Genomic DNA, 72,089 nt, shown 5'->3' with positions numbered 1-72,089 from the left:
CCACACCATGGATTATGTTCCTCGTATCATCATCTTTTCTCAGGACAACCCCGATGTAGACTCCAGAAGAGAATTCTGATTTTCTAATTCTTCGTCTTTATACTATCTCCACAAATTAGAGCCCATGGGCCCCTGAAGTTCTATATAATGAGACTTCCTAAATCTGCAAACATGATCTCTTCTTTCCTTTCTGTCCTACCCAAATCTTCAGGCACTAGCCTATATGTGCAAATTACACTTGTAGACTTTATACCTATTCAAGTTAAACAACATACCGTATTTTAAATTAAAAATTCCCAGACCAGTTGACAAACTGGCTTCCATAAAGAGTGGCCCTAGGTTTGTTCAACAAGTGAACACTTGTTTATAAACCCCCGCAGACCATCTCAGTCATAGAGAGACTCTTCAACTCTTAAATATTCCTGACTCTGGATAACTAGGAACTAAAATGTGGAAAAGAAAGTCCTAGTAAAGAGATTTGTTTTACCATGGGTTGTGTTAAGACTATACTGGAGAGACACCCTCGGTTTACTACTAGTTCCAACTTATTAAAAATAAAATGAATATACTTTACATTGAAATCACATGCTCTTCATTTCCCTTTAATGGGATTAAGAGGTCAAATTAATCACAAATTAAATCTGCCTAGATATCTAGATAGACCTGGTGGTCAGAGGACAAAATTCTTTTTTTCTTAGAGATGGAGTCTTGCTCCGTTGCCCAGGCTGGAGTGCAGTCACGAGATCTCAGCTCACTGCAACCTCCGCCTCCTGGGTTTAAGCAATTCTCCTGCCTCAGCTTCCCAAGTAGCTGGGACTACAGGTATGTGCCACCATGCCCAGACATTTTTTTTTTTTTTTTTTTTTTTTTTTTTAGTAGAAACGGAGTTTCACAATATGTTGGCCAGGCTGCTCTCGAACTCCTGACCTCAGGTGACCCACCCACCTCGGGCTCCCAAAGTACTGGGATTACAGGCATGAGCCACCATGCCTGGCCAACAAAACTCTATTGGCAAGACCGTTTCTGGCGGTTGATCAACGTGGAGCAGGAAACAGGCCGGTATCTGAATTAGTTGCTGTGGGGTTAGATGCTGGGACTTGTGATATCCCGGGTACTCAGCTGATCTGGGGGTCCGAGCATGAGGTATGTCTTACTGGGAACTGAATGAAGTCAGGAGAAGGATTTTCTTAGGAAATTTTCTTTCAGTCTCCTCAGACATATTTGGGCACTTTTACCCTGTCTGTTTTTCCCTGTTTAGGGCCAGGTCTACACAGGGAAGAAGGCATCTCTACAATACTGGATTCTTACCCTCATCAGAGAAACGCAGGGCTAGTCCCTCAGTTCTGAGAGTTTCCCTTTGAGTTTGTCCTCAGATTGCTGAGCTGGGGGTTGGCTACAAATCCATGAGGCGCATCTGTCATACTGTGGAGCCCAAAGGGAGACCAGAGTACTTGCTTGGGGTATAACAGAACTGGGCCCTGGAAGGTAGCTAGGGCCCCTCCCACTGCCTCCGTGGGTCGTCACACTTTGACCAGGGGCCCTGATGTCCATGCAACTGCAGCAGGGCGGAAGCTCAGGAAGGAGATGGGAGCAGGAGGCAGAGCCCTGTATCTGAGTGGAGGGAGACTGCAGGCACAGGTTAAAAGAAAAGCCAGTAGCTGGGGCCCGGAACATCTAGGACAGAGACATCTAAGTTGTGTCCACATTCACCTGGGCAGCAGTGGTGCCTCCAAAAGTGGAGCCTGGAGACCACGGTAGGTTGAAACAAGTATGTGACCAGATGCCTCGACCTGGGAGAATCCATCCTGTCCTGGGTTGTGTTAACTCAACTTAACCAGGACAAAAAATTATATTTCTAAGAATGCCTTTATCTTTATGATTCTGGGTTACAGTTGGTCAAGGAGCTATTTGTGTGAACTTTGGAAGGCAGAAGTAAAACTGTCACCACTATACTTGGTAGGACATAAGGCTAAATGAGATAAGCCAATCACAAAAAGACAAAAATCTGCATAATGTCATTTACATGAGTTATCTAAAATAGTCCAACTCAAGGAAGCAAAGACTGGAATGGTAGTGGCCAGGGTCTGGGGAATGGAGTAAATGGGGAGTTGCTCCCAATGTGTATAAAATTTCAATCTTGCAAGATGAATGAGATCTAGAGATCTGCTGTACAACATTATGACCTCACATTATAAAACTGTGCTGTGCACTTACAAGTCTATAAAAAGGGTAGATCTCATGTTAAATATTGTTACTAAAAACTTTTAAAAATCTGGCAAAAGGATGTAGGTAGCCAAAGAGAGAAAGAGAAGAAAGAGACATTCATATAAATCAGAAACGGAGTAAACTAATTAGAATATACCAAAAATTGCAGATCTTGAAACCCTCACATGCAAGAAACACCCTTTTCTTCATTTTTTAAAATGTTCCCTTTTTTCTAATTATCTTTTTTTTTCCATTGTGTATTTCATGTGATGTAATCCCTTGCACAAAGTAGGATGCCCCAAAAGATTTATTGATAAAGGATAAAAAATGGGCCTGACTCAATGGTTCACACCTGTAATCCCAGCACATTGGGAGGCCAAGGCAGGTGGATCACCTGAGGTCGGGAGTTTGAGGCCAGCCTGGCCAAGATGGAGAAACTCCGTCTCTGCTAAAAACACAAAACTGGCCAGGTGTGGTGGAGGTTGCCTGGGAGGCTGAGGCAGGAGAATCGCTTGAACGTAGGAGGTGGAGGTTGCAGTGAGCCGAGATAGCAGCACGGCACTCCAGCCTGGGCAACAAGAGCGAAACTCTGTCTAAAAAAAATAATAAAATAAAAAATAAAAATAAAAAATATTAACTAATGAATAACCATTTTTCAAGTCCTTTCCCTGATGGTAGATTGCATCGGGCGCAGGAAGACTACACGCCCCATGAAAAACATTTCCTGCCCTTTGCTGTGAACCTGGGAAAGCTCCCTCCTCATACAGTCTCCGTAAAAGAGAGGCCTGGCCTTGCCCACAGGAGGGCTACAGAGCAGAAAACTGCACCTTTCTTTTCTTTCCTTTTTTTTTTTTTAAATCACAATAAAGAGTAAATGGGTATGTTTTGCCTGGAAATCATGTGTTCATTGGACTTGTCAGGGAAGAAGCTATCATGATCACAGCTTCATGCATGACCTTAGCATCCTGCTCTTGGGGACATGAAAATGGGACACCAGGTAAAAGGACAGATCTCCGGAGTGAGGAGGGACAGTGCAGAGGTGTTGAAAAAACAGACTTCAGCTAGCTATTAAATATGAGCCCCAGGACATCTGCTGTCCCTCAGATATGTAAACAGGTGAAATAATACTTCGCTTAGACAGTTTCAGTGAGCATTAAACCAGATCTCATACAGAAGCACCAGAGAGTGCCTGGGAAAGGCCTGTCCACTCTCCAGGGCCTGAGGCCCTCTGGCTGGCAGCCCTCCCCTCACCGTCACTTCCTGAGTGGGGCAGGAATGTTATTGCACAGAAGGCTGATGCTCACGCAGGGCTGTGCTAAGCTGCTGGCACAGAAATACAACGCCGAGTCCCCCAGCTCCAGAGAGCTCAGGTTTAGTTCAGAGTGCAAGTCAGGGAACTGTTGTGCTGAGAATCTTTCAAGAATGTTTCCTTTTGCTCTCTCTGCCCCATTATAATACTGAATGAGGAACTGGAGGCCCTGGCCCAGGCTCTGTTGGTACCAGTACACAGAGAGGTCTCCAGACCTAGGGGAGCATCTCAGCGTCACTTGCTGTCCAATTGCTGTGATCAGGTGCTTTGGGGTTTGTGTGACTCCAGAATCCACTGAGCCTGTGTGTCAGAAGACAGAAGTTAAGCATAACGCACAGAAGAAAGCCTCCTGCTGAAGCCATCATCGGCCTGCGTGCATTTCAGGGACAGGAAATGGAGATCGGAGACTTTGAAGCTGTGCCCAGGACTCACCTGCTCCCAGGAGACAAAAGGCCACACAACAAAGGAGCCTGAAGCCCATGGCAGGATCTCCTAGCTTGGGGCTGGTGTCTCTGTAGTAAGTATTGTGCAGGTCCCAAGCTCTCTTCTTCCTGATAGGAGCATTGGCCTGTGATGTCACCGCACTGACATACTTTCCCCTGCAGGCCACTCCAGCCCACTGTACTCTTTGGCAGGCCTCAGGTTCTGCTACTCCATGTACTATTCCTGTCTTGTACAGGCCAGAAGCTAAACGTGAGGAGGATTGAACACAGTCCCCACGTGACCACATCACACCTTACTTTCCTCTGCCCGCCCTGTCCCTGCCCTGACACTGATTCCCCAGCCCTTGCCACCCAGCCTGTTCACCCTCTACTGCCGGTGCAGAGGCAGAGACACTCCCTCTTTAGTGCAAACTAAGGCTTCTGGCACCCCAGCTCTTCCAAGGCAATGAGAGTTTGTGCTTAACTCTACGTGTCCAGGCCCCACTCAGGGAATTCCATCCACTCCGCTGATGCCGGCAGGCAGCCAGGCATCCCCTTCAGCCCCACTCTCTCGGCTCCTCTCCCACCCCTCCGCTGAGTTCTCTGCAGCATTGTGGAGCCACAGCGCCTCCAAGTGGCCTACAGTCTACAATCTCATGGATTCATACCTTCTGACGCGATATGCTCAAATTGTCCAAATCAGAAACAGAGATGCCCCCACTCCTGCCACCCCCACCCTCTAACACACCCTCTCCATGCTTTCCCAAAGAGTCCATTTCGGGTTGATTTTCTAATCCACCCTTCGCCAGTGGAGTCAGAGGACACATGAGCCAACATTTTGATTATGAAATAAACAATTGTTACATAGTTGCAAATAATGTGTTAAGATGGTAGAGACCAGCCAGAATGATAAAGGCCATACAATTAAACAGCGTGATGATATCAAGGAGACCCAGCCTGGAAACCCTATATTCCACAGCTAATCCTGGTTAATTATACTCATGTGTCTTTGTATGTTGTATTTAGATTCATTATTACTAAATTTTAGATAGTGCATTTTACAAAAGATTTCTAGATTTTAAAAATTTACTTCTAAATTATAAAAATTTGAAATGAATAACACTGCCAGCTGTAATCAAACAGATTCCATTGGTTCTCACATTTGCTATCACTACGCAGAAGTGACTCTGATCTCTGACCAGGAAATAGTTAGTGGTTAATAATATCCCTCATATTAATAATAGTAATATTCCAGAACGCTATATAAGCAGGAATTAACATACATTTTATAACATCAAAGAATATTCATTATATATTTAATTAATACTTGGCTTTTCCTATGAAAATAATAAAGATGTGGTATAGTACAATGCTGGGGAATGTCATGGTAAGAAGTGAAGAGGAAAGCAGCGTGAGCCCATTCTTGACTGATGAGCAGAGTCTGGCTGTTTCTTGGGAGACAGAGGTCCTTCCAGGCCATGCAAATACTGAGCACAAATGCAGAGAATGCAAAGGCTGCAGAGTTTTAGGAAATATTCAAAGAGATGTTTGGTCACAGAAGGGAATGGATCTGGGTGGTGAGTGTCAGAAAGAGATACAATGGAAGCAGAATGTATCTTTGGGGAAATGGGAGAGCACTTTATCTGTTTACCGTCAGCAGTGAAATGAATTCTTCTGTTTTGAGACTTGAGATCTAAGTCCAGAAGGAAGACATTGGAACCAGTTCCAGGGCCCTCCCACGGGGCAACAGGCTATGTGGCGATGACCATCCTAGACTGGCCCTGGGGTGATGCCAGTTGTTACAAGGCCTTCCTGGATGTTTTCTAGCAATTGAAAACTTTGACAGGTTATGTTGCAGAGAACACAATTTTTTATCATCTGGTAGCTCTACTTCTATTTTTTCATAATCTTTAATCACGTTCTCCTCAAATTTCTCCAAACCAAATCTCAATTTCTTCTCCCTTAATTATATAAAGCAAACCCTTGAGATTTTACCTTCTATACTACACATCTGTCGAACAATCCTGACACCAAAATGAATTTCCTTTTCTGAAAAGGAGAGTGCCAGCTACTGTATCATTATAGTGTACAGCATCCGACAAAGAAGATAATTTTGCTGTGAACCTCCTGAAACAGCAGCATCCTCTGAGCAGATCCTCCTGGCCTTGTTTCCTCCAGCCTTTCTCACAGCTGTCTGGTCTGAGACTGCCGTACACGGAAGCAGAGAGATTAGTGCACAGAGTTCCAGTGACTCTGCCAGGCTGTGCCAAGCTGCTGGCACAGAGATACAGGGCCGAGTCCCCCAACTCCAAGGCACTCACATTCATCTCAGAGTGATAGTCACGGAACTGGCGCCCTGAGAATCGATGAGGGAAGTTTCCTTCTGATGTCCTTAACTCATTAGCATATTTGAAGATAAACTGAGGCCCCTGACCAGGGGCCTGTTGGTACCAGGACACACTAGTGTGCCCAGAGATAGGAGAGCATCTCAGAGTCACTTGCTGTCCTCTGGTTTTGATCAGGTGTGTCGGACTTTGGGTGACTCCAGTGTCCACTGGGCCTGTGGGAAAAGGAGATGGAGGATGAGCCAGGAGACAGCCTGGAGGCCCTCCCTGAGGTAAAGTGGAGGACACAGGGGTGGGAAAGCTGAGAATGGGGCTGCTGTCCAGTGCACAGGACTCACCTGCTCCCAGGAGACAAAGCAGCGCCCAGCAGAGGAGCCCGGGGCCCATGGCACAGTGGGGCAGGCAGCACTGCACCTGACGCAGGGCTTGATCCTCCTGGGGAAGAGCTGAGTGAGTTCTGGGCCTTGATTTTGCTGATGCAAGGAGTATCTTGTGATGTCACTGTCCTGTGTCCTCCCCCTACAGGCTTCCTGAGTCCAGTGCTCCCCACAACCCAAACTCTCTCCCTGTCCTACAGAGCAGAAGGGATGGGTGAAGGCAGAAGCTTCTGTGATGAGACAGTTGCTCCTCTGCCTACACTGCCCCAGCTCCCAGGCTGCCCCATCACCCTCATCCTCCTCCCACCTAGTGCTGCGGTGCTCCATGCTGAAACTCACACACTGCCCATCAGCAGAGGGTGAAGAGCCTGTGATTAAACCTTCCTGTTCCAGCTCTTCCTGGCTGTCCTAAGGTCATCTCTCTGACGCCAGATTCAACCAAATTTTCTGGTTCTATTTTTTCGTCTTCAGATAACATTTCCAGCCCCTCCCTTGAGTGGCCAGTGATACGAAGTCCCCAAGATTTAGTCTATCTGATCAGATCCAAAGCAGACCTGGGTTGTCTGTAAATTAAGAGTACAGATTCCCCAGAAATAACACTAGGGCTTTATCAGCTCACAGAACAGATCTAGCCAGCCAGTTTGGGATTCAGCACCCTCAAGGCCATCTTATGCATAGTGATCTGGATAATTTATGTTAATTTCTCCAGATCCACCCTGCCTTCAGAGGCTGACCCCAGTGTATTATGTTAACTGGCTCCCTTCTTCTCTAACTCCAGAGTGAGTTTGGCTAATGGGAGACAATGTCAGGAGAGCAGACGGAGGTAGGGTCACCACTTGTTCTGATTTGTCTATGCCCTGGTTCTCCTCTTGCTTCGTTATTTTATATTGGTTACTCTTCCCTACCAAAGGCCATAGCACCTTATAGGCAGCCTTGCCTTAAAGCTACAGTACCAGATGCTTTGGGATCCACATCCTCTCCTACTAATTTCAGGCCAATGTGAGTAAGAGCCACAGATTCTGCTATTCCTAGGCCACTTCTACTTCTCTTACTGGGTTCCCTTAACCCTGCGACACCTTTGCAAATACTCCTTTTGTCCCGCCTTGATATATCCAGGACCACAACTAATAGAAACAGCAATGGAAAAGCGAGTCTGGGATATTTTATTTTGCCTTAAGAGTTAACACAATTTCTAACATTCTGCCATTAGAAGTAATAAGATTTCTAACATCCTGCAATGAGCGTTGCTAAAAGAGTCAGGAGACCCATGAGAAACATGCATATGAAAATAAACCATGTGACAGTGGACATAGAATCCAAAGAGATTCCAGCAGAGACTCATGGTGCACCCTCACCTACTCTGACCTATCCCCGTAAAAGATGGGAGTCCTATACAAATAGATGCTTGTATTCTGTACCGTCCAATTTAGAAATGCATCATATAAAATAAGAATAAGACAGGAACACACTCATGACCACATAAAATATGGAGAATGTGAGATGTGCTTCTTGCTGAGATATACAACAGCCAAATTTAGTAGCAAAATGAGCTGGACTGATAAGAGGCTAAGACACAACCGAGGATCAATGGCTGAAAGAAAGCTATAGACAAAGAAAAAAATGCTCACTCGCTGTTGAAGTCATACCAAGAACCATGAACTGTTATCAATTTAATAATCTGAGAAATTGGGCGTTCATCGGTCTCACATATTAGCCTTTCATTTTGGTTTTCAGCAGATTGGCCAATTGGTGATTTTTTTTCTGCCAAGCAAGCAGCCCACTCCTCTTTTTGCGAGGGGGGTCCTGGGTGACCCAGCACTCCCCTCTTGGCAGTCTCACAGGGGGACATTGGGCACAGAAGAGACATATGGGGGTTCTCTGTACGTGGGGCGTGTATTTCCTGTGAAACCTAGCTATGGTTCTCCCAGTCCTTCAGTTAATGGATCCCAACACAAGAAGTCTTGCACCGGCATATGGGATACTCCCTGGGGATGCTAAAGAGGACTACAGGCTAAAGGAAAATGAAATGCGTGTTCTATATTATTTTATAATATTTTACAAGAAAAACAAGTTAGGGGACTCACGGATTCTAATCCAAGTCACAGTGATGGTAAGAAGTTCCTTCCTTCATCTATCCTCAGTGGAACTCAAACAGGTACTTAAGGAAGAGGCTTACAATCTTTTTTATAATTCTACTAGCTGATTATTTTCAGGTCTAATGGCAGAGTTTGTTGCATCTATTAACATTTTCCCTAAGTGGATTGTTCACTTGTGTGTTTGTAACTTTATAAAGAAAAAATCGGACTTTCTTGTCCTCCAGAGAACACATGCTTGGTATCCAAAGGAACCAAAACCAAGGTGATGTTATGTGTACTATATGGGAATCCCCAGATCACTCAAGCAGGCCAAAGCTTCCCAGTTGCTTTCTGCTTTTTTCTTCTCCCTTGAACCGTTTCTTTGCACAATTCCCAGAATATTCCAAATTGAGGAAAATAGCGTTACGTTGTTTGCATGTACACATCCCCACTACAGTGATAGACACCAGCTCACTCTAAGTTTCATGCTTCAGGGCACACATAGAATGAGATCCCATTGCTGGGAAGTCTGGGAAGAGCTTCATAAAGGGCAGCTTTTTCTTCTGGTTGAGACAGGGCCTTCCGTAAGGAGTACCCACCTCCAACCTGTGGCTGCCCTTTTGGTGCAGAGAGCAGCTGGCTGTACAGGGCTGTGGATGCACTGCCGCACAGGTGCAGAGAAGTCTGGCTGGTGCTGGTGGATGCCAGGCTTAGGGGGAAATGCTCAGGCTTGTTTCCAGAGACACTGTACCCTTCTGTGACATCAACTTTGGTCCTGCTGCCACCACTACCTGAATAACGGATCAATTTCAGCCTCTGTCCTGGGTCTTGTCGATATCAGAACATTGAATAATGGTTCCTAACCTGAGCACATTCCAGGATCATCTCTTTTCCTGTCTGTATAATGTAGTATCTTGGTGTCTGGGTGATCCCAGCATCAACAGAGTCTGCTGGAGAGGCAGACGGAAAGTGAAGACAAGACTTAAGAAGTAGGGGGACTCTTCAGAGGGAAGGGGAAAAAAGGCTTGGAGCCCAGACATTGCAAACCCATGACAGGGTTTTGCAGCTGTTTCCAGGACTCATATGCTCCCAGGAGACAAAGGGTCATGCAGAAGAGTTTGGGGTTCATGACAGGGTCAGAGTGAGGAGGGGCTTTCCCAACTGAGTGCCCTGATCCTCAGGACTGTGAGCTGGGGCTTGGAGGCCCCTCTCTAGGGAACAGTCTGGTGGGCCTGTGGTGTCATCCCCCATGCCTTCGGAGTCCAGCTGGTCCAGGGCGTTCTGACTGGTCTCAGGCAGGATCCACCTTGTCTCATGAAGGCTGTTGCCCGCCGAGGCCTGCAGGGAAGATAGGGTGCAGCAGAGACACACTGGGCTTAGGGTACAGCCCGCCCCTCGCTGCCCTATGTTCCTTTGGGGCAGTTGCTCCTCTGTCTGCACCTGCCCCTGACACCAAGGCAGCTGGCCAAAATTCTTCAACTGTGGATCTCATTAAAGGTTAGAGGTATTTCCTGAATCTTGCATAGCTGTAGGTAGCCTAGCAATAACTGTAAACTGTTGCAACATTTGCATAATATTGAATCCCAGCCTTAATTTTTCTTAACCCTTCTCCTCCTAGGCTGCTCTCCCAGGCTGTCCCCAGAGCCTCTTAGATCCCAGTGGACCACAGTGCCATCTTGTGGCCAATAAGTTAAATTTCATCATTGCTTCTGCAATGGCCCAAGGGATGCTGGGAAGTGTCTGCAGAGTGAGCTGGGAGACTATTCTAGAAGTACTATCCTGCAGGTTTTATGAGCAACCTCCCTAAACCCTGATTCCAACACTGGTTCTAACCCTGACTATTGCTTTACTCAAAGCTTAATATCCCACCCTTATTCAAAATAACTCTTATCACATAGCAGCCATTAGAGTCTAATTGATATTTTCTCCCTTAAAACTATCATATAAAGGGGGGGGGATAGAATGGGAGGAATAGAAGAAAATTGTATTTACTCTAAAGTAGGAAGAACATACAGGAATTGAAGTGCATAGTTATTTCATTTCCATTACCAAAGATGACATACATGTCCCCCAAGACAAGTCAATGTTACCATGAAAATAAAGATTAGCAGAAGATTGGGAAGATAATGAGATTACCTTCAAGATAGCATCAAATATGTATTAATGAAAAGTAAAATTTGAATGTAAAAAGTAGGATCCCTTACAGGCAACAAGTAATCTTGAAGGGAGCAGTATCCAAGGTAGAAAATGAAGATGGATAATGAAGACCAGCAAAGGGCCTTCCACAGAAAAATCTGATTAACGTGTACAATGCACATCTGCTGATCTGAACAGCAGACATGCAAGCAATGATTCTGGAAGAGGCAGAGGAGCGTTGTGAGATGAGGATGCAAAATAGTATCATAAGGAAGCAAGGAGAGAGAGGAGGAGGTTTGTGAGCAGGAAGGAGGCGATTGTGCCACGCTGTGGTTAAGCTGCTGGCACAGAAGTACGTGGTTGAGTCCCCCTGCTCTGTGCATTGGATCTTCAGAGTGGAGACGGATCCCTCAGGCCTTGTTGCAGAGAACCGACCACTGCGCAGCCCTGAGTCATCTACTGCACCCGTGCCTTGGAAGTAAATTAGAAACTCTAGGCCCTGCCCCAGGTTCTGTCGGTACCAGTAAAGGACAGCATGACCTGAAATTGGATCACACCTGAGCGCTACATCCTTTCCCTTCTCTGTGACCTTGTTACTGGGGGACTGGGAGACTCCAGCACCTGTGTGATCTGTGGAGACACAAGTTGAAAACAGAATGAAGAAAGCAGTTGTACTCATCTCACACATACACACACTCACACACACACACACACACAATGAGGCTGGTTGGTGTCTGAGGACTCACCTGCCCCTAGGAGGCACAGGGCAGCCCAGCAGAGGAGCCTGGTGCCCATGGCAGAGTCAGGGCAGGATGGGAGCTTTGACAGATCAGGGTCATTGTGAGCAGGAGCAGAGGAAGAGGGACGTCCCTGTCCCCACAGAGCAGTTCCCACAGTGACATCACTTCCTCTCTCAATCCCCACAGTCTCAGGAACACAGGATTTATATTAGAACACACTTAGATGACTGCTTTAGATATTTATTAGCTCCTTTTAAACAACATAAATGCATCGGTCTTCACTTTGTTTTCCAGAGCTGTCTGGAGTTGGAGGCCTCATGCTGCATCTCTGAGTTCATCTCCTTACCCCACAGCCGCTCCTCTGTCTGCTGGGCATGTTCTCTAGGATGTGCCATCAGCGTCCCCAACACAAGGCACCAAGGGGCGAGCTCATTGTCTTTTCTGCAAGTCAGGGTCCCCTGTACCATCCCATTCGTGCCCCAGCCTCCTCCATTCCCCCAAGTCACACGTGCCCAACAGGACCGCCCCATCACATGGGTTCCCTCACAAGCCGCACCTCATGCCTTTCTTCTGGGACTGCTTCCCACCTTTGTTGGCTATAATTCAAAAAAGATAACTTATTGGAAAACTCATAGTCTTTTTTTTTTTTTATTTTTCCACTTGTAAATATATTTTCCTCCATCTCAGTATTTAATGAATGGGGATCATAATTCTCACTAAATGGTTATTTTTGATCCTCTTTCTTGACTTTCATTGATCTTTTCAGTCTATTCCACCAGGAGAGATTTATCTTTTCTTTGGGACTGCTTTTAGAATCTTCTCTTTGTCACTTATGTTCCACAATCTCACTATAATATAAACATTTATCTTATTTCATATTCACTTGAATTCTTGAAACTGAGAATTTAGGTCCTGAAACACCTCTGGAAAATTCTCAGCTAGTGTCTCATCATAATCACTTATTCCCTCTACTTTCTTTTTCTGAAACTTCAATTATCTATAAGAAAAATTGGAAATATATGTTTATATAATATATAATTTTTAATTATATATTTATTTATATATTATACATATAAATATATATAACATATTTTTATATTATACATATAAAAATATGTTATATATATTTATATGTATAATATATATTATATTAATTATAATTAATATTTATATTAAATCAATTATATTTATATTAAATTAATTATAATCAATAATTATGTTAAATATAAATTTTATAAATATAAATAATATATATTATATATAAATAAACATATAATTAAAAATTATATATTCTACTATGCTGGAAACCATCCGTAAGCTCTCTCTAAGGTCACATATTTAATATTCAGTGCCCCATTCTATGTGACTTCTTCGGCTCTGTCCTTGACATCACTAATAATCTCTTAGAAGCATTTCATCTTTTCTTCATTTCCATTTTGTTTTCAGTGATAATCTTAATCATTTCTATATTGAATTTGATTATTTTTTAATGTTACCTTGATGGTTTCTGACAGTCTCCTTTTTCTTGTTCACATTTCAATTCCCTTTAAATATAGTTATACAGACTTTCATGTATTTTAATGGTAAAAATTTCTTGTTTTCATACACTTCAATTGCTAATTGTTTCTGCTCACTTGTCTTCAGTGGTTCTTGTTTTAATAGTCTTAACAGTAGAAGCATATTTATCTGACATTAATCTATGGCACTCAAGAGAGGCCTGCATTGAGAGTGAAGAACTTCAAGGCTCCATAGTTTTTCCAACTGTCTCCAGTCTTACTACCAAATTCATGGGGCCAAGAATTGTCTGTTGCACTGTGATTGCTAAACACTCTCATGGTTTGGGTTCCTGGGGAACATACTCTCAGGACAGCCACAATGTACCCTCTAGAACACAATTCTGATTTTCTCTTACTTTCTCCACAAATTAGCAACTACAAGGCTGTTCCCATCATGTTCTTCCAAGAGAAAACAATATAAATATATTTTTAAAATCCTAAATCTACAAATGTGCCCTCTTTGGGGTTTTGCTTTTGTTCCTAACCCAAACCTTTAAGAAATAGCTTAGATATTAGAATTATATACAGAAAGTGTACCCTCATTCAGCTTGAAGAACACATCATATTTTAAATTGGAAATTCCCAGACTGACCAACTGGCTTGCACAGTGCATGGTCCTGTGCTTGTTCAACAAGTGAGTGCCCCTTGATGAGCTCATAGCACAGCGTCTCAGGCAAAGTTAACTCTAGATCTCTGCCAGGGTACAATGAATCGAGTGTGTTCCTGTTATTGGTTCATTCACCCACTCATCACTCACTCACCTGTCACTCACTCGTCCAGTCTCTGTGAAATGAATGAGGACTCCCTGCCTGCCAGGCATTGCTGGTGGTGAATGCAACAAGATCAGCCTTCACCTTCATGAAGTTTAAAATTAAGTGGAGCACAAAAGGAGAAAGACAAGTTGCAAGGAAAAATTGCAACTGTGCTGAACTTTACTAACAGGCACATGATTCCATGAGAGCTTATGAGAGGGAAATAGAAATTTGACCTCAGCTGAGAGTTGAGGGGGTGCTTCCAGTAGGAGGGCTGATCATGCTGAGATCAGAAGTGCAGGTAGAAGCTGACCACTGCAGAAAGGAAGGCACTAGCCCAGGGTGGAGGAAATGGCCTTTGAGGTCTCTGTGATGGGAAGGAAGGAGGCACAGAAGAGGCAGCCTCATGGCTGCAGTAGAAAGGGGAGGGGAGGTGCTGCGGAGAGGCCCAACAAGGCCCTTCGGGGGGGCCTGCTCAGATGGGAAAGGTGGGCCACAGATAAGACCATGTGAGAGTGGGGACTGGGGGAAACCCTGGAGAGAGGAAGCAATGTGGTCCCCAGAGAGAGAGATGGGAGTCTAGACGGATTTGAAATACAAATCCTGTTCCATCCTGGGGGCCTCGTACTCAGGATGATGAGCAGAAAAGGAAGAGCTGCGAAAGCCCTGGTCCCATCCCAAAAAGATAGCTTGGAGGAAAGACCAGAGAGCAAAAACAGAGACATCTGAGGCTCTGGGACCAGTCCAGGCCTGGCTGGGATTGCCTGCAGAGGCACCTGGCACAGACTGAGGCTCACACTGCCCAGGACCCATTGGGCTTCCAAGATTCCCAGTGCTGAGAACTCTGCCAAGGACATGATTGAGTCCGGGTCTTGAAATCCACACAGGGGCCCTGCCCAGGACTTACCTGCACACAGGAGAGAAAAGGGCACACAGGAGAGAAAAGGCCACACAGCACAGGAGCCTGATGCTCATGGCAGGTGCTACAGGATGGAGGGGTCTTCTGGGTCTGTGTGTTGATTAAAGGGGAACAGGGCTCTCAAGGAAGTCATCCTGAGACCTCATTCTCTCTGCCTGGTCCCCAGAACCTTCCTGTCAAGAGAGGCCATGCCCGTTCCCCAGAGGGTCAAATCCAAAATAAATGCACCACTGAAGTTTTGATGGGAAGAATGCGTCTTGACATAAGCCTTACAAGTTTTTCTTGACCTTGATGCAAACAGCTTGTAATTCAATGTAAATTTTATTCCTGCAATGATATAATTCCCCATTAATATTCTGGTGTTAGTTATCTATGTATTGCTGTAGTCTAGAGTCTTAGGGAAACTCCTCATGTCTTCCTGGTGTTTTTGACTCCTGTGTCCCAAATACTCCTTCAAGTATCCTTTTCTAATTTGCTTAATTGACCATAATCCTGTTAAAGTCCTGTGTCTATATTGGTTTTCTCTGTTATCAAGTTTCCAAATCCCAGGGGCAGGTTCATCAACATTGGAGGAGTCGTTTTGCTCTGTTTCTTGTCAATTCACTGACAGAAGGGACTCCTGATAAGCCCAGCTGGGCACCTTCACCTCCATCCAGAGTTCTTGCTTTCTGTTCCTGGGGTGAGACCACAGCAGGCAGAACCACCTCACGCTGCTGACTGCCCTCTCTGTGTGGACGATGGTGGCCACCCAGCACTGCTGAAGACTGTGAACACAAAGGTGTCCTGATGAGTGAGGGACTTGGCAAGAGGCAGCAGACTTCAAGGTAAGGAAGAACGCTCTGGTTTTATCTGAGGTGTCATGCCTCACAGGGGATATCCCTTCGTGCAGGATTCCGGCCATTAATTTAGTAATAAATGAAAACGAGCTCAAAAACTGTATCTTTGGTGTTCAGAGCCCCGCATTCAGAAGGACCCCACGCTTGGTTTATCACTCTGCTGTCATGATTTTTAAATTCTTAATAGTGTTTGAACAAAGGACCTGCCAGTAAGTCATGTTGCTGGTTGTAAATACACGATTTTCATACTCTGCTCACCTCCCCCTCTGCTGGTTTCCTTTCAGCACAAGGCATGACCAAGGTCTGGTCATTCAGCATCTGTGGGGCTTAGTAGTGAAGGACACAGAAATTAAAGTCACAGCTAAGGGCCACCTGGTGCTGAAAGCCACAGCTGGGATCCAACAAGCCCATTAGTGGGTTTCACGTGTGTGCCCAGGACTCCTGTGGTTCAAGAGACAGAAACACAGCTCAGGATCCTGGTGCCCAGGACAGGGCCAGAACAGGAAGATAAATTCTAGCTGAAGGCTCAGGATTTATAAGTTAAACACCTGGGGTTAAGGCAAAAAGAACGCTTCTCCCATTGTAACATCATCTTTCAACGAAGTCGCCATTAGCATGGTTTGCTCGACCTCAGCATGCTCAGCGTGTGAACACAAAACCAGCTGCATGCGTGTCCTACGAGAACTCAAAATAATTTCCTTGGAGATAACTTTTATCAGGATATCATTATTAAATAATTTGAGTTAATGAATGGAGAAGAAAAGAAATGAATGAAAATGAATAAATAAATTTTGTTGAATCAGTTTCTACCAACTGAAAAGACCTTTTGAGGTTACTTCGGTACAACGTCCATTTCCAGATAGAATTGTCCCTACTATGGATCAAGGTAGCTCTCATGGTTTCAACCCCTTCTAAAACCATAAAACCTCCCAGAAACTCCTCCCTGCTTTGATTATTTTGCTATGTATTCAAGAGGATTAATCGGTAGGGGTTTTAAATTAACATTAAAAATATTTGTGAACAAAACTACTCTCCAGTGATACAAGTTACATCATTGGTTTTCTGGGACCAAGATAGGCATTGCAGAGGTGTTTAAGGGAACTTTCTGGGTGATGGAGATATTCTACATTTTAATAAGGGTGGGGATTATAAGGGCATGTACATATATATTGCTCAAAAATCACTGATATGTTCATTTAAAATGTATAACGTTTACATTGTATAACATATATCAATAACATTGATTTCTAAATGCCTCAAGAGGGATCCATACTGCATTCTTTAGTTAGTTAATTTCATCAAATAAATCATCAGAGGAAATGTATATTTCTATTTCTGTGACTTCTGAATCCTCAACCTAAGATTTCTAGTTATAATAAGTCCGTATCTGCCTTTGCACATTGTCATGGTGAAAGAGGCTATCTGAGATTATCAAAGGAAATCAAAATATTACGTTGGTGTAAAAGTATTGCAGTTCTTGCCATTAAAACTAAAAGTAATGGCAAAAACCTCAATTAGTTTTGTACCAACCTAATATCTAGATTTCTGCTACATGCTAGATATTTTATGCTATTAAATTTTGTATACCGTTCTGCAGATGGACAGTAGCAGTCTCATTTCATAGATTAAAACAACAACAACAACAACAAAAAACAAAACAAAACATAAAAAACAAAAATAGTAAACAAATTAAGCCAAATCTATCAAGAACTGGCCTCGGGTCTTGAGGAGCTGGTGCTAGAATGGTAGTCGGGCTTGATGTCATGGCGCCCATTCATAGTTGTTTCCTGCCACCCCCCTCTCCAGGGTAAACTGATCTCTGTCTATGATGTTATTAGAGCCAGCAGGTCTGAAAGGGACCTAAGGGATAACATTCAAATGTTTTTGAAGATAAGCATCGTTTGTTATGAAATAGATTATAGTATATGGCTATAAAACACAGGGCTTTGATAGACCAGGGTTAGAGCCCCAGTATTGCATCCTAATTTCTACTTAGTTTGGTCAAGTAATTTAAACTGTGGGCCAATTCCTCTACCTCTAATGAGAATAGTGTTTGCATGTTAAGATGTTTTCTTGTAGTTGAATTTCTAATTAATTGAACTTTTCCTAATGAAGGCTTTCTATTTTGTGTATACTAAAATGATAATAAATGATTAGATTAGTATTTTTTCAAAGTCTTCTCCATGAAACAGAATTGAACTGTGAACGTGCATCAATATACTCCGTGCTTGCAGTTCTGCAAATGACTGCCAGTCATGTGACAGACCGTTTCACAGAAACAGTCAGATATGACACATTTTATACTCCAGACCTTAAACATGTTATATGCATACAATGAAGTATTTCAAATATTTAAAAAGAGGGAAATCCAGCCATATGTGACAATGCGGATAAACCTGCAGGACAGTACACTAAGTGAATAAGCCAGGCACAGAAAGGCAAATACCACATGATTCTGCTTATATGACGGAACCTAAATAATCAAAGTAATGGAAGCAAAGGTGAAGGTAATTTCCAAGGGCAGGGATTGGAGTAAATGGAGAGTTGCTGTCAATGGTATACAATTTCAGTTAAGCAGGATGAATAAGATCTAGGGATGGCTGTACAACCTTCTGCCCGTAGATTACAATACATTTTTGTACATACAAAAATCTGTTTAAAAGGTATATTTCATATTATATATTCCTACCACAATTAAATTAAATGACTGTCTAAAATGGGAGTAGTTAGTCAGAGAAAGAGGAAAAAAGTAAATTTGTATAATTTAGTAAACAGTAAATTATTTTTAATAAAGAAAACAATTTAAAAAATCAATGCAAGCCTTAATACTCTAAAAAGCAAGAAACATTTTTTCCACTTAATTTGTTTTTCTTCTCAATTTTAAGTCACAGAATACCTTATACAAAGAAGGATCCTCAAAAAGTTTATTGAATAAAAGAATAAGATTAATGAATGAATGAATAACAACTATTCATGTTCATTTCCCTCAAGGTATATTACATCAGTTACAGAAAGTCTACAGTGCAGAAAATTTTATTTCTTTTCCTTTCCTACAATGAAGGATGAATGTAGATGCTTGACGAGGAAGTTCCTTGGGCTTGTCGGGGAAGAGGTTTTAATGACCGCATATGAGACATGACCTTCCCCTCCTGCTAGCGGGGATCTGAAATGAGGAAGCCAGAGGAGAGGACAGATGTACAGAGGAGGGGCGCGTGCAGAGGTGTCGGAGGAACCGACTACAGCCAGTTACTAAACATGAGACCAGGGACACCTGCTTCCACTCATATGTATAAACAGGTAATATAATATTTACCCTGCCTGATATCAGTGAGCATTAAAGCAGATCATATGTAGAAACAGCAGAGTGCCTGGGAAAGGCCTGTCAACTCCGCAGTGCCTGAACCCCTCTGTCTGGCAGCACCCCCCTCATGGTCATTTCCTGAGTGGGGCAGGAATGTTTCTGGCATTTCCTTGGGAAACTGGCCTTTCCCAGTTACTCTCCCTGCAGGCCACCCCTGCCTGCTCTACCCATTGGCAGACCCCAGGCTCTGCTGCTTCCTGCACCATTCCTGTCCTACACAATCCTGAAATTAAAAACAGGGCAGGTGGAACACAGTCCCCACATGCTCACATCCCACCTTATTTTTCTCTGACAACCCCGGTCCCTTTCCTGGCACTGATTCCCAGCCCTTGCCACCCCAGCCTCTTCACCCTCCACTGCCCATGCAAAGGCAGAGACATTCTCTCCTTGGTGCAAACTGAAGTCCCTGGTGTCCCTACCTTGCCCTGGGCAGTCCCAGGACCTACTCTGAATTCCAACCACGTCCTGATGCCAGCACGCAGCCAAACATTCCCTTCAGCCCTCCTCTCCTTGTTCACCCTCCACTCCTCCCCAGGATTCCCCACAGTTTGTGGAGCCACAGCGCCCCCAAGTGGCCAACGTTCCAGTCTCATGGATTCACACCTTCTGACCTGATGAGCTCAACATTGTCCAAGTCAGGAGAAGAGATGCCCCACCCCAACCCCTGCAACCCACACCCTGTCACACACACACTCTCTATTGCTTTCCCAGAAGGGTTGACTTAGCGTGGAACTTCAAATTCACCCTTGGCCAGTGGAAACAAAAGGACACATCTTGATTGCACAATAAACTGCTGCTACATCATTGCAATGAGTATCCTAAGATGGAAGAGAGGAGCCAGAAATATACAGGCCACAGGATTAAATAGTATGAGGATATCAAGCAGATCCAGGCTGGAAACATGACATTACAGAGCTCTTTTTGATTAATCAGAGCCACACCTTTTCACGCTTTGTAGTTAGATTTTTTTTTTTTTTTTTTTTTTTGAGACAGTGTTTCGCTCCGTCACCTAGGCAGGAGTGCAGTGACGCAATCTTGGCTCATTGTAACCTCTACCTCCTGGGTTCAAGCAATTCTCCTGTCTCAGCCTCATGAGTAACTAGGACTACAGGCGCCTGCCACCATACCTGGCTAATTTTTGTTTTTTTAGCAGAGATGGAGTTTCACCATATTGGTCAGGATGGTCTCAATCTCTTGACCTCGTGATCCACCCACCTTGGCCTCCCAGAGTGCTGGAATTACAGGTGTGAGCCACCACACCTGGCCTGTATTTAGATTTATTATTGCCAGATTTTAGATAGCACATTCTATAAAGAGGATTTTTCGATTTTACAAATTTATTTCTGAATTTATAAAAATCTTGAAATAAACTACCCTGTGAGCTATATATAACTTAGGCAGATTCAACTGGGTCTGATGTTTCCTTTCTCTACCTAGAAGTACCTAGGAGCTCTGCCAATGACCCGGCACCTCTTGGTAACGCCACACTGAGAAACTATTTCCATGCGCTGAATCTCCACAGAAAACACACACACACACACACAATCTTGGTTTTTTTATTTTTATTTTACTCTAAGTTCTGGGATACATGTGCAGAACATGCAAGTTTGTTACATAAGTATACATGTGCCACGGTGGTTTGTTGCACCTATCAACCCATCATCTAGGCTTTAAGCCCCCAATGCATTAGGGATTTGTCCTCATGCTCTCCCTCCCCTTCCCCCCACTCCTCCGACATGTCCTAGTGTGTGATGTTCCCCTCCCTGTGTCCATGTGTTCTCATTGTTTGATTCCCACTTATGAATGAGAACATGTGGTGTTTGGTTTTCTGTTCCTGCGCACCCAATATATTTTACTTGGAAAGGATGATAAGATTCCATTACTGAGCTTAACTAATTTTTATTTCAGTTTTTTAGGTTGATTTCTGAGAGGCACCTTTGATGATGTTCTAGTCTCATCAAATCTCTAAAAATGTAGCTATGGAAAGTGTGGTTATGCTGAATAATTTGTTTGTACGGGATCATGAGACTGGATGAATATTACTACAACACAGTTTTATTTTGGAGTTTTGGAAAGTGGACAACTGCCTTCCAGACCCCAGATCGACAGAGCCACTGACAGCTTGCACCCTGTGCCTGGACAAGCCAAAACACCCAACAACATGTGAAAGCAACCCTGGGGGCTGAACTCTGGAAAGCCACAGGGGAAGAACTCCCAAGGTCTTGGGAGCCCCTCTTTGCACCAGTGTATGCCCTGGATGTGGAACATGGAGTCAAGAACTATTGGAGGTTTATGATTTAATGACTTTGGCTGGGTGCACTGGCTCATGCCTATAATTTCAGCACTTTGGGCGGCCGAGACGGGCAGATCATCTGAGGTCAGGAGTTCGAGACCAGCCTGGCCAACATGGCAAAACCCCATCTCTACTAAAAATACAGAAATTAACCAGGCATGGTGGCAGGTGCCTGTAATCCCAGCTATTCAGGAGGCTGAGGCAGGAGAATTGCTTGAACCCAGGAGGCGGAGGTTTCAGTGAGCCGAGATCGCACCACTGCACTCCAGTCTGGGTGACAGAGCAAGACTCTGTCTCAAAAACAAACAAACAAACAAGCAAACCAAAAAAATTAATGACTTTCCTGATGGGCTTCAAACTTGGATGGCACCTGTAGCACCTTTGTTTTGCCCGATTGCTCCCTTTTGGAAGAAGAATGTTTACCCCATGCCTATATTCTCATTGTATCTTAAGAATAAATAATTTTTTTTTAATTTTACAGGCCAGTAAGGTGGAATAGACTTGCTTTGTCTCAAATGAAGCATCAGACTTTGGACTTTTGAGTTAACGCTGGAATGAGTTAAGACTTCGGGAGACTGTTGGAAAGGCACGATTGTATTTTGCAATGTGAGGACATGAGATTTGAGAGAGAAAAAAGGCAGAATGATAGAGCTTGAATATTTATCCCCACCCATGTCTCATGTTGAATTGTCATCCCCGGTGATGGAGGTGGGGCCTGGTGGGTAGCATTTTGGTCATGGTCATGAGAGCAGATCCCTCATGGCTTGGTGCTGTCTTCATGATAGTGAGTGAGTTTTTGCAAGATCTTGTCATTTAAAAGTGTGTGGCAGCTCCCCCTCAGATATGGTTTGGCTCTGTGTCCCCACGCAATCTCACCTTGAATTGTAATAATCATCATGTATCAAGGGCAGGGCCAGGTGGAGATAATTGAATCATGGGGGTGGTTTTCTCCGTACTGTTCTCATGATAGTAAATAAATCTGAGGCATCCGATGATTTTATAAATGGGAGTGCCCTTGTGAAAGCTGTCTTGCCTGCTGCCATGTAAGACATGACTTTGGTCTTCCTTCACCTTCTGTCGTGATTGTGTGGCTTCCCCAGCCATGTGGAACTGTGAGTCTATTAAACCTCTTTTTTTTTTTTTTTTTAAATTAATTACCCCATCTTGGGTACATCTTTATTAGCAGCATAAGAACAGACTAATACACCCTCTACTCTGTATCTCTTGCTCCTGCTTTTGCGATGTGATGTGCCTGCTCTCCCTTGGCCTTCCGCATATTTATAAGCTTTTGGAGCCTTCTGAGAAACAGATGCCAGTATTATGCCTCTTGTATAGCCTGCAGAACCATGAGCCAATTAAACCCCTTTTCTTATAAATTACACAGTCTCACGTATTCTTTATAGCAATGCTAGAATGGCCTAATATACCTTCTCTCCACTTAAAGACAGGAGAGGGAAGAGTAAAGAGGACTTTTTCTTGAAAATCAGACACCAGCTCAGACATAGTAGGATAGGACAACGGGCAGAGTACTGAGGCCCCAATTCTAGGCCCTACCTCTTGGATAACATTTCTAAACACACCATGGGCCGGAAGGGAACCTGCTGCCTTGTGGGGAAGGAACAAGACCCAGAAAAATTAATCATCTGCTGAATAAAGAGCACTTGGGCCCTGAATAATCAGCAGCAATGCCCAGGTAGTACTTGCCATAGAACTTACATGAGAACCTGAGACATGCTGGTTTCAGGTGTGATGCAGCATATACTCAGCTGTGGTGAATATGGGGAGAGGTTCCTCCTGCTTGATAAAAGAGAGGGAAAAATAAAGGAGACTTTCTCTTGCAGATTAGGTACCAGCTTGGCCACAGTGGAGTAGAGCACAAAGTAGGCTCCCGGGGTCCTGGATTTCAGGACTTGGCTCTTGGATTGCATTTCTGGACCTGCCCTGGGCCAGAGGAGAGCCCATTGCCCTGAAAGAAGAGTCTCAGGCCTGGCAGCATGTACCACAAGCTGGGTAAAAAGTCCTTGGGCCCTGAGTGAACAGTGGCAATAGTCAGGCAACTCTTGCTGTGGGCCTGGGGCAGTGGTAGCCACAGGGAGAGACTCCTCTGGTTGTGAAAAGGGCAGGGAAGAGTGGAAAGAACTTTGTCTTGTGACTAGAGTGCCAGCTCAGCTGCAGTAGAATAGAGCTCTAGATAGATTCCCAAGGTTTCTGACTCCAGGCTCTGGCTCCTGGATGGCATCTCTGGATGTTCTCGGGGTCAGGGGGCCTTGTGACCCTGAAGGGAAGGATATAAGCCTGGATGACTTTTCTACATGCTGATTGTGGATCCCTGGGGCCTTCAGTGAACATAGACAATGAGCAAGGCAGTGGTTACCGTGGACCTTGGGTGAAACCCATTATCATGCTGGCTTTAGTTCTGACCTAGGGTCTCAGTGATGGTAGCCACAGGGGAGCATGTGCCACTTCTCCCTCAGTTCCAGGTAGTTCAGCACAGAGAGAGACAGAAACGTTTGTTTGAGTGAAAGTGAAGAAAGAGAACAAGAGTCTCTGCCTGATAATCCAGAGAATTCTTTCAGATCTTATCCAAGACCACCAAGGCAGTACATCTGTGAGTCCACAAGGGACACAGAATTACTGGTCTTGGGGTGCCCCCTAATGCAGATAAGTTTTCAGAGACAAAAAACTTAGATGACAACATCCAAGTAATACCTGTTTTGAAAAAACTCAACAAAATTCAAGATAACACAGGCAAGAAATTCAGAATCTTGAAGAGATCTAAATAATTAAAAACAATCAAGCAGAAATTTTGGAGCTGAAAATGCAATTGACATTCTGACGAATGCATCAGGGTTTCAACCTCACAATTGATGAGGCAGAAGAATCAATGAGCTTGAAGACAGACTATTTGAAAATACACCATCAGAGGAGAAAAAAGAATAAAAATTAATGAAGCACAAATACGAGATCTAGAAAATAGCCTCAAAAGGGCAACTTTAAGAGTTATTGACCTTAGAGAGGAGGCAGAGAGAGAGATAGGGCTAAAAGTTTATTCAAAGTCATGGCAACAGAGAAATTCCCAATCTTAGAGAAAGATATCAATATTCAAGTAAAAGAAGAATATAGAATACCAAGCACATTTAAGTCAAAGACTACATTAAGACAATAATGAAACTTCAAGGATAAATCAAAATTTCAAGGATAAAGAAAGGATTCTAGAAGCAGCAAGAGAAAATAAGCAGATAGCGTACAATGGAACACCAGTATTGTCTAGCAGCAGACGTTTCAGTGCAAATGAGAGAGGAGCATGACATATTTAAACATAAAAAAGTTAATACTAGAATAGTATATTCAGTGAAAATATCCTTCAAACATGAAAGGGAAAGAATGACTTCCCCAGACAAAACCTGAGGGACTTCCTCAACACCAGACTTGTCCTAGAAGAAATGAAAAGGAGAGTTTTTCAATCTGAAAAAAAAGAACATTAATGAGAAATAAGAAATTATCTGAAGGTGCAAAACTAACTGAAAATAGTGCACAGAAAAACACAATATTATAATACTGTGATTATAGCGTGTAAACTACTTAGAAAGACTAAAAGATGAACCAATTAAAAAAAAAAAACCTACAGCTTTTCAAGACATAGACAGTACCTAAGATATAAACAGAAAGGACACAAAGTTGAAAGGACAATGTTAAACTATAAGATTTTTACTAGTTTTATCTTGTTTTTGGTTTGTTTGCTTAGGCAATCAGTGTTATGTTGTCATCAGTATAAGATATTATTTGCAAGCCTCATGCATACTAACTTTAAATACAAACATAAGCAACATAGTAACTTTAAATACAAACAAATACAATAGATACACAAAAACAACAAACAAGAAATGAAAATACATTATCGGGGAAAATCACCTTTACTGAAAAGAAGACAGGAAAGAAGAAACAAATGAAGAGGAGACCAAGAAACAAATACATGGCAGGAGCAAGTACTTACTTATCAACAATAACATTGAATGTAAATGATTTAAACTCACCAATCAAAGGACAGAGAGTAGCTGAATGAATATAAAAACAAGACCCAACGATCTGTCACTTACAAGAAACACACCTCCCCTAAAAAGATATATAGATTGAAAGTGAAGAGATACAAAAAGATGTTTCATGCAAATGAAAACCAAAAAAGATCACAAGTAGTTATATCTATATCAGATAAAATGTATTTCAAGACAATAACTATAAAAAGAGGCAAAGAAGGTTACTGTATAATAACAAAAAAGCTAGCACAAACATATGCATGGAAACTGCCACATTGTCATTATTGGCACATACTTCTGAGCATGTACCCCAATGCCACCATTTGGAAAAAGTACTTTGGCTGGCATCCCCCATTGCAGTGTTGTTGCCAGTGGAATTGGGAATGCTTCAGTCCCTCTGGTGTAGCAGATGCTTTAACCTCGAGGTGTCAAAAATCAAAGCTCTGGGCCTAATTCCAGCACCACAGGCCTACAACACGCAGCCAGGAAGTACTGAGCTGAATCTTAGCCCCCTGAAATATTCCAGAAATGAAGCCAGTCTACTGAACCCAGCTTATGTAACAGTCAAACCCTCAAGGGCATAGAAGAATATAAAAGCAAAAAACCCTTCCAAAAGACATCAGCTTAAAAGATTAAAGAAACATCAGCCCGCAGAGATGAGAAAGAACCACTGAAAGAACTCTGGCAACTCAACAAGTCAGTGTGTCTTCTTACCACCAAAAGAACACACTAGCTTCCCAACAATGATTCTTAACCAGGTTGAAGTGGCTGAAATGACAGACATAGAATTCAGAAACAGGATAGAAACAAACACTATCAAGATTCGGAAGAAAGCTGAAAGTCAATCTAAGGAATCTAATGAATCAAATAAAATGACACATTAGCCGAAAGATGAAATAGCTCTTTGAAGGAAGAACCAAACTGATGTGATAGAGCTGAAAAACTAACCTCAACAATGTCAATCTCATCAGAAGTATTAGCAGCATAATAGATGAAGCTGAGAAAATAATCTCAGAGCTTGAACACTTGTTTTTGAATCAATTCAGTCAGACAAAAAATAAATAAAAAAAGAAAAATGAATGAAGTAAACCTCTGAGAAATATGGGATCATGTAAAAAGACCAAACCTATGACTCATTGATGTATCTGAAAGAGATGAAGAGAGAGTAAGCAACACTGAAAACGTATTGGAGGATATTGAGCACAAAAATTTCCCTAACCTTGCTAGAGAGTTTAACATTCAAATTCAGGAAACACAGAGAATTCTTATGAGATACTATAAAAGACAACCTCCCCCAAGACACATAGTCATCAGATTCTCCAAGGTCAACATGAAAGAAAAAATATTAAAGTCAGCAAGAGAGAAAAGGCAGGTCACCTACAAAGGGAACCTCATCAGACTAACAGCGGGTTTTTCAGGAGAAACTTTACAAGGCAGAAACAATTGGGAGCCAATATTTAACATTCTTAATGAAATGAAATTCCAACCAGGAATTTCATATCCAGCCAAACTAAGCTTCATAAGGAAAGGAGAAATAAGATCCCTTCCGACAAGCAAACGTTCAAGGAATTTGTGACCACCAGACCTGCCTTACAAGAGGTCCTGAAGGGAGTGCTAAACATAGAAATGAAAGATCACCACCAGCCACCAAAAAAACACACTTAAGTACGTAGACCATTGACACTATAAAGCAACTACACAATCAAGTCTGCATAACAACCAAGTAACAACACAATGGCAGGATCATATCTACACGTATTAATATTAACCTTGGATGTAGACATGCTAGATACAGCACATAAAAGTCATTTATTATTAAAAGAGTGACGGTTGGATAAACAAGTGAAACACTAAACTGTATGCTGCCTTCGGGAGACCCATCTCCTATGCAACTCCCATAGGCTCAACATAAAGCGATGGAGAAAAAATGACCAAGCCAATGGGAAACAAAAAAAGGGCAACTGCCAGAATATTCCAAATTGGGCAAAATAGCAGTAAGTGTTGTTTGCATTCGTGCATCCATATCACAGTGATGGACCTCAGCTCACACTGAAGTTCCTACTGCAGGAGGATGCACAGACTGAGAGCCCATTGCAGGGACGTCTGAGAAGAGCTTCAAACAGGGCAGCTTTTTCTCCTGGTTGAGACAGAGACCTTGGGAAGGACTGTCCACCTCCAGCCTGTGGCTGCCCTTTTCTGTGCAGAGAGCAGCTGACTGTGCAGTGCTGCGGATGCACTGCCACAGAGGTACAGAGGTCTGGCTGGTGCTAGTGGACTCCAGCGTTGGGGGAAAATGCTTGAGCTTGTTTCCAGAGATATTGTACCCTTCCTTGGCATCACCTTTGGTCATGCTGCCAACACTACCTGAATAATGGATCAGCCTCAGCCCTTGTTCTTGGTCTTATTGATAACAGAACATTGAGTAATGGTTCCTAATCTGAGCAAATTTCAGGGAGATCTTTTTCCCTGTGTGTCTGTGGTATCTTGGTGTCTGGCTGATCCCCGCCTCCAAGGGGACTGTGGGAGAGGCAGGCAGAAAGTGAAGACAAGACTTCAGAAATGGCAGGACTCTGCAGAGGAAAGGAAAAAAAGGCTTGGAGCCCAGACTTTGCAACCTTGTGAAAGGTGGGCCTGCTGTGTTACCCCCCATGCCTACAGAGTTCACCTAGTCCAGGACCTTCTGACTATTCTCATGGAGGCTGTTGCCTGGCAAGAGCTGCAGGGAAGATGAGGTGCAGCAGAGACTCACTGGGCTTAAGCCACAGCCCAGCCCCCCCTTCACTTTCCCATTTTCCTCTGAGACAGTTGCTCCTCTGTCTGCACCTGCCCCTGACACCAAGGCTGATAGGCCAAAATTCTTCAACTGTGGATCTCATTAAAGATTAGAGGTATTTCCTGCACCTTGCATAGCTGTAGGTAGTCTAGAAATAACTGAAAACTGCTGCAAAATCTACATAATCTTGGATTCGAGCCCTAATTTTTCTTAACCCTTTCCCTCCTAGGCTGCTTTACAAACCTCTCCAGAGCCCCTTAGATCCCAGTGGACCACAGTGCCATCCTGTGGCCAATAAGTGAAGTTTCATCATTGCTTCTGCAATGGCCCAAGGGATGCTGGGAAGTGTCTGCAGAGTGAGCTGAGAGACTATTCTAGAAATGCCATCTTGCATGTTTTATGAGCTAACCCTAAACCCCAATCCCAACATTAGTTTTAACCCTGACTGTTCCTTTGAGTTATCAAGCTTAACATCCCATCCTCACTCTAAATAATTCTTACCCCATAGCTGCAGTTACAGTCTCACAGAATTTTCTCCCTTAAAACTATCTAAAGAGACAGGAATAGAATAGGAAGAATGGAAGGAAATAATGTTTACTCTAAAGCAGGAATAAAACACAGAAAGTGAAGTGTAACATTATTTCATTTCCATTACCAAAGGTAAACACACATGTCCCCCAAATGACAATGCTACCATAAAACTAAAGATTAGCAAAAGACTAAGAAGATAATATGATTACCTTCAAGATGGGGTCAGATATGTATTAATAAAAAGTAAAACTGGGATACAAGAAATAGGATCCCTTGGTCGGGCGTGGTGGCTCACGCCTGTAATCCCAACCCTTTGGGAGGCCAAGGCGGGCAGATCACGAGGTCAGGAGATTGAGACAACCCTGGCTAACACAGTGAAACCCCGTATCTACTAAAAAAATACAAAACATCAACCAGGCATGGTGACGGGCAATGTAGTCCCAGATACTCAGGAGGCTGAGGCAGGAGAATGGCGTGAACCTGGAGACGGAGCTTGCAGTGAGCCAAGATCGCGCCTCTGCACTCCAGCCTGGGCGACAGAGTGAGACTCCATCTCGAGGGAAAGACAAAAAAAAAAAAATCCCTTGAAAGGCAATAAGCAATCGTGGAAGGAGCAGTATCTAATAGGAAAATAAGGCTGGATATAATTAAGACCAGTAAAAGACCTGCTACAGGAAAAGAATAGCTTGTACCATGCACATGTGCTGATCTGAAGAGCAGAGAGGGAGGAGATGATTCTGGAAGAGGTACTGGAGTGGCGTGAGATGAGGGTATGCTGCTGCAAAATAGTATCATACAGAAGCAAATCAGCCAGGGAACTGGGGATTATATGACCTTTCTATCCACCGTCTTCTGTGACAGACCAGAGGAACCATTTCCCTTTCCAATGACTTGCTCTGCAGCCCTTGCTCCATCCCAGTGAAAGGCTCCCGGAATTTCTCTCCTCAGGTTCTCATGGAACAACTCGTATTCCTTCGTCGTTGAGCAGAGTCTAAAGGGGAGGTCATCTCTTCGTGCCCTGAAGTCCCACAGTCACTGGCATAGTCCTCTCTCATGGCTTGATCACAGGCCCCCAAGTCTGTGCCTTTTCATTTTCAGTAGATTGAAAGTTAGGTGTGAGTCATGAACCTTGAACAATGCCTTTATCATAGAGCATGTAAGTGACTGTTTTCAAAATCATTGCTGTTTCTTTCACTGCCTCAGATTATATCTGAACAGAAAAGATGCATAATTGGAATGATTTCTTAAATGAATTTAAACACAAAAATCTTTCACAGTGCCATAAAGAATGCAACCAAAATAATTGTTCTCCTAAATGGTGACATTGTAGAGTGAAACAAAAAGCAAATAAAATTATATCAAGTATTTGAGAGGAGCCTCAGAAACCCAATCCTTCTTATACAAACATCACCATATGGCCTCCCTCTACCTGACAGACTACAGAGCCACACTCATGACCTGCACGTGGCAGAAAAGCCTTGCTGGAGCCTATAGAGAGCTGGCGAGGAGGAGCCTTGGTGATTCTGCCCCAGAGCAGAGATTCTCTGGGAGCTCTGGATGACCTCCAGGGACTGAGATGGACGGGGGCTGTACTATGTATTGGAGAGGAGGACATTTAGGGTGAGTGTGATCTTTCTGACCTCTCAGCTGAAAACAGATCCAAGGTCATTGGTGACTGGTGTGGAGCTGCTTAGTTTCCAAATCAAATTAGTCCATGCCCCAGGGTGTGTCTGTGCCACTGAAGAATTTTCTGGCTGTAAAGTGGTTCAGAGCCCAGAGCTGCTGCTTGCCCCATCCCTGTTCCCAATGACTGCAGCATCTACATATTCCATGCAAGGAAGGATAATGTGAAAATAATAAACTGGTTCACTGTCTCCTTTAGCTACACTCAAAATAGTTGTCATGTTCTGGACTGGTGTGCTTACAGGAGACACGGACCCACAGAGTAAGGGAATTTGGAGATTGAATAGAAATAGTGTCAGCTGAGGTCACCTTAGATCATGGTTTCTGAAAGCAAGAACAGAGAAGAGGTGAATTTGGTGTCCTTTTGGCCCCGCAAGACATGACGACATAACAGGAACATCATTTTCTCAGAAAACATTCCAGTGATGTGCTGGAAAACTGAGTGTCTGTGGAGGTAGGCACGTGCCTAGTAGCACTTACCAATTTCTGTTGTATCAACAAAGGCACTTTGGTGGATTTCAAGCTGTCAACATGGCTTCACTGAAGGGAAGAGTGTGCCTATTTGTCTCTCGCGAGTCAGAAAAGCTGGCTCCAGCATATCACTGGACTCCGAAGCAGAACTTTCAAAGCTCTTCAGTGCTTAATACTCAACTCCTAGAAATGAGGCATCAGCAACAATATCGAAGCCCATTGTTTTCATAATAGGATGAGAGTGTGACTCTGGGTCTTCGAGTGGACAAAGGGAAGTTTGAGCCCAGAAAGGACTGAAGAGTTCTCCGAAGTTAGTTGCTCAGAGTGCAGCGCTCTCAGGGTTGTATTGGCTGATTTGGAAGCTTCTAGACTTTGATTTGAAATACTTTTATTGACGTGCTCCTTTTTTAACTCAAAGAGATTAGTTACATTCATTTAGAGCAGGGCCTTTATTGCTTCTTGTTTGCTTATTAATAAAACCTTCCCTTTGCTATCCTTGTATGTTCACTCTCAGTGCAGGTGGGAAACCCTGCCCACCTTTTTTACCACTTCTTTCCGCATCAGTGTTTACAGTTGTGGTTAATATTCTGTTCAAGCTTAAGTTTCAGAGCTGGTTCACTATTAGGACCATTTGTCTTAGGGGTCGTGCAGATAAAGGTGGGAAAAGTTGGAGACGGGGTCCAGCAAGGAAGTCCTTGGAATAGCATCCTAAGGTCAGGGAATTCCCATCTGTGCCTGGGACTTATGCACTCCCAGGACACACAGGGCAGCTAAAAAAGGAATGATCTGTTGATGAAACAATTACAATGGGTTCAGAACAATCCTTGTCAACGATCATCATTTGCTAGAGAAAGAAATTCAGATACCATATCTGAGGCACCACAATTTCTGATAAGTGAATTTAAGGATCTATAATTCCCCAACCAGCTCTGCAGGACTCAGGGCACCTCTGCCCTGGCTTGGTCTGGGGTATTCTATCTTAACCTTTGTGTATGGGGCTGTGTCTGAGGACTCCCAGAAACCCATGATCCATAATCATGTCAGCTCTAATCACAACTTGAAATTTCATATATGTGAACTGTAGCTTCACTCAAAGAGAGGTGAAGAATTTTTATTACAATATACTTATTTATATTTGCAACAAAAACTATATAGCAATATGTAAAATAACAAAACAAAAGTAATATAAGCATTATTATTTTTAAAACTCCATCTTCTTGAGTTAAAGACCTCAGGAATATTATTTCAAATCAAAAGACTAGAGCAACAATTATCAGAGGCTGGGGTGGAGATGCGGTGCTGGGGAGATGTTGGTTAAAAGATACAAAATTTCACTCAAATAGGAGGAGGAAGTTCAGAAGATCTATTGTACAACACAGTGACTAGAGTTAGTAACAGTGGATTGCATTCTGGAATATTGCTAACAGAGTACATTTCAAGTATTCTCACCACAGGAAAGGATAAGGATTGAGGTACTGCATATGTTAATTAGCTAGATTTAGTCGCTGCACCATGTACATACTTTTATATTTTTTATTTTTTTGAGACAGAGTCTTGCTCTGTCGCCCAGGCTGGAGCACAGTGGCGCCATCTCAGCTCTCTGCAAGCTCCTCCTCCTGGGTTCACTTCATTCTCCTGCCTCAGCCTCCCAAGTAGCTGGGACTACAGGTGCCCGCCTCCACACCTGGCTAATTTTTTGTATTTTTAGTAGAGATGGGGTTTCACCGTGTTAGCCAGGATGGTCTCGATCTCCTAACCTCGTGATCTGCCCGCCTCGGCCTCTCAAAGTGCTGGCATTACAGGCCCAGGTACACACATTTTAAAATGCAGGTTACATGGTATATATATGTACAATTCTTATTTGTCAGTATTCAGGTTCTAGAAACCCAATTTCCTAGGGAACCAAGCTGACACCGGAGCAGTAGTGGATGTTCAGTCTCCCAAGACAGGAGCAGTGGTAAATGAACACAAAATAAAGAACACGCATTGCTTACACTAAGCAGAAGAAACGAAGTCTTATTGTTATCATGGCTGTATTCATCAAGTAATTGTCACAAAAGCCACAAAGATGTTTAAGTCAAACACGAAGATTGTTTTGCTCTGGTACTGCAGAAAACTTCCAATGTACAGGGATAGAAGAGGCTTCAGAAGAAAGAATGTTCCTGTGGATGAAGCTTCAGACCTTGCAGATGCCAGATGCCCGAATGCATGCAGGGGAACAGGCCTGTTCCTTGCCCATGCCCAAAGCTTCTGTATGTGGGCAGCAACCTTCCAGGCCCCAAAGAAAACTGCATGTCCCAGCCCTGAAGGCCGAGGCTAAGACACCCAGTGCTTGCCTTAGAGCAGTGAGCTGGCTCTGAAGACTCCTAGAGTCCAGTGGGCCACGATTGCTTCCACCACCCACATTTACAATTACTGTGTCTTAGGGGTGAATCTGTGGTCTCTTTCTACCCAAAGGACAGCTGAGGTCCAAATCTACTTGTTTCCCATGGGGAGCAGGGAGCAAAGAGAGGCCTCTGTTAAGGGTCTCTAGATGCTGCAAGGAGAGAGAAGGATGAGGTTTGTGAACAGGAAGGAGGTGACTGTGCCACGCTGTGGCTGAGCTGCTGGCACAGAGATACACGGCCGAGTCCCCCTGCTGTGTGCACTGGATCTTCAGAGTGGAGACGGATCCCTCAAGCCTCTCTGCAGAAAACCGACCACTGGGCAGCCCTGATTTGTCTGGTGCATCGTTGCCTTGGAAGAAAATTAAAAACTCCAGGCCCTTCCCCAGGCTCTGTCGGTACCAATAAAGGGCGATATGACCTGAAATTGGATCACACCTGAGCACTACATCCTTTCCCTCCTCTGTGACCTTGTTCCTGGGGGACTGGGAGACTCCAGCATCTGTGTGATCTGTGGAGGCACAAGTTAGGAACAGAATAAGGGAAACAATTTTAGTCATCACACGAATGCACACATCCCACCCCTCCACACACACACACACACACACACACACAAACACCTCCCCCCACCCGCCACACACACACACACACACACAATGAGACTGGTTGATGTCTGAGGACTCACCTGCCCCCAGGAGGCACAGGGCTGCCCAGCAGAGGAGCCTGGTGCCCATGGCAGAGTCAGGGCAGGATGGGAGCTTTGCCAGATCAGGATCATTGTGAGCAGGAGCAGAGGAGGAGGGACGTCCCTGTCCTTACATGGAAGTTCCCACCGTGACATCACTTCCTCTCCCAATCTGCATGACCTCAGGAACACAGGATTTATATTAGAACACACTTGGATGATTACTTTAAATATTTATACGCTCCTTGTAAACAACGTTATTTGCATGGGACATCGCTTTGAGCTCCTGTGCTGTCTGGACCGAGAGGCTTCACGCTGCGTCTCCGAGTTCACCTTCTCATCCCACAGCCGCTCCTCTGTCTGCTGGGCACGTTCTGTAAGATGTGCCAACAGCAACCCCAACACCAGGCACCAAAGGGTGAGCTCATTGTCTTTCCTGTAAGTCGGGGTTCCCTCTGCCATCCCCATTGGTGCCGCAGCCTCCTCCATTCCCCCAGTCACACGTGCCCAACGGGACTGCCCCATCACATAGGTTTCCTCACGAACTGCCCTCGTGCCTTTCTTCTGGGATCATTTCCTACCCTCGTTAACTATAATTCAGAAAAGATACCTTGGTGGCAAACTCACAGAATTTTTTTAGTGTTCCATATTTTCTTTTCCTGTCCTATAGATTTTTTTTAAATCAATCTGAGTCTTCAATAACTGAGGACTACAATTCTGATTTAACGGTTAGTTTTAATTCTTTCTTGACTTTATTTCTCTCATTCTGTTCCACTGAAAGATATTTATCTCTCCCTTTTGACTGCTGTTAAAATCTTCTCTTTGTCATTTGTGGTCTGCAATTTCACTGGGACCTACCTATTCATCTTGCAATTCATCTGAATTCTTGAACAAGGATTTCGGTCTCAAACATCTCAGAAATAGTCTCAGCTAACATCATATACACAGTCATATCAGGCCATTTGCCCTGTTTTCTCTTTCTGAAACTTCAATTATATATAAGAAAAAAATAAAAATTTCAATAAAACATTATATACTTTCTGATATTCTAGAAACTTCATTTTTTCCTTGTTCCTTCACTTTTTTATATTTTACATTTAATTTTCTGTGCTTCATTCTAGGTGATTTCTTGAGATCCATCTTTGATGTTGCTATAATCTCTTTAGAAGCATTGAATCTGCTGCTTAGCTTCCATTTGGTTTTCTGGAGTAATCATAATGATTTCTAGACATTCTATTTGATTCTTTCTTTAATGTTTTTTGATGGTTTGGGGCAGCCTCTTTTTTCGTGTCCTCATTTCAGTTCCTTCTTGTAATTATTTAAATGTAGCTCTTCAAACATTCACATCTTATGATGGCAGAATTTTAAATCTTCAAGATGTTCATTTTAATAGTTTATTGCTTCTGCTCACTGTTCCTCCTCAGTTTTTGTTTTCATATTTTTAATAGTGGTAGTGAATTGGTCTGATGTTAATCTGTGAAATTCAGGGAGAGGCCAGGGTTGAGGGTGCGGAACGTCAAGACTGCATAGCCTTTCAGCTGTCTCCGGTCTCACCCCCAAATGCATGGGGTCAGGAACTGTCTGCTGCACTCTGAGCTGCGAAATACCCCCATAGATTAGATTCCTCACATCACAGCCTGCTCTGAGGACAGCCCCAACGTAGGTTCCAGAAGAGAATTCTGATTTTCTGTTTCTTTTTTATTATGCTTCCTCCAAAAAACAGAGCCTGTAAGGCTGTCTATGCATGATGTTTTGTGTTTTTTGTTGTGGTTGTTTGTTTTTGTTTTTCCTGTTCTTCCAAGGAAACCAAAGTCCTAGCATCAAGGATTTGTTCCACCATTAGCCAACCTAAGACAATTACGGGACAAAAGTAGCTCACTATTTAAGTCCAACTTTTACAAAGGAAAATCAATATTTTTTTATTTGAAATCATATGCTCTCCTTTCAGTAGAATAAGAGGTCACATTAATCATGAATTAAATCTGCTGGCTAGATCACCCCTCCAGACCTTCTCTTCCTCAGCTCCCCCTACATTTACATAAGGTCTAACTCCTGTCATACATCCTCCTCTCCATAGTACTCTTAGTGGCTCTGTTTTATTGATGTAAACCTAATGGAGTTTTTGGTACCAGAAGTGGTTCCAAAATCACAAACCTGTGTGCATGGGTTTCTGGAAATGGAACTCTGATCTGTCTAGAGTTGTTGTGGGGAAAGAGTCTGAAGGAGAGTATAGAGACCTGGAGGAGGTCTGGTGCTGCAGACACAGGAGGAATCTTACCCATGATAGTGACTCCCCATTAATTTCAGGGACCTACCCTAGCCCAGCAATCAAACGGGTAAGATTTCTTATACTTAATGCCAGATCTCTGCCAGGGTAAAATGGATCTAGGGTGCTCCTGTTATTCGTTCATCCATCCACCCATCATTCACTGCGTCATTGACTCATTCATTCTCTTTGAAATGGGTCTCCCCCTGTGATAGCCACTGCTGTTGGGATATAAAGCAGACATAGCCTTGGCCTTCATGGGGTTTAAAGTATCTGGAAGATTCCAATTGTGCTAAATTCTACTAACAGACACATGATAGCATGAGAGATTATTAAAGGGAAACTGACCTCAGCTGGGAGCTGAGGGAAGCATAGTGGTGATTATCACTAGGGCTGATCATGCTGAGATCTGAAGCACAGGTAGGTGTTGATCACTACAGAAAGGAAGTCTCCAGCCCAGGGCACAGGAAATGGACTTTGGAGTCTCTCAACATGGCAAGAGTAGAGAAGGGCAGGGAGGTCGGGGAGGAGAAACCCAGCAAGGTATTGGAGGGCAACTGTGAATATAGGAAATGCAGGCTGTGGCTAAGACGACTTTAGGGTTCAATATGAGGAAAATCATAGAGAGGAAAGCATCTGGTACTGAGGTAGAGATGGGAGTCTAGATGGATCTAAAATACAAATCCTATTTCACCTACGAGGCCTCAGACTCAGGTGAATGACTAGGAAAGTCAGAGCTGGGAAACCCCTGGTCCCAGCCCGAAAGGACAGCTCAGAGGAAAGACCAGAGGGGGACAAAGAAGATATCTGAGGCTCTGGGACCAGTCCAGTCCAGGCCGGGCCGAGACCGACTGCAGAGGCACCTGGCACAGACCAAGACTGGCATTGCCCAGGCCCACTGGGGCTCCAAAGTTTCTGGTGCTAGGACCAAGGGCATTGCTGAGTCTGGGGTGGGGATGAGGGCAGCACCTCCCCTGCCTTTATGTGCAGAGAGGAGACGGCCATGCAGCACTGTGGCTTCACTGCTGGCACAGAAGTATATAGATGTCTGGGAGGGAGCAGCCAACTCCAACCTGAGCAGGAAATCCTTTTTGTTTAATCTGGAGGCATTGTAGCCACTGGGGACTTCTCCTTTCTCAGTGTTACCTTCACCAACTGAGTAATGAATCAGCCTCAGTCCCATGCCTGTGTCTTGTCGATACCAGTACATGCGGTCATGGTTCATATCCTGGGCACACTTCAGTGTCATGTTCTGTCCTGTCTTCAGGATTTGGAATTTTGGGGTCTGAGTGACACCAGCATTCACTGGACCTGCAGAGAAGAACAAAACTGATGCTGCAGCCCCAGTGGGAAGGCGCTGGGCCTTGAAATCCATGCAAGGGGCCCTGCCCAGGACTCACCTGGCCACAGGAGAGAAAAGGCCGCACAGCACAGGAGCCTGATGCTCCTGGCACGGGCTGCAGGATGGAGGGGTCTTCTGCGTCTGTGCATTGATGAAAGGGGAACAGGTCTTTCAAGGGCATCATTTTGAGACCTCATACTCCCTGCCTGGGCCCCAGAGCCTTCCTATCAGAAGTGGCCACGCCCCTTCCCCAGATGGTCAAATTCAAGATAAATTCACCAGTGAAGAGTTTGGATGGGAAGAATGCCTTTGTCTGAATTGGTGCATGTCTACCTTTTTTTTTTTTTTTTTTTAGATCTTTTGGTAATTAGTTTGTAACTCGAAGTATATTTTGTATTCCCATGATGGCATAATTACTTGGCTGTGTACAGTGGCCCACACCTGTAATCCTAGCCCTTTGGGAGGCTGAAGAGAGCAGATCACTTGAGGTCAGGAGTTGGAGACCAACATGGTGAAATCTCATCTGTACTAAAATACGGAAATTATCCAGGCATCCTGATGTGCACCTGTACTCATAGCTACTCAGGAGTCTGAGACACCAGAATCGCTTGAACCAGGGAGGCAGAGGTTGCAGTGAGCTGAGATCATGCCACTGCACTCCAGCCTGGATGACAGAGTGAGACTCCATCTCAAAATAATAACAATCATAATAATAACTCATTAATACACTGATATTGGTTATCTAAGTATTGCTGCAGTCTAGAATCTTAGAACACCTCCTCATGTCTTCCTAGTGTTTTTGACTTCTGTGTCCCAAATACTCCTTCAAGCATCCTCTTCTAATTTGCTTAATTGACCATCATCCTGTTTAAAATCCTTTGTCTATATTGGTTTTCTCTGTTCGCAAGTTTCCAAATCCCAGGGGCAGGCTCATCAACATTGGAGGAGTTATTTTGTTCTGTTTCTTGTCAATTCACTGACAGATGGGCCTCCTGACAAAACCAGCTGAGCACCTTCAGCTCAACCCAGGGCTCTTGTTTCTGTGCCTGGGGTTAGACTGCAGCAGACAGAACCACCTCACGCTGCTGACTGCCCTCTCTGTGTGGACGATGGTGGCTGCCCAGCACTGCCCATGACCTATGGGCACAAAGGTGTCCTGATGTATAAGAGACTTAGGGAGACAGGGCAAGACTTTAAGGTAAGGAAGAATGTACCTGCCATTAATTTAGTAATAAATAAAAAGGAACCAGCCCAAATGCCCATCAATCAATGAGTGGATAAAGAAACTGTGGTACATATAATATAAAAAAGATATATATATATATAAAAAATGAAATTCTCTGCAGCCGTAAAAAGGAATGAATTAACAGCATTTGGAGTGACCTACCTGGATGAGATGGGAGACTATCAGTGAAGTAACTCAGAAATGTAAAACCAAACATCGTGTGTTCTCACTGATATCTGGGAGCAAAACTATGAGGACACAAAGGCATAAGAATGACACAATGGACTTTGGGGACTTGGAGGGGAAGAGCAGGAGGGGGTGAGGGATAAAAGACACAATATGGTGCAGTGTATACTGTTCGGGTGGTGGGTACACCAAAATCTTGCAAATCATCAATCAAGAACTTACTCATGTAACCAAATACCACCTGTACCCCAATAACATATGGAAAAATAAAAATTAAATTAAAATGTAAAAAGAAAAATATTCTCTCATGGCCTGCAGCCATGAACATGGAGTGGTTTTGGTTTTTGTTTTTGTTTAAAAAAAAGGAACTCCAAAACTGTACCTTTGGTGCACACAGCCCCACATTTGAAAGGACCCTGCACTTAGTTTTAAACTCTGCTGTCATGATCTTCAAATTCTCAACAGTGTTTGGACAAAGGACCTGCCAGTAAGTTTTGCCACTGGTTGTAAATACATTATTTTGTTTCAGATTCTGCTTACCTCCCCATGTGCTTGTTTCCTTTCAACACAAGAGCACAACCAGGGTCTGGGTCACTCAGCATCTACGGAACTTAAGAATAAAGAAAACAGAAATTAAAGTCACAGCAAAGGACCACCTGGTACTGAAAGTCACAGCTAGGATCAAACAAGCCCGTGAATAGGTTCCATATCTGTGTCCAGGACTCTGGTTCAGGAGACAGAGAAATACACAGCACAGTAACCTGGTGCCCGGGGCAGAGCCAGAACAGGAAGATGGATTTTAACACAAGGCTCAGGTTTTACAGGTTGGACACTTGGGGTCAAGTCAAAGAGAACCGTTCTCCCAATAAGACATCACCTGTCAATGAAGTCGCTGTGATGATGGTTTGCTTGGCCCCAGCATGCTCACTGTGTGAACACGAAGCCCAGCTGCACGTGTGTCTGACGGGAACTCAAAGTAATTTCCTTAAAAATGATTAACTTTTGTCAAAACACAACATAAATTTGTTTGATTGAATGAGTTGATGAGAAAATAAATGAATGAAAATGAATAACTTTTGTAGAATCAGCTTCTACCAGCTGAAAAGACCTTTTGAGGCTATTTCGGCACAACATCCATCTCCAGATAGAATTGTCCCTACCATGGGTCAGGTGGCTCACATGGCTTCAACCCCTTCTAAAACCAGAAAACCTCCCAGGAACTCCTCCCTGCCTTGATTACTTCGCTGTGTATTCAAGGGGATTAATCAGATGAGGTTTGACATTTGCATTAAAAATATTTGCGAACAAAATGACTCTCCAGTGATAGAGGTCACATCATTGGTCGTTGGGACAGAGACAGGCATTGCAGAGGGGAGTGAGAGAATTTCTGGGTGAGGCAGATACATCTTCATAGAGTTGGGGTTGCATACGTCAATATATGTTGCTCAAAAGTCACTGATCTGTTCATTTAAAAGGTGTCGTGTTTACTTCATATGATTTATATATCAAAAATGTTGATTTTTGAATGTCTGAGGAGATATGTATGCTACATCCTCTAGTTAATTTTATCAAATGAATTATCAGGCATATATATTTCCATTTCTGTGACTTCTGAGTTCTCAACCTAAGATTTCTTTGCAGAATGTGTCCATATCTGTCTTTGCACATTGGCATGGTGGAAGAGGTTGTCTGAGACCAGCAAAGGAAACCAAAATAGCTAGGCTTCTACTATATGCTAGATACTTTATGCCATTAAAGGTTATATAGATCTCTGCTGATGGAGAGTAGTAGTCTCATTTTGTAGATTTAAAAAAAATGTTAAAGCTAAACTTAACCCATTAAGAACTGGCCTCAGATCTTGATGAGCTGGTGTTAGAGTGGAAGTCACGGCTGGGAGTCATGGTGCCTCTTCAGACCACTTTCCCTACACCACTGTCTCCAGGGTAGACTGATCTCCAACTACGATGCTATTAGAGTCAGCAGGTCTAAAAGGGGTGTAGCGGAAAACATTCCAATTTATTGTAGGTTGGCAGCTTTATGAAATATTTTATAGCATAGAGCTATAAACACTGAACTTAGACTGGGCAGGGATGGAGTATCAGTACTACATCCTAATAGCTATTTAATTTGGTCAAGTTATTTAACCAATGGGCCAGTTGTCTCACCTGGACCATGAGAAAAGCATTTGTGTCTTAGGGTTTTCTTCTGACACTTGAATTTCTAAATAACTGAAACTTCCCAAAAGAAGGACTTCTATTCTGTGTATAGTAAAATAACAGTAAATGATGGAATCATTATTTTTTTCTAAGTCTTGCCCATGGAGTAGAATTGAAGTGTGAATGTGCATTAATGTAATCCATGCTTTCGGTTCTGCTGATGACTATGCCACTCATGTGACAGACGGTTTCGTAGAAACAGTGAAAGACCATAAATACAGTATATTCATACAATGGAATATTATTAAGCATTAAAAAGAAGAAAATCCAGCCATTCGTGATAGCATGGATAAAGCTGCAGGACACTGTGTTAAGTGAATAAGCCTGGCACGGAAAGACAAATACTGCATGATTCTGCTTATAGTAGGCTACCTAAAAGTCAAACTCATGAAAGCAAAGATAAAAGTGGTGATATCCAAGGGCTGGGAGTGGAGAAAATGGGGAGTTGCTGTCAGCAGGTATAAAAATTCAGTCAGCAAGATGAGTAAGATCTAGAGAGCTTCTGTACAACCTTGCACTTGTGGATTACAATACTGTATTGTACACTTAAACATCTATTTAACATAACGATCTCATGTTCCATGTTCCTACCACATTAAATTAAAACGCTGGCAAAAAATGGGGGAGGTAGCTAAAGAGAGAAAGAGAAAGAAAGGGAAATTTGTATAATTCAGAAACCAAGTAAAGTACTTTGAATAAGTAAAACTAAAATAAAAAAATAAATTTAAGCCTTAATACTCTAAAATGAAATATTTTTTATTAAACAGTTTTTGTCATGTTTTATCTTATGCCATAAAATATACAAAGAAAGGGCCTCAAAAACTTCGTTGAAGAAAAGATATAAAATAAACTAACTAATGAATAACAATTATTCATGTTACTTTCCCTCAAGGTAGATTGCATTAGTTACAGAAAGTCTACAGTGTAGAAAATTTTATCTTTCTTTTTGCTGCCATGAAGGATGAATGGATATGCTTGGCCTGGAAGTCATATGTTTCTTGGACTTGTCAAGGAAGAGGTTATAATGGTCACATAGGAGGCATGACCTTCCCCTCCTGCTAATGGGACCTGAAAGGAGGAAGCCAGATGAGGGGACAGATGTACAGAGTAGGGGAGGGTGGAGAGGTGTTGGAGAACACACGACAGCCAGTTATTAAATATGAGACCAGGGGCAGCTGCCTTCCCTCAGATACAAAAACAGGCAAAATAATAAAGACTTGTGATTTCAGTGAGCTTTAAAGCAGATCACATATGGAAGCAGCAGGGAAAGTCTGAGAAAGAAAACCCTGTAAGCTTGGCAGGGCCCGAGCTGCTCTGGCTGGAAGCACCTGCCTCACAGTTACTTCCTGAATGGGGCAGGAAAGTTCCTTGGGGAACTGGCCTTTCCCAGTTACTCTCTCCACAGGCCACCCCTACATGCTGCTACGATCGGCAGGGCCCAGGCTTTGCTACTCCAGGAGATCTTCCTGTCCTACACAGCCCTGAAACTAAAGGTGGGGCCGGTGGAACACAGTCCCCACATGCCTACATCACATATGCCTTTCCTCTGTCCTCCCTGTCCCAGGCCAGACACTCATTCCCAGTCCTTGCCATCCCAGCCCCTTCATCCTCCACTCCCCATGCAGAGGCAGACACTCCCTCCTTGGTGCAAACTGAGGACTCTAGCACCCCTGCCCTTCCTCGGCAGTGAGGGGTCTGTGCTTAACTCCACATGTCCAGGCCCTGCTCAGGGAATCGCAAAGGGTGCCTGATGCCATCAGGCAGCCCGTCATCCCCTTCAGCCTTCTGGCCACCCTCCAGTCCTACTCAGGGTTTCTTACAGCACTGTGGAGCCACAGCGCCACCAAGTGGCCAAAAATCCGCAGTCTCATGGATTCACATTTGGCCTAATGAGCTCAAGATGGTCCAAAGAAGGAACAGATGCCCTGCTCTCACTCCTGCAATCCCGACCTTCTCACACACCCCTCTCTATACTTCCCCAGAAGGGCCAACCTAGAGTTGACCTTAAAGTCCACCTTTAGCTAGTGGAGGCAAAAGTATGCATTAACCAACATTTTAATTGCAAAATAAACAATGTTACAGCACTGCAGTTAGTATGCTAGGAGGGATGAAAGGAGCCTGAAAAATACAGGTCACAGATTTAAACAGCGTGAAGATATCAAATAGGCCTAGCCTGGAAACTGTATTCAATCGTTCCTTTTGATTAATCAGACCCATGTTTTCATATTTTGTATTTAAATGAATTATTAGCAAATTTTACGTAGTGTATTTTAGAAGGAAAATTCTTAGATTTTTATAAATATATTTCTCAACTTACAAAATCTTGCAATAAACAACGCTTTCAGCTGTAACTTCGGCAGATTCAATTGGCTGTGACATTTCCTGTCACATCCCACAAGTGTCTATGAGCTCCACCAGTGACCCAGCACCTCTTAGTAATGCAACCCAGAGAAACTATGTCCGTGTGAATGAGTTTCCACAAGAACTCATATGCACACACATACATGTACACACACACACATGCACATGCACACACACATTCACACACACTATATCTTTTTTTTTTTTCTTGAGATGGAGTCTCACGCTGTCACCCAGGCTGGAGTGCAATGGCAAGATCTCGGCTCATGGCAACCTCCGCCCCCCGGGTTCACGAGATTCTCCTGCCTCAGCCTCCCAAATAGCTGGGATTACAGGCACACACCACCACACAGCCTGTTTGTATTTTTAGTAGAGACAGGGTTTCACTATGTTGACCAGACTTGTCTTGAACTCCTGACCTCATGATCCACCCGCCTCAGCCTCCCAAAGTGCTGGAATTACAGGTGTGAGCCATCAAGCCCAGCCACACACAATATCTTTTACTTGCCAAAGATGATAACATTCCATGACTGAGCTCAGCTGACTTTCCTTTCAGTGTTTTAGGCTGATTTCTGAAGAGCATCTTTGATGATGTTACAGCCTCATCAAATCTCTAAAGATGTGGTTGAGGAAGTGTGGTTATGACAAGGAATATTTTTGCAGGATCATGAGACTGGATAAATATTACTATAATGTGATTTTCTTTGCTCCAAAAGAACATTTGCAAATTGCAGCATTAGACACAGTTATGGTACTTCACAGCACTGCTCATCAATCCAAACTAGAACGACACAATTGCTCAGAATATTGCAGAGGTTGCATGAAATCCTGAGGCTATTCATAATCACTCTCCACGATATTTCAGGTAAGAAGAATCCTTTGTGAAGGGAAGTAATCATACTCCAGGACTCAGTATAAGTAGGATTAACTTACTCACTTTACAAACATCAAATAAGATCAATTATATACTTGGCTTTTCCCATGAAAATAAAGGAAAGAGAGTGATACAGTACAGTCCCAGGGAATGTCACAGTAGGACGTGAAGGGGGAGGCAGGTGTGAGCCTGTCCTTCACGGATGATCAGTACCTGGTAATGTCTTAGGAGAACAAAGGTTCGTCCGGGCCATGGAAATAGTGAGGACAAATGCAGAGCATATAAAGACTGCTGAGTTTTAGGAAATGTTGAAAGAGCTGTTTGGTCACAGAAGGTAATTGGATCTAGGTGATGAGCGTTAGAAAGGCATCCCAGGGAAGTAGAATTTATTTGAGGAAAACTGGAGAGCCTTTACCTGTTTACTGTCAGGGGTAAAATGACCTCATCTGTGTTTTGGAAGGTACTTGAGTGTGTCCTGAAGAGTTCAGATTCAGGCCAGAAGACCATAGGGAAGACATCAGAACCAACTCCAGGACTCTCACGCCAGGCAAGCGGCTCTTTGGTGATATCCCCAACTGGGACTGGCCACCAGTGACGCCAATTGCTGTGAGTTCTTCCTTTATGTTCTCTAGATATGGAAAATTTGGGGAAGGGTGAGAAGAGAGCTCATGGTGCACAGAACACCACTTCTTATCACTTTCTGCCTTATCTCTATTTTCAAAATCTTTAATCATATTCTCTCTCCTCCACTTTCCCAAATCTCAATTTCTTCACCCTAATTATACAAAGCAAACCCCTGTGATTTTACCTCCAACACTATGCTATTATCAACAATCTTGACTCCAAAATGAAATTCCCTGCCCTTAAAAAGAGAGCACCAGCTGTTACATGATGAACATGTCCTCTGCCGCTGTAGCTTACAGTATCAAGCAGAGAAGGCGATTCTGCAGTGAACCTACTGGAGCAGCAGCATCTTCTGAGCAGAGCTGCCTGGCCTTATTTCCTTCAGCCCTGAATGGCAGAAAAGCCTGAGGTTGCTGGATCCAGCATCATGAAATTATTTTTTCTTTCTCCCTGCAGTCCCCAAGTTCTCACAGATATGTCAGGGCTGAGGTTGCTCCACACTGGGGCAGGCAGGTTTGTGCACAGGATGCGGTTGGCTCTGCAGGGCTGTCCCAGACTTCTGGCCCAGAGATACAGGGCCAAGTCTGCCAGCTCCAGGGTGATCATGTTCAGCTCAGAGTGATAGTCAGGGAACTGGTGCCCTGAGAAACGATCAGGGAAGTTTCCTTTTACTCTCTGTAACCCATTATGATATTTTAACAATTACTGGAGGCCCTGACCTGGAGCTTGTTGGTACCAGGACACACTGTTATGCCCAGAGACAGGGGAGCAGCTCAGTGTCACTTGCTGTCCTCTTGTTTTGATCAGAGATCTTGGAGTTTGGGTGACTCCAGCCTCTACTGGGCCTGTGGGAAAAGCAGATGGAGGATGAGCACAGGAGACAGCCTGGTGGTACCTCCCCAAGGTAAGGTGGAAGACACAGGGGTGAGGGCGGGCTCAGAATGGGGTGCTGTCCTGTCTGCAGGGACTCACCTACTCCCAGGAGACAAAGCAGGGCCCAGCAGAGCAGCATGGAGCCCGTGGCACCAAGGGGCAGGCAGCACTGTGTCTGTGCTCAGGGCTTGGTCCTCCTGGGGAAGAGCTGAGTTCTCAGCCTTGCTTTTCCTGGTGGGAGGGGCATCCTATGATGTCACTGTCCTATGTCCTCCCCTTGCAGGCCTCCTGAGGTCCACTGCTCTCTGTTCTGCACATCCGAATCCACTGGGCCTGTGAGGGAAGGGGACAGAGGCTGGGGCACGAACACCGGAGGGAGCCTGAGGGTGCCTTGGATGTGGCGTGCTTCAGAGACATCCCACGTGTGCCAAGGACTCACCGGGTCCCAGGAGACAAAGGCCTTCCCATCAGAGGCACCTGGAGCCCATGGCCGGGTGGGACAGATCTGGGCAGGAGTCACCCTGCCAGGGGTACTGGTTTTGGGCATTGCATCTCTGATCGGATGTCAGCCTGTGATGTGACTGCTGTGATGTCATCGTCTCTGCAGGTCCCCACGCACCCTGCCAGTCACATTAAGGAACAGTGTATTATTCTACTGTAAAATGAATACCTAGAAATGTTTGAGTCCAATTAGATAAAATTGCCAGATTGCTGGCCAATCCTTACCTAGAAAAAGAAACAAAACAGAATATATAGATTACTTCAGAGATGCCTCATATCCCATGATAAACAACTATTATATTTCACATAAGAGCAGGCCAAGATAATAGTATAAAAATGGCTGAAAGATGAGAGCATGGATCTGACTTCTCCTAAAGTTGCAAACTAGCATCGTCTCCTGGCTCCTTCTCCAGATGAACCCGATGAGACAAGAAAGAAACATCAATATCAGAAACTAACGAATAGCGATGATTATCTTTTGGGAAGACTGAAGCTATTTCGCACAGGAATATAAAGAATATGAGTGGTGAGCCCAAGACTGCAATGAGAAAACAGGATGGTGGAAATGGTTTAAATCCTACCTTGTCTGACTCCCTCCTTGCATGGAGACAATCTTATTTACACTTTCATTTTAGAAATCATATTAGAGTAACTGATACCATCGGGACACCAAGAATACCAAAAGAAAGATAATTTCTATCATCTGAGTGCTTGTGTCCCTTGAAATTCATATGTTGAAATTCTAAGCCCTGATGTGATGAGATTAGGAGGTCATGAAGGCCTAAGGGGTTAGTGCCCTTGCAAAGAGACACCAGAGCACTAGCTGGCCCTCCCACCGTGTGAGGATAGAGTGAGAAGGAGCCATCTATGAATCAGAAAGTGGGTCCTCCAAGCCACGCTCTGTCTCATCTGTGACATAGTGGCTAGGGGTTTAGCTGACTCCAGGTTCCATGTATCCTGTGGAGTAAACAGGGGCCTGAAATGGAATGAAACATAACTTTGGAACTGGCCTTAGGTAAACAGGATAAGAATTCCCCAAGCACTCTCAGGACTCATGTGCTCCAAAGAGACCAAAGATCACCCTACATAGAAGCCTGCTGTCTCTTCATGGCAGAATTGGGCAGGGCTGAGGCCACTCCCAGCTGAAGCTCTGGTCATTAGCCGTGCAAATGGGGAGATCTTGTGAGGTTACAGTGTCGGCTGCAGCCACAGACTCAGGATCCTGCACTGGAGGAGTGGGAGCCTTAGTGGCACACTGGACATGGATGTCTCCAGGCTCGGCCTCTGTGTTTTCTGGGGGTGCACGGATTCCCCCAGGCTTGGCCTCTGTGTATTCTGGGAGTGCACGGATGCCCCCAGGCTTGACCTCTGTGTTTCCTTGTGGTGCAGTCCTGCAGACCCTGTGTGAAATAGTGCAGTTGAGGAGCCCCCAAGAAACACAGAATTCAGGAGACCTAGGCAAGCTAAGACACGAAGAGAACGGTCAGGACCCACTCTCCTCCCTAAAGGCCAATGTAAAGCTACAATCCAGAGACACTGAACTCTGAGCCTGATGATTTAACATGCTAGGAATAAAGATACCAGAAGGAGAAAACATCGTCTTCCAGTGTCAGTGTGGAGAGGAAATCCAGTGAGGAGTTGTGATCTTAAACCAAGGACACTTCAGGTCAAGAGAAGGAGAGTAGATGAGTGAGGAAGCTTCCAGACCATGGTCCACGGGATCTGAATGGATGGGAGTGGACAGAGGCAAGTTTGCTTCCTGCAGGATTCAGAGAAGGTGTCTGTGCGGATATGGAGCTTTGATCAGGGCTGGAATTTATGCTGTAGATTTGAGTTTAAATAAGAAAATTAGAGAATAGACAAGATGGAAGATAGAATAACAGAACTGGTTTGACATATTTCTCAAATCCATTCCCCAAAACCTGGGTTGTCTACTGTGCTCTCCAGCTGCCTCCTGCCCTGGGACCCATGCCTGGAAGTTACCTCTATGATTCCCCCAAACCCAGTGCTGCTTGACCTTGGGTGTCAGCAACTTATGACAGAAGGGACCCCTTAGTTCCTGAGAAAGAGAGGCTTGGAGACCACCAGACATAAAGTGTCAGAAGAGCTTGGCTCCTCACAGGACACTGTGTGGCCCATTGCAGGGTATGACTCTGTGGTGACGCAGGTGGTTGTTTAGAGGGTCTTGTAAAATCTTAAACTAAACAATCCCCTTAGAGCATGCTTGCTTTATTTTACAATTTAAAAAGGGATTTTAAAAAGACTAGATCTGAATGTGTTTATCATTTTCAAATCAGCTGACAGGGCAGAGTCACACGCTAAAGAAAACCCACACTCTAAATATGAGCACAGGATGTAAAGTTGCCACATGGATGAATTAGCAGGTGCCATGATGTTCTGAAGCTTCTGTCGGGGCTCTTGCAGGAAATGCTCACCCGAGCCCTCCGTGGCCCCCACAGCTTCCTGGCAGGCCCCGAAGGTTTCTGCACAGGAAAGCGGCGACTCTGCAAGGCTGTGTCTTGGCTGCTGGCGCAGAGATACAGGGCTGAGTCTTCTGGCTGCAGGGCGCGTAGGTGAAGGTATAAGAGAGAGCTGTCTGGGCATTCGGGTGAGAAGCGACTGGGCACACTGTTGTTTTCAGCCCGTTCTTTAAAGTTGTAGATAAACATGAGCTCCGGCGGCTTCTTAGCTTTCTGCTTGTACCAGTACATAGCATTGTGCCCCAGATGTTGTTCACATTTCAAAGACTTCTTATTTGTCATTCCCATAACCAGGTGTCTTGGTGTCTGCGTAACTCCAGTTTCCATGGGGACTGTGGGGGGAAAGGAAATTCAGGCAGAGCCCAGGAGGAGGGTTGTTGCTGCAGTCACAAGGAAAAAGCCTGGAGATCGAGGACAGCTGATTTGAAGCCAACTCACCTGCTCCCAGGAGACAGAGAACCGCACAGCAGAACAGCCTGCAGCCCATGCTAGCCTCGGGTCTGAGATGGGGCCTCTGACTGGGGTCCTCTGGGCGAGGGGCTGGGCTCTGGTCTCCTTGGCCCTGGTTGGTGGTTTTTCCTGTGATGTCACTGCTCCTGACAGTTTCCCCAGACCCAGGGGATATTTATTCCTGGAGGTTTTACATCCTTTTCTGGGTCCTGATAGAAGGTAGATTTGAATTGTCTGGGCTGGGATGAATGGGCTGGGCAGAAAGGGCAGAGCCAGGTTTTTAATCCCCAAGGATATTCCTCTGGCAGGGGCTCCTTTGCTCTCAGCTGCTTCCTCATTATGTGGATCCTCCCTCTCTGTTCCCCTGTCTTTCAGGATTCCTCTCAAGGACAGACCACTCCCATTCGAGGAATCTCCTTCTCCCCTGTGGGATCACACAAGACAGCGCCATTCAAAACGTCCCTTCCCTCAATGTCTAAGCACGGTGGAGCCCTTTTTGCCCGGCTCTGTGGAGGGAGGGTGACTGCGTGACCACGGATGTAGTGTGGACCAGTGCCCATCATTCAAGGGTATGACTGTGATGCCAACCAGCAACCAGGCCCTGGGGAGGGAGCTGCGGGACACGACAGGGATGAGCCACCCTCTGTCCCTGAAGTGGAGGGCATGGGGATTGGCTGGGCTTAGGGCTAACATACACAGGATGCTGAAAAGGAACAACGCAAGGTGTGGGGAGCACGGGAAAGGGGAATCAGCTTGAAGCTGACATAATAAATAAACACAAAAGATAAGTACAAATAAACACAAAAATGAAATGATTCATAATCCCTAAGTGATTTTAACCATCTACTGTTATAGTACATATTTGTTACTGTTTTTTAATGACAATTTGATTGTAGGGTTAGGGTTGCAGTTATAAATCAGTTACATAAAAATCTATGTTGGGAGTAGAAAGGCATTACCGTGATGAAACTATGGGTTGATAATTTAGAGATTTTTAAACTTGGAGATGTGCTGGGCCAGGAGGAAAGTATTAGATTGCTAATATTCTCATGTGTAAATTGTTTTGGATTATTTTTATGTGGCCCTTAAAGCAAAGAACGTAAAGGCATGTACATCAGAATTTAAGAAAAGTGGTTGAATCGTCTCCTCCTGAACAGGTTCCACATATGAGAGACCTTCAACCTGCTATGGTTGGATTTATTTCATTCTTAGATGAGAACCTAACATCAACCTGATTTAAAGGCTAATGCTATTACTATTAAAGTTATTATGATAGGAGTCTGCTTTAGCAAGGAAACAATTCTTGGCCCTTCCACCAAAAAAGAAAAAAAATTGAAATAAAAAAAGTTTGATTGCATTGTGTGGCTCTGAATAAGTGAACCAAATTTCAAGGATTTTTTTTTTTAATGGAATTCAACCTACCTTGAATAACAATGACAATGAAAGGCTTGGCTGCCCTGAGGTCAGTAGCTAACATAAACCTTTCTCAAAGCACAGGATGGGTGATAGGTGAGTTTAAGTCATCTGAATTTGGGATGGATCTGAAGAGGAGAATGACCTCAGGCCAGTCAGAGTTGTGAGAAGCAAGAGCGAAGAGTGGAACGACAAACGTGAAATAAAGTCAAGTAAACATGTCTATACCAAATAGCAGTACTATATGTGATTGAAGCTAGGACACAACTGACTCCAAGACAGTTGGGATTTAGGACACAGTGTACTAAAAAGGAACCCAAAAATCATATGTAAGAAACCCGCCCCCCACTTTCTTCTCCTGAGCCAGATCCTAAATTGTGTATGCAGAGGGTGGCAGACCCGAAGGCTGAGCAGAGAACAAGTTCTGGAAGGCTGAAGACAAGGGTAGAGATTTCAGAAGAGCCAGGGCATTCAGACCCAGCTACAGTGGAGTGATGTGGTGAATACACTGTGATTCCCACTAAGACCCTGGGAAGGCCATGCGCTAGCAATGATGACCACATGCTGGGGCTCCCTAAGAGGGAGGGCGAAGCTGAAACAGACCCTAGCTAGTCCTACATTTAACCCTCCCAGAATAAAACCCAACACTCTTTCCAAGAAATAACATAATCCAGAGCCTCAAGTGTCTATCGTCCGCAATGCTTTACATAAACCCTTTCTTTCATGGAGGATATTTAGAAGTCTCCTAATCCTTCAGACCACCCCAAAATCTATCTCCTTTCTGATCCACACTACTTTCAGTGTTCCTGTACCAAAATATCAGTTTCATCATGTTGTTTCACTTGGAGTAGGACCAGTGGCTCACCACTACCTAGGGATTTGTTTCCAAAGTCCTTTCCATGTCTCCCAATATCCTCTGTCATCAAGCTATCACTTGCTGTTGAGAAGAGTTCAAGAAGACGTTCATCAGAATTGGGAGAGACTCTTGCTGGTCACTCTCCTTGAAGAAAAGGAGTCTACAAGGCACAAGGTTGCCTCCACTGGCTTCTCCTCAACACTTTCCAGTTTACCTATTGCCATGGCATTTCATGCCTCTCCAAATATTTCTCTGTTAAAGTACTCACTGATAATCCAAATTGTCTCTTGATCTTAGAAATGCTTTCCTTCCCCTTCCTTTATGCTTATGCTCATCAACCATTTTTTACCAACACTGCGTTTGTAATCATAACCTTAGCTAAAATATGTACCCATATGTGCAGCTGACAAAGATAAGAAATGGCTTCTCCCATCAGTTAAGATCTTCAGTGCATGGGACAGGCTCCTGTTTTGTTAGCTGAGCCCTGATACTTTGCTGACTTTGTTGTGAACCCCTGCTTTAGCTGATAAACAGAATTCGGAGAGTTCTGTGTACATCAAATGGAGAATTGCCACATCAGGTGCACTAGCCGTCTGTACTACAGACTGAAACTCCATCAGAGGCTATCAGACAGTGGAGACTGGAGCCTTGGGTGCAGGTGCACACCCTGGCCCACAGCTTCCTGGCTGAGCTGGGAGGTTTGTGCACGGGAATGCGGTGACTCTGCAGGGCTGTGTCTTGGCTGCTGGCACAGAAATACACAGCAGAGTCACCAAGCTCCACGGACTTGATGTGAAGATTTAAATGAGCTTTGTCTGAAGATTTAGGTGAGAAGCGATTTGGAACTGTTTCATTTAAAATGGGCTCCTTATTATTGTAGATAAACATTATCTTCAGCAATTTCTTAGAGTCCTGCTTATACCAATACATAGCATTATGGCCCAGATTTTGTTCACATTTAAGGGACTCGTTTTTTCCCGTCTGCGTGACCAGATATTTTGGAGTCTGGGAAACAGCTGTGTCCAAGGAACCTGTAAAGGAAAGAAGTAGAATTCAGGCAAATCCCAGGAGGTAGCCTGCTGTCATCATGGTGAAAAGGTTTAGAGACCCCAACAGGATGATGTCACCTGGGCCCAGGACTCACCTGCTTGGAGGAGGCAGAGGGCCACACAGCAGAGGAGCCTGCAGCCCATGGCAGAGTCAGGCAGACCAGGCAAGGCCCGGGGCAGGATTCTGGTGTGCAGTGGTGAGAAGTCTAGGCTGTGCTTTCCACTGCCGCTGAGAGGGGCTGCGCCAGTGAGGTCACAGCCTGTAATCATTTCCCCATTCCCAGGCTCTCCTCTAGCATGGCTCCTGCTTTTCACACCCTGCACTTGCTGCTTTAAAGGAGTTTTTGGAATTTCTGGGAAAAGTTGAGAGGGTTGAATTGTGGCCTCCAGGATGTGTCTCTGACAGTCATTCCTGTGCCAGCAGCCCCCTCCCTCCCCGCTCCTTACCTGGGATCTGGCCACCTCCTCCCTTCCTCTCCCTTTTGGGCTCTTCTCCCAGAGTCAGGCTTTTTTTTGGGATTTCCAAGAAGTCAGGGAAATTCCGAATGCTTTTTAAAAAGGTGAAACATGAGCCTGAAGTGAAAACAAAGTGTGTTTCAGGTGTGCATCCTGGAGGTCTGTCAATGCCACCTTCTTTCCTATCTCCAGGTGTCTTGGCATCATCAGATCTTTTGACATCTGGACAAGTCTAGCTTCCGCGGGTCTCTGTAGATAGGGAGAGAAGTTGGAGATGGAAGCTGAAAGGGAGTCTGGTGATGTTGTTTTGATAGAAACATTTGCTCAGGCCTAGGAGAGGGGTTTCCTATCACTGTGGGGGGCTCCTGGTCCAAAGACTCAGAGGACCATCCAGAAGGGGAACAAGAAAAAACTTTCTAGCTTAATTCCTTGATAATTTAGAGTGAGGAGAACGGGGCTGTAGTTCACTTTTGGTCTCCTAAGAAGATTTCCCTCAGTTATTCTCTGCAAGATCACCGAGGGACCCCTGGCCGGCCAGACTCACTTCATGGCAGGGCTCAGCTGTACTGGGCTGAGCTGGAGCAGAGGCCCAATGCCCAGAGCCTCTCTTATTCCTCTTGGGAAGGGGTCCTCCATCTGTGCCTGCTTGTGGGCTCCCAGTCTCCCCAGCTCATGCCTCGTCCTTTCTGATCCCATGCGGGCTCGAGTGCAAGTCTGACAGTCCAGGCTCTTCCCTAGGACAAAAGCGCCTGCACATCAAGGCAAAATGAATAGTCTGTATTGAACCCTCACACTTAGAGCCTTGACTAGCATTCTCTGCAGACCACATTTTCCCTTGTTGTAAATAAACCCAATCTTTCTTTTAACCCTCTGCCATCCAGAGAATTGTCTCCCCTTCCTCCAAGTTCTCTGAATCTCAGCAGAGTCACAGCTCCTCCTTGTGGTCAAAGTGTCAAACATGTCAAGGCTCAGTCCCATGGTGGACCAAAGGCAGCAGGGCAGGGCGGTAGAGGTCTTATTAGAGACACGTGAGGGAAGACTAGAAGCGCTTCATTCGTCACTCTCTTCAGGAAGCTTCCACCATAATACAAACATACAAACCTACAAACTCAATTGCACTTCATCTTTCATAAATATAAAAACTGACTTTCAGAGTTAATAGACCGATTGTTGCAGAACAACACTCCCACCAGAAACAACTAGAAAAGCTTAACAAAATATAAAACAGAAATATTTGAAGGCACTTGGAGCTACTGAGGCAGTAAGAGCTTAAGAGATTTGGATCTCATAGAAAATGGATAAATCTAAAAGAAAACAAAAATCCTACTTTTCCCTTAAAGTCATTTGCCAATTTCATTTTGATGGCTGAGAAGCTGAGAAGAAAGGGAGGACTGACGGGACAGAGGCTTTGAGCAGCATCCACCACCTTTCTGGCCTAGAGAACATTTACGTTCAGTGTTCCTTCTTCTCAAGATATGTTGCATCGGTTACAGGAAGTCCACAGTTCAGAAAATTACTACCCCCCTTTTTTTTCTTTTTCTTTTTTTCTAAGTGTGTGTGTGTGTGTGTGTGTGTGTGGAGTCTAGCTCTGCTGTCCAGGCTGGAGTGCAGTGGCACAATCTCAGTTCACTGCAACCTCCACCTCCTGAGTTCAAATAATTCCCATTCTTCAGCCTCCCAAGTAGCTGGGATTGCAGGTGCCCACCACCATGCCTGGCTAATTTATTTTATTTCTAGTACAGACATGGTTTCTCCATGTTGACCAGGCTGGTCTCGAACTCCTGGGCTCAAGGGATCCACCTGCTCAGCCTCCCAAAGTGCTGGGATTACAGGTGTGAGGCACCACGCCTGGCCAGAAAGTAACACTTTTTTTTTTTTTTTTTTTTTTTTTTTTTTTGGTCTCAGTGAAGGAAGAATGGATATGCTCGGCCTGGAAGTCAAGTGTTCCTTGGACTTCTCAGCGAAGAGATTCTACTGATTATGTATGAGGCATGACCTTCACAGCCTGCTCATGGGGACCTGGAAAGGGGAAAGCAGGTAGAAGGATAGAGCTACAAAGAAGGGGTTATGCAGAGGTGTTGGAGAGACAGACTTAAGCCAGTTTTTATTTTATTTTATTTTGACACAGGGTCTCACTTTGTTGCCCAGGCTGGAGTGCAATGGCACGATCTTGGCTCACCGCAACATCTGCCTCCTATGTTCAAGCAATTCTCCTGCCTCAGCCTCCCAAGTAGGTGGAATTACAGTCGTGCACCACCACACCTGGCCGAGTTTTCATATTGTTGGTAGAGACGGGGTTTCACTATGCTGCCCAGGCTGGTTTCGAACTCCTGAGGTTGGCCTCCCAAATGCTAGGGTCACAGGGCTGAGTCACTGCTCCCAGCCTTCAGCCAGTTACTAAATATGAGACCCAGGACAGCTGATTTCCCTCAGATACATAAACAGGTAAAATAATACTTATCCTGCACGATTTATGTGACTATTAAAGCATCTCACATGTAGACGCAGCAGAGAGTGCCTGGGAAAGGCCTGTCAGCTCTCCAGGGCCTGAACCCTTCTGGCTGGCAGCATGTGCCTCACGGTCACTTCCTGAGTGGGGGCAGGAATGATTCTGGAGCTTCTTACGGTAACTGGCCTTTCCCAGTTACTCTCCCTGCAGGCCACCGCTGCCCCCTGCACCCTGTGGCAGGCCCCAGGCTCAGCTGCCCCGTGCCTCTGTCCTGCACAGCCCCGAAACTAAAGATTTGGTGGGTGGAGAACAGGCCCCACGTGCGCACCTCACACCTTACTTTCCTCTGCCTGCCTGTCCCTGCCCTGGCACTGATGCCCAGCCCTTGTGGCCCAAGCTCCTTCACCCTCCACTGCCCATGCAGACACAGAGACACTGTACTCTTTGGTGCAAACTGAGGCCTCAGGCACCTCTACTCTTCTCTGGCAGTGGGGAGTTTGTGTTTAACTCAAGATCCACTCTGAATCAAACCACTCCCCTGAAGCTAGCGGGCAGCCAAGCATATCTCTCAGCCCCGCTCTCCTGGGTCACCCTCCCACCCCCTCCAGGGTTCCCTGCAGCATTGTGGAGCCACAGCGCCTCCAAGTGGCCAACGTTCCACAGTCTCATGGATTCACACCTGACCTGATGAGCTCAAGATTGTCCAAATCGGGAACAAAGATGCCCCATTCTCACCCCTGCAACCCCCATCCTCACACCCTCTATGCTTTACCCAAAAGGCCAATTTAGGGTTGATCTTCAAATTCACCCCAGGCCAAAGGGACACAGGAACCAATCTTTTGATTGCAAAATAAATAATTGTCGCACTTAGAGAGCAGCCAGAATTAAACAGACCCTTCATTAAACAGTGTGAGGATGTCAAGCCCACCTAGCCCAGAAACACTGCACTGTTCCCCGGATCCTTTTCTCAATCAGACCCAATCTTTTCATATTTTGTATTTAAATTAATATCACTAAATTTTACATCATGTGTTTTATAAGAGAGGATTTCTTGATTTTACAAATTTATTTCTGAATTTGTAAAATTTTAAAATAAACCACCCTGTCATCTATGACTTAGCCAGATTCAGTTGGCTGTCACATTTCCTGTCACTGGGGTTAGGAAAGTGTCTATGAACTCTACCAGTGATCCACTGACGCTTAGTAAATGCCGCCCACAGAAACTATTTGCATCTCCACAAGAAAACACACTCATGACTGGGCACAGTGGCTCATGGCTGTAATCTCAGCACTTTGGGAGGCCGAGGCAGGTGGATCACGAGGTCAAGAGATCGAGACCATCCTGGCCAACACGGTGAAACCACATCTGTACTAAAAATACAAGAATTAGCTGGGCGTGGTGGCGCACACCTGTAGTCCCAGCTACTCAGGAGGCTGAGGCAGGTGAATCGTTTAACCTGGGATCGCTTGAACCTGGGAGGTGGAGGTTGAAGTGAAGCAACATTGCCACTGCACTCTAGCCTGGCAACAGAGCAAGTCTCCATTTCCAAAAAAGAAAAGAAAGCAAACATACTCACAGTCACAAGCTCACAAGCATGCACACACAATACATTTTAATGGACAAGTCTGCTGAAGTTCAATTACCGGCACAGCTACTTTTCCTCTCGGTGCTTTAGGTTGGTTTCTAAGGAGGATCATTGTTGATGTTCCCAGTCTCACCGAATCTCTGAAGATGTGGTCATGGAAAGTGTGGGTATGATGAGAAATATTTCTCAGCAAGATCGTGAGGCTGGATAAATGTTACTAAAACATAATGATTTTCTTTTTTCCCAGAAGAACATTTACAAATTCTGGTTTTAAACACAGTTCGGGTACTTTAGAGAACAAGTCATCAATTATGACTGTGAAGACAGAATTACTTAGAATATTGCAGAATTTGTGGAGAAAACTGAGCCTATTCCTGAAGACTCTCCAGTCTATTTCACACAGGAGAAGTCTCTTGTAAAGAGAAGATAGTAATTCGTAATATTCCACAGGTCTGTATAAGTGAACTTCAATTTATTCATTTTATAAACATCAGGCAGTTTCCATTTTATTCTTGGTTTGGCCTGTGAAAACAAAAAGAGTGATATCATAGAGTGCCAGAGAATGCCAGGGAGAGAAGGGAAGAGCAAGACAGGTGGGAGCCCGTCCTTGACAGATGGGCAGCGTCTGGCCCTGTCGTGGGAAAATGAAGGTCCTTCTGGGCCATGGAAACAGTGAGTGCCAACGCAGAGGATGTTAAAGGCTGCAGTTTTCCAATATCTTCAAAAACCGTTCGATCACAGAGGGCAATCAGATGTGGATGACGAGTGTGAGAAAGCATTCCTAGGAGAGCAGAGTTTATCTTGGGGAGAAGCTCAGAGCATTTTCTCCTTCAAAACCAAAGGCAATTTGACCTTCTCTGTATTTTGGGAAGTGCCTGACTTCCCTGAGGTGTTAAGATTAGGTCCAGAAGTCCAGAAGGAAGACATCAGGACCAACTTCAGGGTTCTTACACCCGACAAGAGGCTGTTTGGTGTTTTTCCCAACTGGAACTGGCTGCAACGTGATTCCAGTTGCTATCAGTCCTTTCTTCATACTTTCTAGGTATAGAAAACTTTTGGAGTGGGGAGAAGAGCGTTCATGGTGCACAGAACACCACTTTTCATTGCTTTCTGCTCTATTTCTATTTTCAGCCATCTTTGATCAGGTTCTCTTTTCTTGACCTTTCCCAAATCTCAGTTCTTGCTTCCTCAAGTATATAAAGCAAACCCCGGTGACTCTACCTTCTTCACTATGCCATTTTCAACAGTCTTGACCCCAAAATGAAATTCCCTGCTCTGAAAAAAGAAGGCCCAAGCTATGAAACCACAAAAAGTTTCCTCTACCCCGGTAGTGTACAGTGGCCGGTGAAGTCGGTAATTTCTCAAAATAAATAAATAAATAAATAAATAGATAGATAAATAAATAAAACAGAGACCAACCCTAGACAGACAGAGATATGCGACCTTTTAGACAAAGAATTCAAAATAGATGTTTTAAGGAAACTCAATGAAATTCAAGATAAACAAACATGTCCCCCAAAATGACAATCAATATTACCATAGAAATAAAGATTAGTAAAAGACTGACCAGATAATGAGATAGCTTTATTATCTCCAAGGTCATCTTGACCTTCAAGAAGGGGTCAAGTATGTATTAACAAGTGAAAACTGGAATATAAAAAGTAGGATCATTTGCAAGGCAATAAACAGTATCTTATGTGGAAAGTAAGGATGGATATAATTAAGACCAGCAAAAGGCCTGCTATGTGAAATGAGTAACTTCTACAATGCACATTTGCTGATCTGAGCAGTGGAGAGGGAAGGGATTATTCTGGAAGAGGTAGAAGAGTGATGTGAGATAAGGACACACTGGTACAAAATAGTATCATTAGCAAGCAGAACCTGCCAGGGGACTGGGGCTTATTTGACTTTTCTTTCCACTGTCCTCTGTGAGAGCTCAAAAGCACCTGTTCCAAGGATTTGCTCCCACAGCCCTCACTCCACCCTAATTAGAAGCTGCTGCTATTTACTCCTCTGCAGTTTCCCATGGACAAACTCCCACTCCTTCTTTGTGGAGCATGGTCTAAAGTAGAGGTCATCCCTCCCTCCCTCCAAATCCCACAGTGATTGGCATGAGCCTCTCTCACAGCATGTGCCACCTAATTCTGCATCCTTTCATTCCAACTAGATTGAAAGTTAGGTGTGGATTTGAACCTTAAACAACACCTTCATCATAGGCTGTGTCAATGACTGCTTTCACTGTTCTATGTGTGAACAGAATAAATGCACAATTAAAATGATTGTTTAAATTAATTTAACCACAAGAACGTTCCCAAATGCTGTAAACAATGCAACCACAAAAGAATTGCTCTCCTAAATTGTGAGATTGTAGAATGAAACAATAAACAAAGAAAATTATGTCAAATATTTGAGAGGAACCTCAGAATTTTAATTCCTCTTACACAAATATCATTTGACATGATGCTTCTCTCTACCTGAGAGAAAGAACCAGCCTCTGGTAATTACTGCTCGTCTTTTGATGTGGCTTAATTTCCCTGAGGTCTTTAACTCAAGAAGACGGGGGTATTTTCTTTATAAGAATGCTTATATTACTTATACATTATATTACATTACCTGTGCCCCATACCTGCTGGAGACTGCGGAAATCTGGAGGGAGCAACCTCGGTGATTCTGCCCGAAGAGAAGGGATTCTCTGGAGCTCTGGATGACATCCTGGGACTAAGACGGACGGTGGGAGTATTGTAGCTTGGAGAGGATAATATTTAAGGTGAGTATGATCCTTCTGACCTCTCATCCCAAAATGAATCCAAGGTCATACCTGACTGGTCGGGGGCTGCTTAGTTTCCTATGTAAATTAGTCCGTGCTGCAGGGTCTGTCAGTGCCACAGAGGAATAGTGGTGCACTATAGTTTAAAATGGCTCACAGCCTAGAGCTTCTGCTTGCCCCATCTCTGTTCCCAGTGATTGCAGCATCTATATATTTCATGCAAGGAAGGATAATTTGAAAATAATGGACTGGTTCACTGTTTCCTTTAGCTACATTCCAAATAGTTGTCTTGTTTCAGACTGGCATGCTCATAGGAGACACAGACCCACAGAGCGAGGGAATTTGGAGATTGGATAGAAATAGGATCACTTGAGATTCCCTTAGACTATGGCTTGTAGGAGCAGAAACAGAGGGAAGGTGGATTCTGAGCCTTTTTGGCCCCATAAGACATGCCCTAATAGGAACATCATTGTATCAGAAAACATTCCAGTGATGTCCTGGTAAATTGGATGTCTGTGAGGGTGGGGCCATGCCTAGTAGCATTTGCCAGTTTCTATGGTATCAACACACCCACCATGGCGGATTTCAAGCTGTCAACATGGCTTCATTGAATGAGGATTTGGGAAGGGTTTGCCTCTTTGGTTCTTCTGAATCGTGCTAACTGGCTGCAGCACATTCCCAGACTCAGCAGCATAGCTTTCAATCTTGTTCAATGTTTCACACTCAACACCCTTAAAACGAGTTACCAGCAACTATAGCACAGCCTGTTGTTTTCATGATAGCATAAGAGTGTGTGTCCCTAGTTCTCAGAGCGGACAAAGGGGTGTTTGTGCAGAGAAAGGATTGCCAAATCTTCTGAAGCTGCTGAGATCACAGAACACAGCTGGTTTGAAAGCTTCTAGACTTTGATTCAAAATAATTTTATGGACATTCTGCTTTTGTTTGACTCAAAAATTCAACTCTGTTAGCATTTTCCCAGAATGTAGTCCACTGTTACTAACTCCAGTCACTTTGTTGTGTAAAAGATCTTTTAAACTTCTTCCTCCTATCTGAGTGAAATTTTGTATCCTTTGACCAGCATCTCCCCAGCACCCCATCTCCAACCCAGCCTCTGGTAATTACTGCTCTAGTCTTTTGATGTGGCTTAATTTCCCTGAGGTCTTTAACTCAAGAAGATGGGGATATTTTCTTTGTAAGAATGCTTATATTACTTTTTGTTTTCTTTATTTTTCACATATATTATTTGTTATGAATATAAATAAGTATATTGTAATAAAATCTTCCACCTCTCTGTGGGTGAAGCTACAGTTCACATTCCATTACAGCAGGGCCTTTATTCCTTCTTTTTTTGGTTATTAATAAAATATTCCCTTTCTGCCCTTGTATGTTCACCCTCAGTGTAGGTAGGAAACTCTGCCTGCCTTTTTTACATCTTCTTTCAGCAACAGTGTTTGCAGCTGTGGTCTGAGTTCTGTTCAAGCATAAGAATCAGAGCTGGTCCGCTATTGGGAGTGTGGGTCTCACGGATCATGGGAATGAAGGTGGAAAAAGATGGATATAAGGTCTTAGGAAGTCTTTGAAATAGCATACTAAGGTCAGGGAATTTCCATCTGTGGCCAGGGCTTCCACACAAGGTGTGATTTGATGATGGCAAAATTATAGTGGGTTCAGAACAATCCCTGCCAAGAACCATCATTTATGAGAGAAAGAAAATTTGGTGCCTGCGGCACCAAAATATCTGATAAGTGAATTTGGGGAACTATAATTTTCCAAGGAGCTGTGCAGGACCATGCCCTTCTGTCCTGGCTGGGTCTGGAATATTCTATCTTAGCCTCGGTGTACAGGGCTGTCTCTGAGGACTCCCAGAAATCCATGATACATAATCATGTCAGCTTTGGTCACAGCTTGAAATTTCAAATATGTGAACTGTAGCTTCACCCAAAGACAGGTCAAGGATTTTTATTACAATATAATTATTTATATTTGCAGCAAACCCTATATTGCAAGATGTAAAATAACAAACAAAACAAAAGTAATATAAGCATCATTATAGAGAAAGTTCCCCCATCGTCTTGAGTTAAAGACCTCAGGGAAATTACTTCAAATCCAAAGACTAGAGTGGTCGTTAGCAAAGGCTGGAGTAGAGATGGACTGTTGGGAAGATGTTGCTCAACAGATACAAAATTTCACTCAGATAAGACGAAGATGTTACAAAGATCTATTACACAACAAATGACTAGAGTTAGTAGCAGTGGATTGTATTCTGGGAAAATGCTAACAGAGTACATTTCAAGTATTCTCACCACTGGAAAGGATAAGGATTGAGGTACTGCATATGTTAATTAGCTAGATTTAGTCATTGCACTACGGACATACATTTTTAAATGGCAGGTTGCGTGGTATACATATATACAACTCTTATTTGTCAGCATTCAGGTTCTAGAAACGCCATTTCCTAGGGAGCCAAGCTGACACTGGAGCAGTTGTGCACGCAGCTTCGGTCTCCCAGGACAGGAGCAGTGGTAATGGAAAACAAAATAAAGAACACACATTGCTTACATTAGGCAGAATAAATGAAGTCTTGTTGTTATCATGGCTGTATTCATCAAGTAACAGCCACAAAAGTCACAAAGACGTTCAAGTCAAACATGAAGAAGTGTGTGCCCCTGTATGCAGAAAACTTCCAATGTGATAGGGATAGAAGAGGCTTCAGAAGAAAGAATGAATATTTTTGTGGATGAAGCATCAGACCTTGCAGATGCCAGATGCCTCAACACACGCAAGGGAAGAGGCCTGTTCCCCGCCCATGCCCGAAGCTTCTGTATGTGGGCAGCAACCTCCCAGCCCCGAAGAAAACTGCGTGTCCCAGTCCTGAAGGCCGAGGCTAAGACACCTAGTGCTTGCCTTAGAGCAGTGAGTTGGCTCTGAGGACTCCTGGAGCCTGATGGGCCACGATTGCTTCCACCACCCACATTTACAGTTACTGTGTCTCAGGGGTGAATCTGTGGACAGCTGAGGTCCAAATCTATTTCTTTCTCCTGGAGAAGGAGGAGCAAATAGAGGAGCAAATCCTCTGTTAAGGGTTTGCAGGAGCTGCAAGGAGAGAGAAGGATGAGGTTTGTGAGCAAGAAGGAAGTGACTCTGCCACGCTGTGGCTGAGCTGCTGGCACAGAGATACATGGCCGAGTCCCCCTGCTGTGTGCGCTGGATCTTCAGAATGCAGACAGATTCCTCAGGCCTCTGCAGAGAACCAATCACGGGGAAGCTCCAGTTTGTCTGCTGCATCCTTGTCTTGGAAGTAAATTGGAAACTCCAGGCCCTGCCCCAGGCTCTGTCGTTATCAATAAAGGACATTATGACCTGAAATTGGATCATATCTGAGAGCTACATCCTTTCCCTTCTTTGCTACCTTGTGTCTCAGGGATGGGGAGACTCCAGCACCTGTGTGGTCTGTGGAGACAGAAATTGGGAACTGAATGAGAAAAACAACTATAGTCATCTCTCTCTCACCCATCTCTCTCACACACACACACACACACACTGAGACTGCTTGGTGTCTGAGGAATCACCTGCCCCCAGGAGACACAGGCTGCCCAGCAGAGGAGCCTGGTGCCCATGGCAGAGTCAGGGCAGCGTGGGAGCTTTGCAAGATCAGAGTCTCCATAAGCAGGAGCAGAGGAAGAGGGACATTCCTGTCCTTACACGGAAGTACCCACAGTGACATCACTTCCTCTCTCAATCCACGCAATGACAGGAACAAAGGATTTACATTAGAACACACTTAAATGACTTCTTTAAATATTTGTGAGTTCCTTGCTTTTTGCTTGTTTGTTTTTTGAGACAGAGCCTTGCTCTGTTGCCCAGAATGGAGTGCAGCAGTGTGATCTCGGCTCACTGCAAATTCTGCCTTCTGGGTTCAAGTGATTCTCCTGCTTCAGCCTCCTGAGTAGCTGGTATTATAGACTCACACCACCATACCAGGCTAATTTTTGTATTTTTAGTAGAGACGGGGTTTCACCATATTGCCCAGGCTGTTCTCAAACTCCTGACCTCAAGTGATCCGCCCACCTTGGTCTCCCAAAGTACTGGGATTACAGGTGTGAGCCACCACGCCCAGCTTATAAATTCCTTTCTAGGCCGGATGTGGTAGCTCACGCCTTTAATCGCAACACTTTGTGAGGGCGAGGTGGGTAGATCATGAGATCAGGAGATGGAGACCATCCTAGCTAACATGGTGAAACCCTGTCTCTTCTAAAAATACAAAAAATTAGCTGGGCGTTGTGGCGGGTGCCTCTGGTCTCAGCTACTGGGGAGGCTGAGGCAGGAGAATGGCTGGAACCTGGGAGGCGGAGCTTGCAGTGAGCTGAGATTGTGCCACTACACTCCAGGCTCGGTGACAGAGCGACACTCCGTCTCAAAAAAAAAAAAAAAAAAAAAAAAAAAAAAATTCCTTTTTAACAATATCAATGCATGTATCATTGCTTTGGGCTCCCATGCTATCTGGACATGGAGGCCTCACACTGCATCTCTGAGTTCATCTCCTCATCCCACAGCCGCTCCTCTGTCTGCTGGGCATGTTCTCTAGGATGTGTCAACAGCTGCACCAACACAAGGCACCGAACGGTGAGCTCATTGTCTTTCCTGCAAGTCAGGGTCCCCTCTGCCATCCCCATGCATGCGCCAGCCTCCTGCATCCCCCAGTCACACGTGCCCAACGGGACTGTTCCATCACATGGGTTCCCTCATGAGAGGCACCTCATCCCTCTCTTCTGGGACCACCTGCCATCTTTGTTAACTATAATTCAGAAAGGATACCTTGGTGACAAACTCACCGTGTTTTTTCTTTCTCTACCTATAAATATATTTACCTCAATCTCAGTATTTAATGAACGAGAATTATAATTCTGACTTGGTGCTTATTTTTAATCTCCTTTCTTGACTTTCACTGTGCCTTACAGTCTATTCTTCTGGGAGATAGTTATCTTTTGGGCTACTTTTAAAATCTTCTCTTTGTCATTTGCGTTTTACAATTTCACTATAACATATGTGTTCATCTACTTCATATTCATTTAACTTGTTGAAACAGAGGATTTAGGTCCTGAAACACATCTTGAAAATTCTCAGCTAATGTCTCATAATTATCACCTATCATTCTCTCCACTTTCTCTTTGTGACACTTCAATCATGTATAAGAAAAATGGGAAGTTCCAACAAAATATTATATATATCCTAATATACTAGAACCCACAAGATTTTTATTCTTTATCCCTTACCTTTTCTTGTTTCCTATTTAATTTTCTGTGCCGCATTCTAGGTAACTTCTTCAGATCTGGCTTTAACCTCAGTAACAGTCTCTTTAGAAGCATGTCATCTTTTCTTCATTTCCACTTTGTTTTCAATGATAATCTTAATCATTACTGTACTCTCTTTGATTATTTCTAATGTTTCCTTGATGATTTCTGACAGTCTCCTTTTTCTTGTTCACATATCCATTTGCTCCTGTATTCCTTTAAATATGGCTCTTTAACTTTTATAACTTTTAATGGCAAAATTCCTTGTCTTCATACATTTCAACCGCTTACTGTTTCTACTCATTTTTCTTCATTGGTTCTGGTTTTGTCTTAATAGTGGGAGTATATTTACCTGACATTAATCTGTGGGATTTCAGAGAGGCCTGCATTGAGAGTGCAGAACGTCCAGCCCATAGCTTTTCCAGCTGTCTCCAGTCTCATCCCAAATGCAGAGGGCCAAGAATTGTCTGCTGCACTCTGAGTTGCCAAATACTCTCCTGGCTTTGGTTCCTGGGGTCAGAACGTACTCTCAGGACAGTCACAGTGTTCCCTCCAGAACACAGTTCTTGTATTTGTTATTTTTCATGATACCGTCTCCATAAATTAGCACTTATAAGGCTGTGTAGTCATGACTTCCCCTACCTGTTCTTCCAAGAAAAAATTATATAAATACATTTTCAATAAAAAAATACTAAGTCTAAAGATATTCCCTCTTCTTTCCTTTTTGGTTCTTAACCCAAAACTTAAAAAAAAACTTAGATATTAGAATTATATAATGTAGACTTTACCCTCATTGAGTTTGAAGAGCATGTGATATTTTAAATTGGAAATTCCTAGACGAACTGACAAACTGGCTTACACAATGAATGGTCCAATGCTTGTTCAACAAGCAAGTGCCCTTTGATAAGCTCATAGCAGAGCATCTCAGGCACAGTTAACTCTAGATCTCTGCCAGGGTACAGCGGACCTGGAGTGTTCCTGTTATTGGTTCATCCACCTGCTCGTCACTCAATCAGCCTGTCATTCATTAACATGAGAGAGTAGGCTGGGGGAAACCCTAGAGAGAGGAAGCAACACGGTCCCCAGGGAGAGACGAGAGTCTAGATGGATCTGAAATACAAATCCTGTTTCATCCTGGGGGCCTCAGACCCATGATGATGGGGTTTCAAGGTCCCTGGTGCAGAGAACTCTGCTCAGGGCATCACTGAGTTTGGGGTGAGAGAGGACGGCAGAGCCTCCCTGCCTTTATGTACAGAGAGGAGACGGCCGTGCAGCACTGTGGCTTCACTGCTGGCACAGAAGTACACAGATGTCTGGGAGGGAGCAGCCGACTCCAGCCTGAGCAGGAAATCCGTTTTGTTTAATCTGGAGACACTGTAGCCATCGGGGACTTCTCCTGTGTCAGTGGTATCCTCAGTAGCTGAGTAACGAATCAGCCTCAGCCCCATACCTGGGTCTTGTCGATACCAGTACATGGAGTCATGGTTCATATCCTGGGCACACTGCAGTGTCATGCTCTGTCCTGTCTTCAGGATCTGGAATTTTGGGCTCTGAGTGACATCAGCATTTGCAGGACCTGCAGAGAAGGACAAAGCTGATGCTGCAGCCCCAAAGGGAAGGCGCTGGGCCTTGAATTCCAGACAGGGGCCCTGCCTAGGACCCACCTGCCCACAAGAGAGAAAAGGCCGCACAGCACAGAAGGTCAATGCTCATGGCAGGTGCTGCAGGACAGAGGGATCTTCTGGGCCTGTGCATTGATGAAAGGGGAACAGGACTGTCAAGGGAGTCATTCTGAGATGTCACTCTCCCTCCCTGGGCCCCAGAGCCTTCCTGTCAGGAGAGGCCACACCTCTTCCCTAGATGGTCAAATTCACAATAAATGCACCAGTGAACAGTTTGGATGGGAAGAATGCCTTTGTCTGAATTGACACAACCTTACAAGCTTTTCTTAGCCTTTTTGTAAGCAGTTTGTAACTCAATGTAAATTTTATCCCTGTGATGATGTAATTCCTCATTCATACACTGGTGTTAGTTACCTAAATATTTCTCTAATTTAGACACTTACGGACACTCCTCATGTCTTCCTGGTGTTTTTGACTCCTGTGTCCCAAATACTCCTTCATGTATCCTTTTCTAATTTGCTTAGCTGACCTTAATCCTGTTTACAATCTTTTGTCTATATTGGTTTTCTCTGTTACCAAGTTTCCAAATCCCAGGGGCAGGCTCATCAACTTGGGAGGAGTCGTTTTGTTCTGTTTCTTGTCAATTCACTGACAGATGGGACTCCTGACAAGCCCAGCTGAGCAGCCTCAGCTCCTCCCAGGGCTGTTGTTTTCTGTGCCTGGGGTGAGACCCCAGCAGGCAGAACCACCTCACGCTTCTGACTGCCCTCACTGTGTGGACGATGGTGGCTGCCCAGCACTGCCCATGATCTGTGGGCACAAGCGTGTCTTGATGTGTGAGGTACATGCGTAGAGGAGAGAGGAGGCAGGCTCCAGGATAAGAAAAAGTGCTTCCATTTTATTTGAAGTGTCATATTTCATAGGAAATATTCCCTTGGTCAGGATTCTCACCAGTAATTCAGTAACAATTAAAAAAAAAAAAAAAAAAAAGGCCGGGTACGGTGACTCATGCCTGTAATCTCAACACATTGGGAGGCTGAGGTGTGCGGATCATGAGATCAGGAGTTCAAGACCAGTCTAACAAACATGGTGAAAACCCGTGTCTAGTAAAAATACAAAATAATAATAATAATAATAATAAATTAGCCCAGCATGGTGGTGCACACCTGTAATCCCAGCTACTCAGGAGGCTGAGGCAAGAGAATCACGTGAACCCAGGAGACGAGGTTGCAGCGAGCCAAGATTGCACCACTGCACTCCAGCCTGGGCAACAGAGCAAGACTCTGTCTCAAAAAAAAAAAAAAAAAGGCTCAAAAACTATATCTTAGTGCACAGAGCTCCACACTTACAAAGACCCCTGTTGCTGTAACATTGTCATGATCTTCAACTTCCTTACAATATTTGAGCAAAGGAGCTGCCAGTAAGTCTCATTGACTGTCCTGAGTACATGGTTTGGTTTCATACTCTGCTCACCTCCTCTTGTGCTGGTTTCCTTTTGGCACAAGCACATGACTGGAGTCTGAGTCACTCAGCATCCATGGGGTTTAGGAGAGAAGGACACAGAAATCGAAGTCAGAGCAAAGGACCACCTGGTGCTGAAAGTCACAGCCCGGATGTAACAAGTTCATGAGGGAGTGCCCTGTCTGTGCCCAGGCTAGACCAGGAGACAGACAAACACACAACCTAGGAGCCTGCTTCCCAGGGCAGAAAAGGGCATTTCCTAGCTCAAGGCTTAGGACTCATGATTGGACACTTAGAGTCAACACAAAGGGAACCTTTCTCCCAATGTGACGTCGTCTCTCAGCAAGGTCACTATCACTGTGTTTTGTTTGGTCCCAGGGCACTCAGTATGTGGACACAAAGCTCAGCTGCGTATGTGTCTGATGAAACTCAAAATATTTCCCTTAAAGATGATTAATTTTTGCCAAAATTATAAAATAATTTGAGTAAATGAACAGATAAGAAAAGAGATGAATGAAAATAAACTTTGTGAAATCAGCCTGTACCAGCTTGGAAGACCTTCTGAGGTTGTTTTATCACAACATCCATCTCCAGACAGAATTGTCCCTAATGTGGATCTGGTAGCTCACTTGGCTTCAACCCCTTTTAAAACCATACAACTTTTCAGGAGCTCCTTGTTCTGTTAATTATTTAGTTATGTATAACCGATCTGTTTATTTAAGATTTGTAATGTTTATATAACTTATATATCAATAATATTGAGTTTTAAATGTCTGAGGTGGGATATATGCTATGTTCTCTAGTTAATACTTTCAAAGTAATCATCATGCATATATATTGCCATTTTTGTGACTTCCTGAGCCCTTACCCTAAGATTTCCAGGCAAAATGTGTCTTTATCTGCCTTTGGACATTGGCACAGTGGAAGAGGCTGCCTGAGATTAGCAAAGGAAATAAAAATAGCTAGATGTCTACTATATGCTAAATATTTTATGGTATTGGCTGGGTGCGGCGGCTCACACCTGTAATCCCAGCACATTGGGAGGCCGAGGTGGGCGGATCACGAGGTCAGGAGATTGAGACAATCCTGGCTAACACTGTGAAATCTCATCTCTACTAAAAATACAAAAAATTAGCTGGGCATGGTAGTGTACGCCTGTAATCCCGGCTACTCGGGAGGCTGAGGCAGGAGAATCACTTGAACCTGGGAGGTGGAGGTTGCAGTGGGCCAAGATCATGCCACTGCACTCCAGCTTGGGTGACAAAGCGAGACTCTGTATCAAAAAAAAGAAAAAAGAAATTCTATTTTTGTAGAGTAAAATAACAATAAATAATGAAATTATTATTTTTTGAAATCTTCTCTATGAAGCAGAATTGAACTTCGAATGAATGTGCATTCATATACTCAGTGCTTGCTGTTCTGCAAATGACCCTGCTGCTCGTGTGACAGACGGTTTCACAGAAACAATAAGATACTATATATTTAATATTCACACCTTAAATGTGGTGTATGCATACAGTGGAGTATCAGTAAGCATTAAAAAGAAGAAAATCTGGCCATACCTGACAACGTGGCTAAACCTGGAGGACACTATGCTGAGTTGAAAAAGTCAGGCACAGGAAGACAAATACTACATGACTGTGCTTATATGAGGCAACCTAAAAGTCAAACTCATGTAAGTGAAGATGAAAAATGGTAATTTCCAAGGGCTGGGAAATGGGACAAATGGGCGGCTGCCGTCAGTACCTATAAAATTTCAGTAAAGAAGGATGAAGAAGTTTTAGAGATCTACTGTCTAACCTTGTGTCTGTAGATTACGATACTATGTTGTACATTTAAAAATCTGCTTAGGGCTCGCGCCTGTAATCCCAGCACTTTGGGAGGCCGAGACGGGCGGATCACAAGGTCAGGAGATCGAGACCATCCTGGCTAACACGGTGAAACCACAACTCTACTAAAAATACAAGAATTAGCCTGGTGCGGTGGCGCCTGTAGTCCCAGCTACACGGGAGGCTGAGGCAGGAGAATGGCGTGAACCCGGGAGGCGGAGCTTGCAGTGAGCCGAGATCGCACCACTGCACTCCAGCCTGGGCGACAGAGTGAGACTCTGTCTCAAAAAAAAAAAAAAAAAATTCTGTTTAAAAGATAGCCTTCGGTTATTAAACTAAAAAAGCTAGCAGAAAAAGGTGTAGGTGGCTAAAGAGAGAAAGAGAAGAAAAAAAGGAAATCTGTATAATTCAGAAACTGAACAAACTATTTTGAATAAGTTAAAAAAAGTTTAATGCAAACCTTAATACTCTAAAAGGTAAGAAACATGTTTATCATTCATTAAAGCTGTTCTTATTTTCATTTGTTCCTTTTTCATTTTGCATTTTTTGTCATAAAATGTCTATACAAAGAAAGGACCTCCAAACATATATCAAATAAAATAAATAAAATAATAATGAATGAATAACAATTTTTCTTGTTACTTTTCCTCAAGGTAGATTGTATCAGTTTCAGGAAGTCTACAGTGCGGAAAATTTCATCCTTCTGTTTTGCTTCAGTGAAGGTGAATGGATACGCTTAGCCTGGAAATCATGTGTAACTTGGACTTGTCAGGGAAGAGGTTATAATGGTCACATATGAGGCATGACCTTGCCCTCCTGCTAACGGGACCTGGAAAGGGGAAGCCAGATGAAGGGACAGATATGTAGAGTCAGGGGAGAGGGCTGGTGCAGAGGTGTCGGAGGAAAACACCTCAGCCAATTACTTAATATGAGACCCAGGACAGCTGCTTTCCTTCAGATGTATAAACAGGTGAAATTATACCTACCTTACATGATTTCAGTGAGCGTTAAACCAGATCACATATAGAAGCAACAGGAAGTGTCAGGGGGAAAAGCCTGTCAGCTCACCAGGACCTGAGCCCCTCTGGCTGGCAGCACCCTCCTCAGGTCACTCCCTGAGTGGGGGTAGGAAAGTGTTACCCAATTCCTTGCCTTGGCCTTTTCCAGGTACTATCTCTGCAGGCCAGTCTTGCCTTGTTCACCCATTGAAAGACCCAGGCTCAGCAGCTCCATGCAGCATTCCTGTCGCCCACAGACCCTCAACTAAAGGGGAGGTGGTTGGGCACAGTCCCCACATGCCCACATCACACTTCACTTTCCTCTGCCTACCCTGTCCCTGCCTTGACACTGATTCCCAGACCTTGCCACCCCAGCCCGTACACTCTCCACTGCCCATGCAGAGGCAGAGACACTCCCTGCTTGGTGCAAACCCCGGCCCTACCTTTCCCTGGGCAGTCCCAGGCCAGAACCTACTCTAATATCCACCTAATCTCCTGATGCCAGCAGGCAGCCAGGCATTCCCTTCCACCCTCCTTTCCTGGCCACCCTGGCACCCCTCCCCAGGGTTCCCTGCAGCATTGTGGAGCCACAGCGCCCCCAAGTGGCCAACTTTCCACAGCCCCATGGATTCACACCTGACCTGATGAGCTCAGGATTGTCCAAGTTAAGAACAGGGATGCCCCCACTCCAACCCCTGCAGACCCCATTATCTCTCACACACACCCTCTCTATTGCTTTCCCGGAAGGGCTGATTTAGGGTGGAACTTCACATTCACCCTTGGCCAATGGAGACAAAAGGACACATCTTGATTGCACAATAAATTACTGTTACATTATAGCAATGAGCATCCTAAGATGGAAGAGAGGAGCCAGAATTATACAAGTCACAGGATGAAACAGTGTGACAATATCAAGCCAATCTGGGCTGAAAATACTACATTGCAGAGCTCCCTTTGATTAGTCAGACCCACATCTTTTCACACATTGTGTTTAGTTTATTCACAAATTTTAGTTAGCACATTTTAT

The 72,089-nt window shown here is 44.2% G+C and overlaps 1 long non-coding RNA gene and 3 gene segments (V, D, J or C); all 4 read right to left on the bottom strand.

Annotated features, from left to right (window-relative positions):
- Window positions 1-9,763: 9,763 nt before the first annotated feature.
- Window positions 9,764-11,638, bottom strand: LOC103227101 (uncharacterized). The gene is made up of 3 exons (XR_012090448.1): window positions 11,616-11,638; window positions 11,427-11,499; window positions 9,764-10,071 (listed from the first exon to the last, which is right to left on the bottom strand). It is a non-coding gene; the product is annotated as an uncharacterized lncRNA (long non-coding RNA).
- A 20,976-nt stretch (window positions 11,639-32,614) lies between these two features.
- On the bottom strand, window positions 32,615-34,108 carry LOC103227103 (T cell receptor beta variable 7-2-like). The segment is given in 2 exon segments: window positions 32,615-33,713; window positions 33,888-34,108. Coding segments are annotated over 2 exon segments (522 nt in total).
- A 12,619-nt stretch (window positions 34,109-46,727) lies between these two features.
- On the bottom strand, window positions 46,728-49,663 carry LOC103227105 (T cell receptor beta variable 4-2-like). The segment is given in 2 exon segments: window positions 46,728-49,167; window positions 49,274-49,663. Coding segments are annotated over 2 exon segments (525 nt in total).
- A 1,237-nt stretch (window positions 49,664-50,900) lies between these two features.
- LOC103227106 (T cell receptor beta variable 3-1-like) lies at window positions 50,901-53,836 on the bottom strand. The segment is given in 2 exon segments: window positions 50,901-52,585; window positions 52,699-53,836. Coding segments are annotated over 2 exon segments (621 nt in total).
- Window positions 53,837-72,089: the final 18,253 nt, after the last annotated feature.

Source organism: Chlorocebus sabaeus, chromosome 21 (genome assembly GCF_047675955.1).
Source record: "Chlorocebus sabaeus isolate Y175 chromosome 21, mChlSab1.0.hap1, whole genome shotgun sequence".
Taxonomy (NCBI): Eukaryota; Metazoa; Chordata; class Mammalia; order Primates; family Cercopithecidae; genus Chlorocebus; species Chlorocebus sabaeus.
The sequence above is the reverse complement of the archived record's forward strand: the minus strand, read 5'-3'. Positions and strand labels throughout refer to the sequence as shown.